The 58,864-nt window shown below is 41.8% G+C and overlaps 2 protein-coding genes across 4 annotated transcripts; both read right to left on the bottom strand.

The window, feature by feature from the left end:
• Positions 1-1,716: 1,716 nt before the first annotated feature.
• Positions 1,717-32,863, bottom strand: cnot4b (CCR4-NOT transcription complex, subunit 4b). 3 transcript variants are annotated; one of them, XM_039791361.1, is made up of 13 exons: positions 32,662-32,863; positions 24,799-25,032; positions 21,996-22,193; positions 20,494-20,580; positions 19,499-19,600; positions 19,288-19,413; positions 17,034-17,158; positions 15,990-16,139; positions 15,072-15,129; positions 14,688-14,946; positions 13,598-14,056; positions 7,014-7,244; positions 1,717-5,246 (listed from the first exon to the last, which is right to left on the bottom strand). In XM_039791361.1, the coding sequence occupies exons 2-13, from the start codon at positions 24,970-24,972 to the stop codon at positions 4,960-4,962; spliced, it is 2,256 nt and encodes a 751-aa protein (XP_039647295.1). In that variant the 5' UTR covers positions 24,973-25,032; positions 32,662-32,863; the 3' UTR covers positions 1,717-4,959. The 3 variants fall into 3 exon arrangements, with proteins under 3 accessions (XP_039647295.1, XP_039647296.1, XP_039647293.1); XM_039791362.1 differs by having other exon boundaries at positions 24,799-24,973; XM_039791359.1 differs by having other exon boundaries at positions 24,799-25,027; positions 32,662-32,862.
• Positions 32,864-36,294: 3,431 nt separating this feature from the next.
• On the bottom strand, positions 36,295-39,511 carry LOC120553199 (toll-like receptor 1). Its single transcript, XM_039791358.1, has 2 exons — positions 39,407-39,511; positions 36,295-39,283 (listed from the first exon to the last, which is right to left on the bottom strand). Exons 1-2 carry the CDS (start codon positions 39,493-39,495, stop codon positions 36,814-36,816), a joined length of 2,559 nt encoding a protein of 852 aa, XP_039647292.1. The 5' UTR covers positions 39,496-39,511; the 3' UTR covers positions 36,295-36,813.
• Positions 39,512-58,864: the final 19,353 nt, after the last annotated feature.

Here is a 58,864-nt window from a genome sequence, read left to right as displayed (position 1 = left end):
GAGCCGAGACCGGGGCTTTACTGTACGTAACAAATCGCCCTAAACCTGTCTGAGAACCCAAAACTTTGCTGGGACGCGACGGGTTCGGGTCAGGCGCCTCCATTTTCTATCCATCCATTTATTCATTTCTGTCAGCTAAGACCACGTTGATTTTTCCTCAGTTTCTGATCCCTTTAGTCCCGCTCTATAACTATACAGGTTTTGGAGCAAATACCTGCAGCGTTCCCTCGTTCAGAAGTCAAATTCAAAAGGCAGAACTAATAAAAGCGGAAGTGATAAAGGGAAGCCCACAGGCGTGGACTTTGTGTGTGGACAGTGTGTCCGAATATGGACGGTCCAGAGACAGCAGCAGGAAATAAATTAGAGCAACGAATGAGACGGAGAAACAGACCGAGGACAGGGATACTGGACAGACTGATTGTGACTGATCCGTTGTGGATGACATCAACCTTTAACATCAGTAATGTGTCTGTTGACTAAAACATACAATAGAGGAAAAAAAAAAAAAGAAAAAAAGGAAATGTTCAACTGTGGAATGTAAAATCACAACAAAATAAATCTCATCGGTGTGTTTACTAATGCTGTTGGCTGTCGTGCATGTTGCTGAATGGAATGTGTTTAGCGAGTTTAAAAAAGGGGGCCACAGATTGTAGTAAATCATCTGTTAATAAATCACTGTTAACCGAGGTTGGGAACTTTCCTTCACAGGCAAACAGAGAGGGTTTTTACACGCCAACAGGACGGGTTCGCCTTCAGCAACGTGATGGCTTACCGGTGACGAATAAAGAGCTTATATAATTTGCTCTTCTTATCTAAAACATGCGGCTCTGGTAGAGGTTTGCGACTGGTCGTGCTGTACAAACACCTCTTTTATATCAACGCGCACGTCGCTGATTGGGAAACCCTGATGGTTGATTGAACTAGTTGATAACCAGCGTCGTGACACAGGTTATGCGGGACCGTGGTTTTTAGGTTAGGTGAAGCCGGGTAATTGAAATCAATCCAGGGCATGCTGATCTAGATTCAACGTGCCCTGGTAGTACAGGCCTCTGGTCTCGGAGACGAGAGACGTACATGAGGGTTTATTATTTATTTTCCTCTCTCTTTGAGACACAAAATACAAAGAACAACTTCTGGCTCCATTTTGGTGCTGACAACGTCTTGATCACTTATCAGCTGCAGCTGTCAAAGTCGCAAGGCGGCAGGAGCGGCGCTTCGACGCAAACAGGAAATGCTCTGCAGACCAGACCGTCTCATTCCGGAGACCGCTACGTTCAGCCTCTGTGGCCTCCGAAGGATGCAGCCCATGAATTGGGACATAGTAATAGTCTAGCTAGCTGTCTGGATTTACCCTGCAGAGATCTGAGGAGCAGTTAACCATAGTCCTCACAAATCCACCAGAGGTTAGAACGCCAACACAGAGACAGAGGAAGGGGGCGGACATGTGGCGGAACCTCCGGCAGGAGTGAAACGTCGACGATATAGACTAGTAAAGGTGCGATGGCGTCACTGGTGGATAGAAGCTTGCCGTTGCCGGGCGCAGTCGGAGCGCTTCATTTGCTCTTGACGTCTTTGCTGCCTCCCAAGCAAGATTAAGTTCATCGGCTTGCACTTACAGCATTTAAGGTCTGTCCCTTCTGATGCTTTTACAGGCCACAGTGGAAACCATCAAGAGCCTCTCGCTACAGCCCCGGAAATAAGGACCCAACAACACACTTGATATTTGCTCTTTTATTTCATATTTAGTTGGTTTTGTGCTCCAGACCTCGGCGCTTCATTTTTAGACGTTTGGACATTGTGAAAACATGTTAGCTTGTAATCCTCAAGAATACTGTTGACTTATTCAAGTTGTCAGGACCGTCACAGATTGTAGCATTTGGATGATACAGGGGTACGTGATGTGTACCTCGTGGTGGTATGAGTTGAAGCTCTACTATCCCAGCACACGGCGCCTAAACAATCAACCAATCTTCTGAAATGAAAACGTATATGGAAAGAGTCCTGTGAGAGAGAGCTTCCTGCTGCAGCCCAGTCCAATCAAAACATTTGTTTTTTTTTCAAAATGTTACAAATAAAAAAACTCTTCACTTCGATTTAAATATCTAAAAGCTGACACACTCAACAAACGAAGGCTAAACTAGGAGCTTTCCTGTCTCAACAAGTCCACATAACACAAGCACAAACCACAAGTGAGTGCCCTTAACGTCTCATCGCTCAGGCAGGTGAGGCTTGAAGCTGTCATAGAGAGCTGGGGCACTGGCCGAGGGGTCTGGAGGCGGGCCAGGCACGGAGCGCCACACAGTGGCACTGACCGTGCTGAACCACATCCTTCACATGTCCAGCTTCAACCCTCTGATACAGAGGTCTGGCCAACACGCGCTCGATATCTATCGGCAGCGCAACGGCCGTGCCGATACACCACCTGCAGTCTACGGAACAGACCCAAACGCTCTCTCCATGTCTGCGGGGGGGACACACGCAACCCAGACGCCGTCTGTAGTAGGGTTGGGCAGCGTTTGGATTTCAACATTTCTGATTCCAATCTCGATTCCGGCTCTTATCGATTCTGATTCTTTGAGGGGTGGAGTTGAAACTAGAGATGTTACGATACCAGTATTGGGAATAAAAAATACTTCCAACGCTGCCTGAAAATGCTGGTATCAGTATCGGAATGTACTGGACTTTATGAACCGATCAGATACCACGTAATTTGGACCCGAAGAAAATCTACTTTAAAAGAGGTTTATTGATGTTCTTTTTCTGTTATGACCTGTCAAACTGGATAATAAAAGAAAGTTCTATGGCTATATCATTGTTTGTTCATATTTCACAAAGAGTTTAACCTGAGCCAGGCCAACAACAATGATAGCAATCATGTCACGTCCATACAGGGATAGTAGTATTCAGTTGTTACAACATAAAATATATGACACGCTGGTATCGGATCGGTACTCGGTATCAGCCGATACGCAAGTTCAGGTATCAGAATAGGGAAGCAAAAAATGGTATCGGACCATCTCTAGTTTATGGGGGTCACATGCTTATTTCACAGATAAGAGGATTCAATGGTGATTTACACTTTTAACGGGCTTCTTCAACATGAAATAAAGCCATTCAACACGACCGATGATCAGATTCAAAACAAATTTTTTCCAAACTATTCCAATAAAAAAAAAAAAAATCCATTGGAATGGTCATTTCTGAAACGATTCCAAGTTGGAACCGGTTCTTGATGCCCAACCCTACTCTGTAGTATGAACAGAAGCGTGGGTGCGTCCGTTTTAAAGTAGGTCCCGCCCTGTAGTGGAGACTAGTATACAGGCATACATAAATTGCAACTCTTCCGATCATTAATAAGTCTACGCTGTTTTCCTGATCCTGTGAATTAAAACAGAACTCCACTGATTTAGTGCTACTATAATACCGTCAGATCCAATGGTGGACAGTTCATTGATGCAGCAGAACCAGAGATACCGGTTTTATTGCACAAAGTCTTCTCCTGTAAACAAACTTGACACTTCAGTCAGAGATCTAGGTGTGATGTACTAGCCACTGATATAAAGTCAGGTCTCTCTTGAGTATGAGATGCCGTGTCTCTGAGATTACTGACCCAGCTTTTATTTTGAAAGTAGGAGGGGTCTAAACAGGATGAGCCTTCACTTCAAATTGATCAGGTGACACTGTGCTCTCAATGTACTGTATACGTGCACTTAAATCATCTGTTAGGGCAGAAACATGGAACACATATGACCACGCCTGGCTGAGCCGGCACAAACCCCGGTGAACATACTGAACGTGCACTCTTACGCACTGGTGGGGGTAACAAACGTCAGCTAGTAAGAGCGTTTCCATGACCACAGTAGCAGGAACGTTTACTGCTGTGCTTTCTGCACAGAAGGAAGATGAGAGAAAGAGAGGACGGGATGTGAATATGCCGCATACGGACGTGTTCAACAGTGTGGTCAGCCGTGGTTATTCTGAGCGGAAGGGAACCCAAAATAGGTCCAACTTTCACTTACTGTTTCATGTTCTAGCACACTTGGCAGCCATGCTCACACTGCAGCTTGCGTTGTGATTTTTAGGCGACACATTCCATAACACAACAACATGAAAACTTGCGTAGCTCAAAGCGTCAGCGTGCGCATCACTTGCGTGGACGAAAACTGTGTTTTCACGACTCACGAGCCCCAACCCCGTCACATATCGGATTCTGTTCTTATAAAATCGTGCCTGGCCGCTCTCAAAGGTTGACTTTGCAGATCGTGTAGGGCTCATAATAGTGTTACGCTCCCTCAGATCTTTTGTCGTTGATATACTATATACCAAAGCGGTGCGGCTCCTTGCTCCCTGCCATACCTTAACCATACTGAACCTTCAATTTACTGATCAAAGAAGCAAAAGGTCTGATTCTCAGATGCAGCTCGTTGTGAAATTTGCTTCTGTCGTGAAGACTGATTGAAGAGATTTATCAGGAGACCTGTTCAATCACGTTTCAAATCATCACATCTGTCGCAGCTTGATTTGATTCCAAAGCATCTCTCGAACACACTTTCAGTACATGACTGGAAGGGACCATGCGATGCTAAAAGCTTTTTCAGATTCGGTAAAGGCTGCTGCTTTTTTGCTCTCTGGTTGGGTGTCTGTTAGGAGGCGTGGCTGGGGCAGCAGGCCTCGACCTACTCATACCAACAATCACGAACTGAGACACGAAACACAAGCGTGGATGATCTGGTCAGAGGAAGAAATTAAAACATTATATTATTATTATTGTTATTATTATTATTATTATTATCATCATCTTATTAGTTTTTTATACTGTATCTGCCTATTTGGTGTGGTTCCAGGTGGCGACACGTGTGTGTGTGTGTGTGTGTGTGTGTGTGTGTGTGTGTGTGTGTGTGTGTGTGTGTGTGTGTGTGTGTGTGTGTGTATGTGTGTGTGTGTGTGTGTTGAGAGTCCCTAGTGGCGGTCGATGGTGGCGCTCTGTAGCAGGTCTGTCTGGGTCTGTGTTGGGGGTCTGAAGGCCGTCTGGAAGCCTGGCGGCGGGGAGTGGAACTGGCTGCTAGGAGCCGGGTAATGTGCCCAGCCGGCTCTGTGGGGGGGTGGCTGGCTCCCTAAGGAGCCATTTTGTGAGACAGAGCTGGGCGGGGCGTCCATTTCTGTGAGCGTCTGCAGGGACTTGAGCCAGTGTGGAGGGTTGTCGTCCTGAAGAGAGTCCAGACCGTTGCCAGCGGAGGTTGGGATCCCTGCGGGGGGACAAGGCAACAGTACACTCACACACAAGTTTTTAATACTAAAAGGTAAATCTATGGCTACATTTGGAAACACTAAGTCATATGTTTGATACAGCCCAGTATCATTTATGCCCCTTTTTTTGTTTATTCTTGAACCTGAGATATCAGGGTTTCAAGCTCCGCCTCTGAAAAGTTCCGCTTCTCAGCCGGATTACGTCTCGCCATGTTGTAAATTGTAGGGGCGAGGCCTCAAAACCCAAAATATATTGGGGCGTGATATTTAAACTACGATTGTTTGCAGCCGCTGCATTTATCAATGGACGACCATTCGCACGCTCTGATTGGTGTGATACGAACGTTTCATGAATTTACATGTGAAGCCTGTCGTAAGATTATTTCTGCGCTGGTTTCTACGTTAAAGCCCGTACACACCGGGACGAATATCGGCGCGCGTTATTCGCCATGCGTTTTTCAATGTGTTTTTTGTGTTCACACCCAAGCGATTTTCGCTGACGATGAGCCGAGTGAACATGCAAATTCATTCCCTGACATTAGATGGCGCTTTTTCTTGTATATGTATCTCGCAGGCTTTTCCATTTCTGTTTTACCTCCTCCACTACAGCACACAAACGATGGCGATTGTCAAATGTTTGTGGGAAAAAGTTACAAGCCTATGTACATGAAAGACAATTAAGTGAAATGAAACTCCCCATCAAGGCCCATTTGCTCTGCAATACCACTCCATAAGCAGTTCTCTTTTGTCAAGATTTTTGTAGTCACTGTCGCGTTTGTCATAAAGTGCTTCATGTTCCGACACCAACGAGACCAGCAGCTCTACTTGCCTTGCATCTTCCTCGTCTTATTTCTTCCCAGCAGTGTAGACGCTACTTGGCGTATATCTTCTTCGCCGTTACGTATGTGTGCTCGGCAAGACCGTTATGTGATTGAGCGCCCCCAAGTTGTGTTTACTGTAACTTCAGAAGCTCCAGACACGTGAGCAAAAGCGGCAATCTCATTGGGCAGATAGTTTTTGACGCGGTGCGTCAAACCAAAAAAACGAACCCGAGGCGTTTTTAAAATAAATGATGCTTTTACGTGTGGCGTTTTTTGCGTCGGTGTGCACACTCACATTGCCACCCTTTGTTTAGTCACGAGGCGTTAAAAGTCGGTGAATATCGCACACGAAATTCTTCCCGGTGTGAACAGGCCTTTAGGTTGATAAATAAGGGCCTACGTGCTGACAGTCAGCTGGTCACGTCTTTGCCTAACATCTGATCAATCAAAACAGCTGATCCACTTCCTCAATAGGAAACTGTTGTTGCTGCCAGTGCCGTTTCAATGCACAGGCTTACTGGGGCTCAAGCCCCGGGGACGGAAAGGCTTGGGTCAAATTCACAGGGAGAAAGGGAATCATGCCTCGACTTTGTGTGGTACTCCTGACTGGTGTGTGTGTGTGTGTGTGTGTGTGTGTGTGTGTGTGTGTGTGAGTTAAAACTCAGATAAGATAAATTACTCTAATAGCAGAAAGGAGTACACATTATAAAGAAAGGAAAAATCCTCATCCTTCACTTACAGTTTCCAGTGACATCACTTGATGACATTAATCAGACTTCACACAGCTACCTCTGGAGACACTGCAGAGCTTTGACTGGGTATGTGACAAATATTGAATGGAGGACGACGGAACAGAACTGGAACACAGCCGGAATGCAGCAAAGGCGCTCCCAGTGGGAAATGGGGGTAATGGTGGCTCTTTAAAAAAGCTTTAAAGGCTCCTACCGGTGATTATGGCTGGGTCCATCCATCTGGCTGTGCGGTCCCAGCAGAGGCTGTGAGGAAGCCCCGGGGCCCCCGCGTGCTGGACACTGGAGGAGGAGGATGATGATGATGACAATGAGGAAGATGTGGAGTTGGGCAGCCCTCCAAAGTTGATGTTGATGTTGGGTAACAGCGCTCTGAGGCCGTCCTGCCACTCCTTCACATTTAGACTCTCTCCACAGCTGCTGCTTTCTGCACGGGACAGGGTGAGAGGAAAACGTGAACCACTAGCAATACATGGATGATTGGATTAGCCTTAAAAAACACAATGTTGTTTTTGGCCTGTAACAATATTAAATAATTGTCTAGTCGCAATTTTTTGCGTAATCACAGTTTCTTTGTTTGACCGCAATGCATTGCTAACATTAGCTAAGGTCCTAACGGGTTTGACTGTTGATGGTAATTGTTGAGTTTGTTTAGATATGTGCCAAATTGTAATTATATAATTGATTTTTGGTGCTATGTTTTTATTGGTGTGATGTTCTACTGTCAATTTTATGTAAATCTAAGAAAAAATACAATGTTTTATGTTAATAAAGAGGCATAGGCTAATGTAAAGCCAGATAATGTAAAAACACAGGTATTTTTACAGGTCACATTACCAAAATATGTATCCTGGAATTCATTAAAAACTTGTTTGAGAAAGTAATACATAAATAAATGTTTTTAAATTCACTGAAAGAGGCACTTATTTCTGAGACAATGAATTGTACTGTAAAATGTGTTATTGTTACAGCTCTACTGGTCCTTAAAGACCGAAATAGGTGCTCAACCATTGTCTCCTGTTTCAGTACTGATACCAAAACCACACTTCTTTCCTATATTTGACTGATAATTCTTAACAGTAGACACGTCAGAGGGAACTTAGCATTAAATATATTTAAATTTGATTGTTTTTATCCCCAAAAATAGTATACAAAGAGTCCCCACAACTGTCTTCCTATCAGTGTGGAAAAGACTCAAATGATAGACTGACATTCAGAGTCAACAGCTAAGTGCATGTTTCATCACAATCTTCAATCACCTGTTCACTGGTAGGAAGGTCCGGCCTGTTTTTTTTTACATCAGTGAACAACAATTAAGACACATTAAGATAATCTAATGATGGCATCAAACCATACGATGATGTACTGTAGGTCACAGTGGGTCCGGAGAGGCTGCAGCAGTGGGCTAATTACTCAGCTGCCATGGTTTCTCCTGCAGCCCAAACGCAGTATGGCGGTGCTGTGGTTTGGAGCTGGAACCATTTAGAGCTCCGTCTAATGAGACGTTGCAGACAGCAGGCATCACAGAGTTACCATGGCTCTATGAATAATAAATACTAATTGACATGACAGGATGATTGTTAGTCGACTTACTCATTAACCCCCACAGCTAGCTTCCTACAAGATGGAAGAGACTGGAAATGCTATGAAGTATTATTTATGACAACATGTCTTGAGATGTTGTTACCAAAGCCATTACTTCAAGCATTAAGTCTTCGGAAGATTCCATTAATCATTTTAAGCTTTTGAATTAAATACTGCCAAGCACTAACCCCAAAAACATGAGTGATTAAGAAGAAACAATCCTCCCTCAGTATTCCTTTTTTTTATTTTAATCAGCCTGTCAGGCAGGGAAGCATGGCTGGCATTAACATAATCACCTATGTTGCTATTTGCATTCCCGGATAAACAAGTGCCGCCATGTTTAATTCATGATACAGAGAGCTGCCTTCAAAATCAATGTGAACCAAGTTATCTAACGCCACTTCTTTACAGGGAGGGAGGACTTTATCTCTGAATTAGCTCCCGTCTTTTATGACTTCTACCAGAGGAAGGTTGTCTGCCAACACACCCTCATCTAGTTTCATTTAACAACCATTATCTTACGTTCTTACGTGGCTGACTTACTGATACATTGAGATCATTGCAGCTCACAAATGGTGGACCATTCCAACCTAAAAGAGAAGAAGCTGCTTGGTTTGAGTATTCAGCCAACGTTAGCTAATGTCAGCCAACGTTCGCTAATGTCAGCCAACGTTAGGCTCTATGTGAAAAACAATGAGAGAGTGAGGGACAAGAAGGGGCTGAGCGAATCAATGCACTGTGAGCAGCTTTACAATGAAATGCATTTTGGCAGGCTGCCACAAATAAATTAATGTGAGTTAACTTACAAGTTTAGTTCAGGACTGGCACGTCACATCCACTGTGTGGGAGCAAGTAGTGGATGCTATGTCAGAGTTGAAGCTAACATTAGCAGCTCCTCTACCCTGCTCTTTATTGGATTGAGGTTTACACATCTGAACTTGTTACAGATATAGCATAACATAAATACTAACACATACAAATTATATAAAATTACTATTTACCCTCACTTTTAGCATGATAAATGGCTTTCGTTTTCCGGAGGGTTTTTCTACTAACTCCCAGAGTTAGACGTTAATTAGCTAGCTAGCTAGAACTGATAGACCATTGCTATTTTAGCCAGCAAAATCCACAGTTGTCAGCTACAAATGAGAATCTGCATTTGTCTCCTGTATGAAATCAAAAACCCACGGTTCATAAATGACTAACTTTTGATGGCAAATTTGACGGCCATCATAGTGACTGTAAACTGTGTACGTAACCTGCAGGAATGGAAAGCTTGAAAGCTTTAGCAACGATAAAGTGTCACAGCACCAAAATACACCAAATACAAAGTCAGAGACCAATGGCAACTCCCATAAGGCTAGAATGTTCCGGTGAACTAATACTTTGTTCACATTCTTTTGGCCGTGTAGAGTTTCCAACTTATTCCAGCTTCATCAAAAAATACACCAAGCAAGCCAGTCAGGGGCTGCTGTGTCATTATGTTAATCTGAAAAAAAAAATCAGTTTTTGATCATTTATCTATATCCATATCTCCAGCAGGACATGGCTGCCTGTCTGGTCTTCTACCGATGATAAGCTTGAGGTTGAGATGGAGGGGGAATAAAGATGAGGGGGCTGCTGGACCATGTTAAATTAAATTAGCATTTGCCTCTGCTGAGACAGGCAGAAAAGGACCAGTATTCCAAGCACATCTTGTTGGTAAGGGTGTCACGATTTCGATTTTAAAATCGAAACCAATCGAAATGAAGCCATAATCTTGAATATCGAATAAAAAAATGGAAACGTTGATACTGCCACACCCCCATGTCACGTCCGGTCGGCTTGCCAAGCGGGAAAAAAAAAAAAACACGTGTTGAAGTGCTGCGAGTCAACCTCCTGTAACCTAGCTAGAGCCAGTCAAAAGTTAGCATGACAACTGCAGATGTAGCAGACCTATCAACTGAACTTGAGCCCCCTCCTCTTTCACTGAAGTCACCGTTGTGGAAGTATTTTGGATTTCAAGGTGAGTTATGTTGACAACGTTTGCGTTGTTGACAAAAAAAAAAAAAGAAAACACAGTTTGGAAGCTGTGCTATGTGCGTATACCATATTCTGTGCATTTACCGTTGCACATTAACCTAGCAGCTAGCAGAGATTTCTTCTGCTTACAGCTTAATCCCAATAAAACCGCACGGTTGAATTTCAGCCTGTATGCACGTTTTGTAGCCTAAACAGAGCAGCTTATAGTATATTGGTTATATTAGAGAGAGCAACAAGTTAGGGGACTGCAGACAGCTCCTCTCTGCTCTCTGGCTCAGCCGCTGTATGTGCTGTGAAGCGTCTGCCCTTGGCATTGTCGGCAAACTTATTATTATTTATTTTTTTTAACTTTATTGATAAATTGTTGGAATATATGTTATTGTTACATTATTTTGTTAATAAATGTTTTAAATTTGACGATATAGTGTGGCACATTGCAAACAAAGGTCAGATATTATATTGCATAAAAGTCTAGTCTAAAAATAAATAAATAATGAAAAAAATTGAGAATTGAATCGAATTGTGACCTTAGAATCGAAAACGTAATCTAATCGAGGATTTGGAGAATCGTGACACCCCTACTTGTTGGTATTAATAACTTGCCATAAAACCTAGACCTTTCTCAACAGGCAATACTCCAAATTTAAACGCACACTCTTGGCAAAGGAAAATCGATTGGCAAGTTGAATTCAGAACTCCAAATTTTGCTAAATGCTTTTACTCATTTCTATGCTATTAGAAAAAAAACATACCAAAGACTTAAAATTACTTACTAAACCTTTTTACATTCATTCACACACTGTTGAACATATTTTTTCTCATAAATCAAATGTATGTGCTTGCTGGCTCTGGGAGGTGGGACTTAGCTCTGTTGCGCATTCATTTGGACTGGCTCCCATTGGATGTTGTGGTTGATCATGCTATATACCATTGGAAAGGGAACGTGATTGGAGAAGTAATTATTGTTAAAAGTTATTATTACATTTTTAATAATCATTTAAATCCCCTTTTTTACGACAATCCAAACAGAGTCTGATCCGTGACTCAAAACAGTGACCCGACCCGTGAATTTAGCGATCCAAGGGAGAATTCTGTGCTTTAAATTTAAGTTGTTCTAAATAGCCACATGCTATATTCTTGACTCTTCTTCATTGTTTCCACAGAGACACCTCAGAATTTCCAGCAGTTGATCTCATGAATGGCTGTTTGGAAACTGACTGGTTGAAAAAACAAAGAGCCACTTCACTTACATTTTGACTTTTAAAAAATTAACTCAGTTTTCACTGGCAGGAGGTTTGTTGTGCCATCGTTATGGTTCAAGTATTATTTCGTTATTGTTGTGTTTTTGCCCAAAGCATTTAGTTTGCTCTTGTTGACAAAATCATCAGATTGGGAGCGAAGTGGCATTGTGCCAAAAATGGACGTGGTTCTCAGATGTCTAATCTCGGCAAAACGTCTAAGACCACCAAATCACCAGAAACTCTCGTTGTGCTGCCTCATTTAAATCAACCCCCCACCTCTGCGCTGGGAACCACAATACCGCACAGACAGGCAAAGCCAATCACAAAGTCAGGAAGATACCAAACTGTTGGAGCACTGGTCAGTGCACTGCCACATAAACACAGCCCTATAACTCAAACTAAACCAAAATCAGGTGCCAAAATGAAAATGGTAGTTTTAGACAGAAGATGCTTTTGCCCACCACCCTAACTGTTTTAGGTTTAGTCCATGAATGTTAAGACAATGCCACTTTTAAAGACATAATTACCTGATGTAAATATCATCAGGCCAATACAGTAAACTTTAATAATACACGGGCATATGCATTTTACCAGGGTTTTCCCTCCCATTATAATGTTTAGGTGCAGAACGTGAGCCATTTTGGCAGCACCTAAGCCGACTTTTCTCAGATCTAATGACAGTAGATGGACTTCTTTAGCAAATTTTGTCTTCAACCTTTTTGAGTGTTATGTATTTATTATCTGCTTTACATAAATGGTGATTATAATGGTCCAAAATGATGTGAAAAAGAGACGCAAAACTACCAAAAAGCGACTACAAATTGAAGCTAAATGACCACAGAGACCCAAAACAGCCCTAAAGGAAATAAAAATGACCACAAAGAGACACAACATGACTACAAAGAGAAAAAAAGCATTTCTTTTAAACTGAAAAATGTAATATTTTCTTGAGGAAGGACCCCTAAATCCCGCCAAATACATGCACCTAAGTCTTCCACAAAGCTATGAAAACACTGTATACCTTTATGTATGTCTCTAATGTTGTATAATTGTTTGGCCTCCGTGGTCAAACAGCATTTCACATTTCCTTGTAAGTCCAAACAGATCACAGTGTGATCTGACCTGTGGACAGCGATGAGCCAGGATTTATGAGTAGCTCTCTGTAAATGAGTGCACCTTATTAATGGATTTCAGGTCAGTGTCCTCCCTGTAGCTGTTGCTCCTCCATGCCTTTCCATCTCTTGTCTTACCACTAACACTTCCAGACATGTAAACATGGGCCTGAGGCTGAATCATTACTGCTGATGGCACTCACAGCCAGTCCGATTATTTTACTATTTTGTTGGAGAGTGATTTTCTTCTAGAGCAGGAGTTGAGCCAAAGTTAAACATGAACCAGTAGAGCCACAGGGCCTGTGTTGCTCAGAAACAAACTGAAATGTGATCTGCAGCGGTACAGCAGTTAGGCTGCTTGAGATGAAGCCGTCTGCTGTGTTACAGGAAGGCTGCGGGACATGATGTGCTGCCACCAAGTGGTCAATAGATGTCAACATATGTTAACCCACAATGCAATGCACTAACATGATGTAATGTACTACTGTCAGGGCTGCAACTAACGATTATTTTCATAGTCAATTCATGTGTTGATTTTTAATCGATTCGTTGTTTGGTCTATAAAATGTCAAAAAATTGTGAATAATGTGGATCAGTGTTTCCCAAACACCCAACATGATGTCCTCAAATGTCTGGTTTTGTCCACAATTCAAAGATATTCAGTTTACTGTCACAAAGGAGAGAAGAAACTAGAACATATTCACATTTAACAAGCTGGAATCAGAGGATTTTTACTTTAGAAATTACTCAAACCGACTAATCCACATGAAGTTAGAGCCCGTTACAGGTGAACAGGGCAGATGTCCCTGAACCAGTCTTACCTGTGATGGGGATTCCTCCAAGCCCAGTACTGTGATGTCCTGGCAGCACTGTCAAGTCCAAGAAGCTGCTGTGTGATGGGAAAGCCGTTACACTGACTGCGTGGTTCAAATGCACAAAGTTCCTGCGTGAAGAGGTGGAAGCCATCCAGGAGCCACAGGATGCCGAGGACGCCGAGGATGGAGGGTGGGAGGGGAAGCTGAAGGAGCTATAGTCCGTCCTGCGAGGGTGCTGATGCTGTGGGAAGTGCTGAGAGGGTGGGAGCCCTCCCAGGGGCCCCAGCGTTCTGTGTGCGGAGCCGAAGCTGTCTTCAACAGAGAGCTCCTTCTCAATGAGGTCCGCCAGAGCTCGGCGTGTGATGTCGAACGGGTCGAAGCCCAGGTCGTCCTCCTGCTGCTGATTGGACGAGCCGAAGCCAAACGCTGCCTGCCAGTCTGTGGACGACGACACTGGCATGGTATCTACACACATAGACCGACACACACAGAGACACAGACAGACACACAGAGACAGACAACACACACAGACACACAGAGACACAGACAGACACACACACACACAGAGACAGACAACACACAGACAGACAACACACAGACACACACAAACGAACAACACACACAAACGAACAACACACAGAAACACAGAGAGACACACACACACACACACACACACACACACACACACAAGAGCTGACTGTGAGCACGGTTCACAAACACATGGTGAACTAAATAAGTTAGTAAGTATCGCTCTAGCTGTTCATATATGTTCACATTCTGTGTCATTTCTGTCATTTGGATTGTTTATACTGTAATTATATTATGCTGGTCTGTTCTGTACACACTGTACTGCATGTCCATCCGTCCAGAGAGAGGGATCCCTCCTCTGTTGCTCCTCCTGAGGTTTATTAATTTTTTGTGTGGCGTTTTCCCTCATACGGAGCGAGGGTCTAAGGACATAGGGTGCCGTCTGCTGTACAGATCGTAAAGCCCCTTAATGCAAACTGTGATCTGTGATATTGGGCTATACAAATACAATAAAACTGACTGGATTAAAGACAACCCTTGGTGGACACAAAGCCGCAGCGAGACCGACCTGAGGTGAAGAGGCTCTGTGGCTCTGGCGCTGTGGGCCAGTCAGCGTTGCTGTGGGGGGAGCTGGGGAAGCCGCTCAGGCCGCTGGGCAGCGGGTTGGGATGCCTGAAGTTACTGTTGTCCGAGAACAGGGACTGGGATTCCGCGGGAGCTGCCTCGAACGGGGAGCGGGCTGTGTGGCCCGGGACACTGATGGGCAGCAGCAGGCTGGGCTTACTGAGGCCAGGGGGGGGCGACGGGGACTCACTGCCTCCACGGAGCTAAAGGACACAAGACAGGGAGATTCTGGTTTCATAGCACATATATTGCAAAACATAAAAAAATTGCATTCAAAACACTTTCACTCAAACATCTGGAAACTCCTGCCTGGGAGTCCATTTCTTACCAGTTGTGAGGTGTCACCGTTGCCTATACTGATGATGTCTGTCAGTGTGTGGCTGGGGCTGCAAAATAAAAGTAGAGAAAAATACGAAGCATATTTAGCCACCAGAAGACTGAGGAGTGTTCCAACCCAATACATAGTTAATGCCGGTTATGAATAATGGGTTTCAAATAAACACTGGCCAGCACTAATAAAAGGTTAAAATGTGACTACAACCACCGTTCTCACATGGTAAATTCAGAATAATGTGCATTTCAACAGCACTGATTCCATCAGTACAACAACAGAAGCATCTCTGTGTCCAGTTGCATTATGTCTTGATCAGCTTTTTTGACCCCCGATCCAATCAGTTAAAAATATTTAAAATATTATTTAAAAACTTTGTGACGCCTCTTGCGCCTAATAGTCAATCTTTGATTTTCTTCTGGTGTTTAACGCCGATGTCGGCTCCAGGGAATAACAGCCTGCAGGCTGGTTTCCTGGTGGAATCACGTCAGAAGGGTGGAGAATTGGAGTGATCCACTTCTGGAAAACGATGATTAAGAAAGTCGGACGTTTTTACTTGTTGCCGAGTAATCCCCTGTGATCAGACACCCCTAGCATTCACAGTCGGGAAAGAAACAGTAAAGTGAAGTTTGGAGTTAACATTAACTGAGATGCAGGTGACATTAGGAATAAAGCCTGTCTCCAGTATAAACCTGTTCCAAATAAAGGCCTAGGTTATTTTACAGTAACATAATCTAAAGCCACTCAGTTCCTCACACTCTGATTGGCTGAAAGACATCTGTAAGAAGTTAGGGTCAATAAGTCAACTTAAAGTGTAACATACAACTTCAAAACTTTCAAAACTAAATATATAAATAACGTAGCTGGTAAATACAGCCTCTGTTCTTACAGTGAAAAGACGGCTGCAGAGTTTACCTAGCAAGCTGTGAGGAGAAAGGGCAGAGGGCCGGTACAGGGTCCAGGCTCGGGTCAGGTTGGGGCCCCGTAGGGGTCAAGTGTTCACAGTCTGAGCCCTCTGATGGAGGACTCCTCCCGGGGTCTGACGACAGGCCATCTTTACTGGAGCTGAGAGAGCCGGGACAGCACACAGACACACAAGCAAAGAGGGACCACACAAAGTCAAAACTATATATAAAGCCCTACTCACACATACACACCTTGTAGTTACTGTAGCTCATTATTTTGGCTTTTAAAAACAACCATGGAATACATCTGCATTTATTTTAATAAAAAATACACTAGGGCGACGTGTTCCAGGAACGTCCAAGCTGGGAGGAGTAGGGCTGGCTACCGTTCAAAAATGTTTGATACCGGTACAGATACCAATACTGGGACTTTGATTCTGGTTCCTAAGCAATACTTCTTTCAATTCCAATTTTATAAACAAAATGAAATGACAACATTACGACACAAATCTTTTTATATATTTTCCAGCTCCTACTACGTGAGCCCTGTCTCTGTGTAACGTAGAGTTTTTCCTGCGCGTCTCTCCAACATGTAACATTAGACAGCCAATCACAGACATTATTAGATCTTGGTAGAAGCATGCTGCATGCTGATTGGCTCACGGATGGGGTTGGATGGTTGAAAAGAAGCCTGAAGCAGTAGATCTGATTTTCAAAATAATATTCTGCCATATTTTAACATTTTTTTCCCAACTTCAAATTTTTCACAATTTCAAATGATGTCCCAAAAGGAAACTTTGTCAACATGTTTTATCTAAAAAGATAAACTTCTTTGTTTGTTCATCTCACTTCAATTTTATTGCTGCTAAATGGGATTGTCAAGCAGACAAACACATATATACCAACAGATATGACACATATATAATAATAGATACTTGGCGTCTGTATCGATACAGTATTGCCACGGAACATATCGTGATACTATGCTGTATCAATTTTTTTCCGCCCACCCCTACTGAGCCACACCGAGACGGACCCGCTGCTGTTAGAATACCTCTGTAAGGAGTTGCCTTTGGCCTTCGGCCGGTCCCCTGACACCGCTGGGCTCTGCAGGAAGGTCGGGTTGCTTTTGTACAGGTCTTGCAGTAGTTTCTGCTCATACTCTTGATGCTTTCCTGCCTGGAAACAAAACAACAGATTAGCGAGAGCTACGTTTCATCCCAACAGCACTACGATGGTAGACATGAGGACCGAAAGAGGGAACCACAGGCCAACTCGAGGAAACATAGTGTGGTATACAGGTTAAACATTTGGCTGTTCTTGCTGAGGATTCCCTCCTTTTAGTTACAGGTATATCGGTTAGGGCTGGGTATCGTTCAAAAATTTTCAATACTAGTACCGATACCAGTACAGTGACAGACCTGCCAACCTTGAAAAACTTTTTTGAGTAGCAACTTCCTTCCCCTTTCTACATCAAATCAGTTTACCTTTGCAAGCACCGTCCTCCCTTGGGGAAACCAACCAAACTACCGGTAAAACGGGAATGAGAGAGGAACAACATTTGCATTTGATGCTTGCGTTTTACTATCAGTAGCCGATATCCCCGCTTGACATTAGAGGAAGGAACCTGACGCTGTGATTGGTCAAACTCTTCTTTAGTTTTTTTTCCCAGCATGCTCGTGGCCGCAACGCTGTTTTAGCCGCCTACCATCAAGTTAGACTGAGACGGTTACTGCGCGTCAACGAGTGAACTCAAAGCAGTCACCTGATTTTCGCGTAGTTTAAAGTGACAAATTGTATCACCGTATGTTTATGTCAAAATGCGTATCTAGTACGCAAAATGCGTACAGGTTGGCAGGTCTGCAGTGACTTTGATACCGGTTCCTAAACGATTTTTCAATACCAGTTTTATAAAACAAAAAGAAATGACAACATTACACATTACGACATAAATCTTTGTATACATGTTCCAGCTCCTACTACATGAGCCGTCTTCACGCCATCTGTGGAGTTTTTCCTGCGTGTCTCTACGACGTGTAACGTTCGACAGCCAATCAGACATTATTAGATCTTGGTAGAAGTATGCTGCGTGCTGATTGGGTCCCTGACGCTGATGAGATTCACTCCTTAGGTATTGAAATTGGGTATGCAATATTGAGGCATTTTTCCATACTCAATACTTTAGAGGCAATTCAGTTGGTGCCTAAAAACTATTGAATTTGGCACCCAGCCCTACGTATGGTATACTCACTACGCCTTAGCTAGACATGTCCAATGTGCAAATAAGTTAAGCTACCTAGAAATGCCATTGGTTGGCATGGTTTTATGAAATGGTTTGGATTTTCTTGCCTGCATGGTTTTAATAACCAGAACATATTGCTCAATACTGAAGAAAATGTCTGAATTTGTTGATGTTGCTGTGACTCTGAGAAGAAGTTTCAAGAGTTAAACCTACATTGTGTAATGTTTTGAGTTGATTCTTGGCAAAAACCCCTTTGTTCTTTCACAAATATGTACTCATTCATGTGTAATGACTTCCACCAACAAAGTATTCTCGTGAGCGTAGAATCTGACTCACCCGTATGTATTCAGAATACATACGGGTGAGTCGCTCGAATGGCAACCGCCATGTAGCGCCTCAATCTTTAAAATACGTAAGCCAAAGAGGGACATACCTCCACCTTTCGCACTTTTACACTCAGTGGCACCGTGATGAATGCCAGCGGGAGATTACTCGCCAGGGAAGCGAAAAAGGGAATTAAAACGACAACACGACAGGCAAAGACCAAAGTTAATATTGGAGTGGCTAGAACAGCTGCGTGGAAACGATGGAGATACTAAGAACTTCGGGTTCAGCCACCGTAGGAGTTAAAACGCGATCGGAATGGAAGGGGTTAGAAAGTAATATTCAAATGGTTGTCATATACAATTTCCCCACTAGATGGGAGAAATTCTTACACAATGTAGCTTTAAGTTGAGTAGTGTCTTCAGAGCTACTACATTAGGGATGAACAATTTGAAAATTGCACCTTCTACAGTCATGTTAAATAAAGATATAAAAAAATAAATGAAACAAGGACATTTCTGTAAAACAATCAGCGATATGTTACATTATTCCAGCATTAATCTTATGAAAAAACAAATAACTATAATAATAAAAATCTAAATGTTACACCAAACATTCAACTAAAGATTCAAATTCAATTTAAATCACGGTCTTCACGATTAGCTAATCACATTCTTTCAAATTTGGATTGGGATTTCAAGCGATTAATGGTTCAGCCCTATACTACCCTGCCTGGACTTACCTGCATCTCCTCTTTAGTAAAACTGGCAGCCTCATCCCCCAGCTCGTGTAGATACATGCAGTCTGGTTTGGGGCACTGCATGCTCTTTAAAAAGTAACTGCAGTATTTTGTAGTTCCTAAAGAAGCCTGCAGAAGACAAAATACAACAACTCAATATTCAGCCCAACCTTCTATGGATTCAAACACGGTGTCCTTTATCTCTCCGTCTCACCTTCAGCGTCCTGCCGTCGACCACTACGTTGTTGACACACTGGATTGCTCGGAGAGCGTCTTCTGAACGTATATATGTGACATAGGCACTGGCACTGGGCCCCTGGGAAACCGAAAGACAACAGAGACACGGCTCAATAAAAAAACTTCAATGACAGCCTCCACCAACCATCACGTCTGTCCAGACCCATATCATATGTAGTGAAGACTTGGAATCTATTTAATAAAAGGGATCAAGTCTATTTTTTTTTGTCATCCGGGAGTTATCACTGTACACTGTACACACCATCATTGTGGGAGTATTTACGGGATTGTAAATGATACTAAACCGTCCCTGAATTGGCCCTCAGGTATGTAATATATCTATTTCATTCATAAATAACTTTAGATTGCACAATGTGGTTGTAGTCAGTGGCCGACATTAAATTACACCTCCCCCTTCCATTTAGCGCCCGGTTTTTATTTCTTTCAGTCCGTGTTTGTGTTGGCCTACTATTTTCTGGTCCCTTGTCCCCCTGTACCTGTGTAAAGCGTCCATGGGTTTCATGAAATGCGCTGTATGAATCTAAGTTATTATTACGTTGGTTGCTACAACAATCTCTTAATGCTTTGGAAATGCAATGATGCATTTGTAACTTATTCTCTTATTGTAAATAAATGACTTTCTGTCTGAGAAAAACATTCATCTTAACTATATGACCTCCCGGTAACGCTAACTCCGTAATCTACAGTGGACAATACAGCACTGTAAAGAAAAGATCTTTATGACAGCAGGTGTGGTAAAAACACTAGCGCTATTGTCCAAAGTGGCCGCTAGAATCAACACAAAGTGAAAGTTACACATACATGTAGTCACTTTAAATGTCATCATTTTATCCTATTAGACATCTGTGTAAATTATTATCATAATTAAATGTGACGAACAGCCCAGAAACATGATGCCTCTGCCCCCCCCCTCCCCTGCCTCTGCTGCTGGCTGGGTGTGCAGCGCCTCACCTGGGAGCCAGCGTACGATGTGCTGTTGTTGATCACCACTTTGTGAATCTTCCCAAACTTGCCAAAATATTCTGGCCTCCTCAGAACCTGTTAAACACAGAAGACACATAATCCAATGTCATAATAATTTATCGTCATCATGGTTATTGCTTTATTGGTCCATTTTCTGTATCATTTTATAATCCAGCCTAAGTTCATGAAACAACAGGGAGAGGACACCCCAATGGTCTTTGACCTTATATTTTGCTTGGGGGAAATAACCGATGAATACTCTGTGTTACAGTCATGTTTACAGTGTACATTGAGTTTATCACTTAGCTTCATAGTTTCTAGATTTTAGAGTCCAATTTTTCAGCGTCTTTATTTTCTATGTCCATATATACGAAGAAGCGAAGCATATATGTGAAGAAGCCAACTCGGCCGCTATAATAAAACAGCGAGAAATTGCGTGGCAGACGGTAGTGAACAGACTGAACGATGGTCTAAAAATAGACATTTAAGAGCCACTTCTCTTAACTGAAACCATTCTGCTCACTTTTAAGGCAAACTATACAACTGTTGATGTGTGCTAATTAGGCTATTAGTAGCCTAACTCCTTGAATGTTATAATTATGACGGTTACAGTTCAGAGCCGTGGTCACGTAACGTCTATTTTTAGGCTACTTACTGTCATCATAGCAGCTGACATTGTGTGTGTGTGTGTGTGTGTGAGTGTGAGTGTGAGTGTGTGTGTGTGTCTGACTTTTGACATTCTGCTCTTGGCATGCTAAAAATGTCTCACAAAAATCATTTTGAGTATTTTTATATAACTACTTTTCCAGTAAAAAAATGAAATATGTTTGCGGGCTCATCTTAACCTTGGGAGGGGTTACACAAATGTATCCAATCCAACTATAACCCTGCCTTTGATACAAAACCACACTTGACCCCGAATATTTTAGTAGAATGTATGTGTGGATTTTAGTGAGGTGGGATTTGTTGACCGTGAAGGCAGGTGTGTGTGGAGGCCACTCGTCCTCCTCTCTCTACCGCTGGCTCACTGGGACTTTAATTCATCAAAAATAAATCAGACATGATTTCCCATATTCTTAAATCTCAACTGAAATTAGGTGAAATAAGTCAAGCAAAATTCTTCATTACCCTGTCAATAGTGTCACTTCAGTATTGAGTACATTTTGTAAAATGTGTGTGCGTGTATGCGTGTGTATGTGTGTTCTGTTGAACTTTCAAAAAAACATGACACAGTACCCCACTGCTGAAGAGATGATTAATATGTTCAGGATATTTATGGCATGGAACGTCATCACAGACGCAATCAGGCATTGACACCCCTCCCCTCCCCTCCCCTCCCCCCTGCTGTTTTCCAGGACTGCTGTGTGTGGGAGATGTTGGCAGACGGAGCTGCTGCACAATTATATACCAATACTATTCATTTCATCTGAATACCTACTGTCATCATAGAGGCATACACTGTGTGTGTGTCTGTCTGTGTGCGTGCTCACCTCAGGGTCAGCCAGCCTCTGGGACAGCCCCACCACAAACACCAGGTTTCTCTGCACCACCCGGACGCTGGCCAGATGCTTTCTGTTCTCGGTGATCTTCTGCTTCTTCTCGTTCTGCTTCTGCTTCTTCTCCGTCTTTATCCTCTGCAGCTCCTCCTGCGACAGCGGCTTGTACACCGCCGGGTCTTCTGGGTACGGCTGCAGAACACACGCACACACACACACACACACACACACACACACACACCATTCAGGGAACACATCTGCCATCAGACGTCAAACATCTGGCAGTTCACTACAGCGTCGCTTTATAGTCTATATCAGGTCAAACTCAGTATCACTAAGGGCCACACTGGAAAAAGAGGACCACATCAAGGGCCAGACATGTAGCTTACTGACATGCTTTTATTTCATCAAAAAAAGTCAGATATCTTTGACTGTATTGTTGCAGGTCTCATACAGCTTTCTCACTTACAGTTTGGTCAACATAAAACCCTAAAATAAAGTCAGCAAGAAAGTTCCTTAGCCGTCAAAGAAAAAAAAAAGCAACAAAAAAACTTATATAACAGTGACAAAAACGACGAAAAAGCGACAGAAAGTAGGCGGGCCAAAATTGATTGTGAACCGACATTGATATGCGGGCCGGGTCCCAATAAGAGCAGGGCCGGTGAGTTTGCCACATGTGGTCTATATGAAAAAAAGGACCAAATAGTGGATTGGAGTCGGGTCCAGCCCCGGGCCACGTGGTACGGGACATGATGAACCCAACTACGAGCTGCTGGAGCTGCGGGATGACACAAATGTCTGTTGGGCTGTACGGCTTTTGGACAAACACATGAAATATGAAGACATTTCCATGGGCTCTGGGAATTTATGATGGGCTTTTTTTGTCATTTTAAAAAAGGTACAAAAACAGGAATTAATAATAGTGTGTTTGATAGTTGGCATAAGAAAGGCATCAGGCTTATTTGGGATGTATACCAGGGTAATACACTGATGTCCTTTCAACAACTTCAACAAAAATACAACGTCGCATCTGAACACTTACGGGTATTTTCAACTCTGTAGCTTTATTCTGTCAAAGTTGAAAAATCTCCACACAGGCACTCCCTCTCTCAGTGATATAGATTTATTTATACTGAATCGAAAAGACAAGACATTTTATATCCCATTCCTATTCGCTGCTCTACTCCTTAAACCCATCAGATATAAGGAAGGTGATACAGAAGTGGGAACGCGATCTTGGTGGACAATTCATTGAAGATGACTGGCATGAAGCAATAGTCTCTGCCAAAACCACATTTATTTGCAACCGAATGAGAGAAACCCAATATAAGATACTCCGTAGATCCCACATAACACCATTCATTCTTAATAAGATGTATAACCGGATCTCTCCCCTTTGCATCAAGTGTAAATTGTCTGTTGGGGCATACATTCACTGCTTCTGGGACTGTTGTTTGATTGCAAGGTTTTGGAGTAATGTAGCCCAGGAATTGAGTAAAATTTTCTCACTTAAAGTTACAAAGGACCCCGGCTTATTCATATTAAGCTTGCCTTCAAAAACGTTATCTTTGAGCCGAACAGATTTTAAACTTTGTGACAAACTTTTGTTTCTGGCTAGGAGATGTATTTTAAAGCAGTGGATAAGTGACAAACCTCCAACTGTCACACAGTGGTACCAAGAAACGTATAAAGTTTTACCCTTAGAAAGACTTAATGCACGAATGAAAGGGGATTATAATTTATTTGAGGGAACATGGGCAGCCTTTCTGAGTTACTTACCCCTGCGGGACACTGTGAATAAGGGGAGATATGCTTTAGACTGGAACACTTCCACTGGATTTATGTTATTATATTTTTTTTTTTGGATCTCCCCTTCTCTGCTTTTGCTTTGATCTTATCTGGCTATCTACTTGTATATATACTTTTGTATACTGATGGTCTTATTTGATTTATTTAGGTATTTTCAATTTAATTTGATTGTTTATCTGTTTTTATTTCATTTACTTATTTATTTTTACTAACGCCATCCACCTGGCTAATGTCTTGTGTACTGGTATAATTTATATTTTAACTCCACTATACATGGTTGAGAGAAGGCAAGGTATGTGTATAGTGTGACTGATGTGACAGTTGGGGGCGGCGGTAGGATTCTTTATTTTTATTTGGTTTTTAATTCATATGTGTATGTATGTGTATGTGTGTGTGTGTGTGTGTGTGTGTGTGTGTGTGTATATATATATTTTTTTTTTTTTTTTTTTTTAATTTATTTATGTTTTTATTTAATTTTTTTCTCTTTTTATTTTATTTATATATATTTTTTTTTTTTTTCTTCCTCTTCTCTTCTATAACTTTTTGGGGTAAGGACAGTAGTGCGCTACCTGTCATTTTGGTTTGGATGGTGGTTTATTTCCTTCCTGTTCTGATATTTCTGTGAACACCGAGAGCAATTGTATGTTGGTTATGTTCTATTTCGATAAAAATTAATAAAATCTATTTAAGAAAAAAAAAAAAGAAAAGGTACAAAAAAATGAAAATTAATAAAACAGAAAAGACTCAACCAGATTTAATTAAAACATGATTTCTTGAATAAAGCCCTTCTCTATTTGGAAGATTTAATGTTGTTCTGCTGTTTGTGCATGCGGGTCACCCTAACATATAACATGAGTTATTGGACACGGGATGTATTGTGAGACTGTGACTAGTTGGACTTGTGTCAGTTGTTCGAAGGAAAGCCTCCAGTGCGTTGGTGCGCACACTGTGCCAGGCTGAACAGGCTGTAAAGAAGACAGAGGTGTACCTTTCGGCAGGCGGGACAGAGGCCGTTCTCGTCCGTCCTGATTCGATGCCAGCAGAAGCGACAGATCTGGTATCCACAGGTGCAGGGGAAGAAGTTGACGTCATCGATCTCGAACGGCTCCATACACAGCGGGCACTCCATCAGGTCGTCCTTCACCCCAGGGTTCCGGGACATCCTACGATCACACACACACTACTGGATCAGGCGACGTCCAGGACGGGGACGGGAGCTGCACTGGGACAAAGATAAACAGCAGCTCAGCCACATCCTGAGGACCATCAACCGGATGAAAAGTGCTGCTACTAACAGCTGCTAGAGACTACGCCGCAGGTCCTCCCCTGTAACAGGAGAGTCTGGTACAACCAGGCTCTGGATGCTAAAACACTGGACGTCAGCCTCATGGGTCAAATATTGCAGCTGTGGATGAGAGGGAAGTTGACTGCTTATAGCCCAAGACGTTTTGACGCTGGTGGTTTTCCTCTGGCACAGGCTCAGGCTAACGCCTCTTCAGAGGGTGCCAGAAATTCCTCTATGCAGAAAAAAAAAAAACTGCCACATCTGTGTCTAAAACGTTGAAAAACCTAGAGTAGGTGACAAATAAATATCACTCAAAAAGCTTAAAGACAAAACTTGCTAAAGAAGTCCACTTTGCCAGACCCTCCTCCAAAGCGCACTGAAGGAGGGTCTGGCTAGTCCACATAACATTCTGGTTTAATTGCATTTCTTTAAACCAATCAGAATCGCCACGGGCGGTGCTAAACTAAACTGGCTGCAAAATAGCCGCACAAGAGAAAACTCAAATTGGACAGATAGTCTAGCTAGCTGCGCCAATTTACCATGCAGCGAATCTGAAAATCAGTCGATAATAGTCAGAAAAAGTCGGATCGGTGCATCCCTAAACATAACCTAACTTATGTGCAGCTGTAGCACAAGTTCCTGCCTGCTGATATAGGCCCAAAACAGTACTGTGGGAATGGTGTACTAAATGTCTGAGTTACCCAAACTCTCAGAAAAAGAAACGTTACCAGATATGATGAGATATAGGACTAGTATGCATGTTTGGGGCCGATCACGGAAGTAATCTAAAATGATCTAAGGTTAAACAGTGACAAGCAAGGCGGCACTGATGTGTGGAGTCAAGATGTTAAACTAGTCTGGATCAGTCTAAGTGGCCAAATAAACTGTTCTCAAGACCTCTAAAAAGGCAGATGCTGCTGGTTAATTGGCAGGAAATTGGGTGATCCCACAACACATGATTTACTTTAATGCATGGGTGGGCATCGAGCTAATGGACAGACAATGAACCAAACTGCAACACAAAAGCCATCCTGACCGCTTGTTTCCCCACAATGAACCCCTAACATCCAGTACGGCGCAGGAAAATAACTCATTACAATTACTCAATCTACTGTGGCTGTTAGTGTCATTCGTTTTTGTTTTTTTTTAACTTGAGCTTAAAGCTGTAAACTTTGCAACAGCAGCTCAAATGCATTTTGAGAGGGTTAGCACTTTTAGTGGTGTAAAAATCCTATGTGGTAACATCAGCTCCAGCTAGTCTGTGGCGCATCGCTCTGCAGGAAACTAAAGATCCGACATACAAGACTCAACTTCTCCGAATAAAGTGCATTTATGCTATTTGAGGCCCCAGTGGTGCTTTAGTTTAGGAACGGTTATACCAGGATGGTTAGTTTGGACTGGGAGAAGAGAGACAACACAAACAGCGAGGTTCACCTGCTGAACCATTTGGTTCTAACATCTTTCAGTCACAGTCACTACTTGTTCAGCTAGACGTGATGTCATAAAGTTCTTTTCACAATCATTTCTGCAATGAAGAATTGTCATCAATCACCTGTCAGTGGTTCCATATGCGTGTATATATTCTGAATGATCACTGGTCATGATAAGAACATTCAGCGGTTTTTCCTGCATAGAGGAATTTTTGGTGCCCTGACATTTATATACTTTTATGTATGAATTTATATATGAATGATGAATTGATGAGTGTGGATGAGACAGTTGGTGAGCTTTTCTGTCAGGAATATACTGAGAAGGAAACCTGCACAGTACGCTCTGTACTGTGGATTTTCTTAGAGGAGGACTGTATATTTTGCAATTGTCCCACCAAGGTTCCCATCATGCTTTGGGGGATGTAAACAGGCAGTAAGCTGTTGCCATGGAGACAGTGGGTTAGGGTACAATTTAAGCTAGGGCTGCACGATATGAGGGAAATATCTAATTGCGATTTTTGACTGATATTGCGATTGCGATATGATTCACGATATTGGAGGGAATGATCATTTGTGTATCTTCATTTTCATTGAAAGAATATTGAAATTTAAAAAGTTAACATGATTATAGTGTGATTAATGCGAGGATCTGTACCAAACAGAGATGTTCTCTGTAGTCTGTAGGATAGGATTTGTCTCTGCAGCACCACAATACTTCATTCAGAATGGTTTGACACGGATTTTGCCTTTAACAAATATTGAGCCCCCGCCCCCTGCAATTTGGATAATGCACTAGTCCATATTGTGATTTCGATAGAGTGCGGATCTGGACGCATTTTTCTGTCCGAGCCCGGGCCCGCGTCCGACAGGCATTAAGATATTTATGTCTGAGCCCGAGCCGAGCCAGACAGTTAAAGGGGTGATAGAATGCAAAACTGATTTTACCTTGTCATAGTTGAATAATGACAGTTTAGTGGGTAACTAGGACATACATAGAACCTCTAAATCCCATTGACACCTCTTTTCTCTGCAAATCTCACTATTTGAAACTGCCTCTGAAAACGGGCGAATCTCAACAAGCCTCATAGTTGACGTCAACTATTGCGGCTCCTCCTCATTTGGCTCTAGTCTGTGTTTGTCACGCCCCAACATTTGCATAGGCTACACAACTGACCTGAGATCAGTTAGTCTTCTGAATCTAGGTCGTGAAGATCTCAGAAATTGTATACATTGTTCATATGCTATTTTACCATTAAATTCACTTCTGAGACTTTTTTATGCGAGAAATCAACTATGTAGAGGTCAAATATGGGCCGTTTTACAAAAATTGATGTCTAATTGCAAATTTTGTCCGACTGTGTCGGAGTTCAGAGGCCGGTGCTGTTGCCTTGCCGCCTGGCCTGCCTTCCTTCACAGACCCCGGCCTGATGGAGCTCAGTCACGGCTGGCAGCCCACAGCACTCCATTCACGAAATTCAAACTGTAAATATACTCGATTTACGACCAAAAATGAAGCTAACTAGCCACAATCTGTACACATAGGATTGAAGGGACAGTCGCAGCTAACGAAACCCTTACAGTTCACAAATATTCATTAACTTGAAATCGGACACAGTTATTAGCTTTATAAAACATATAGTTAGATGTTGTATAAGTGGCGTGACGAAATTCAAACTGTAAATATACTCGAATTACGACCAAAAATGAAGCTAACTAGCCGCAATCTGTACACATAGGATTGAAGGGACAGTCCCAGCTAACGAAACCCTTACAGCTCACAAATATTCATTAACTTGAAATCGGACACCGTTGTTAGCTTTATAAGACATTTAGGTATTGTATAGCAAAGTGGTGTGACATGTGTGTAACATGTGGTAAGAGATTGCTGGTGTAACAAGCTCGCTGACCGCGCTCTCACTCTCACACACGGGCCATTTAGCTAGCAGGAAGAGGGGAGATGCAGGCCCTGGAGCTCTGTCAGGGCAGCGGCGTTTGGTAGTGGGCAATTAGCCCAAACGGTGACTTTGCGCGGGTATGAGGTGCTGTGGGCTGCTAGCCGTGCCGGAGCTCAATCGAGCTCACAGCAAGCCGGGGTCTGTGGAGGAAGGCAGGCCGGTCGGCGAGGCAGCAACACAGGCAGCTGAACTCCGACACACAGTTTTACCAAATTTGCAATTAGCCATCCATTTTCGTAAAACGGCCCATATTTGAGCTTTATATAGTTGATTTCTCGCATAAAAAAGTCTCAGAAGTGAATTTGGTAAGGAAACATTGCAGTGTCTGGAATATGAGATTCTGTCGCGTTTCTAATGTGTGTGTATTGGGGATTCGCTCAACCAATCACCACGCGACCTCTAATGCGTGTGTATGGCGATTCGCTCAACCAATCAGCGCGCGTCTCTACGTGTGTGTACGGGGATAAGGCTCAACCAAGCAGCGCGCAGCTCATCTAAATATTCATGACCATACCATATTTGGAAGAAAAGCTCTCGTTACAAATAGGGCCAAAACACAGGGATGCATAAGGGCCAATAAAATATCAACCAGGCCATTTTCAGCCCAACTAATGTTACATACCCCATTAGGAGACCATAAGGAACAGTCTGAAATACCCTATATAATCATTCTATCACCCCTTTAAAATCTAATTTTTTTCTCATACTAATGACACATGTATGTTTGTAGGAAGGCATTCGGGGGGGAGGGACTGTAGTGCTGTAACACTAATGGCTCCTCATTCATCCTGTGCTTTCCTGCTTGGTTCTGAACCAGGGGATCATTTTCCTAGCAGAATGATCCAAATAAAGTCTGTATGCTCACAGAGAACACACTGACCTTTGCATTGTGGCAAAACACAAGAGGAAGAGTCTTCTTTAAGGGAGCAAGGCAGCGCCTGAAAGCTCTCTGTTCACAGTGTGTCAGTTATCGTAGAAGAGCTGAGCCCCGGCGGTTGTGTTGACAGAGAATAGGCCTGGCTGAGGCCATCACTGGCTCATAGAGACACCACGCAACTCATGCAGAAGGACACCGATACAAATACAGCACAGACTACGTACTGCAAGAACTCGCTGACTTTTACCCTATTACTCTCATGTGTTGTAGATACAGACCTTAAACAAGACAAACATTTGATTCTACCATATATGTATCATTTTACAAATAAAGACATAGACATTCCTGAAAAATAGGTTCATTATTTTACCTGGGGAGAATAAATGATACGGCAGCGCCACATTTTATTTAAGTACAACTGTAACTACCAAGTCTGTAAATCACAAATAAATTACAAACTCTGTACACACACACACACACACACACACACACACACACACACACACACACACACACACACACACACACACACACACACACACACACACACACACACATTAAAAAAAGACTAATATCTGCCGATACTGATGTGATTATTGCCGATATGTGGTGCATCCCTCGTGTAAAGTACAGTTACAGTAATAATGCTATCATATAGCTACATCATAAGCACAGCTGCCTCAAGGCTGGGTCCGTTTGAAAATTGTCAATACTACGGACTAAAGAAAGACTAGTGAGGTTTGATTCCCAGGCCCTGTGCACCAACAAATTCAGGCCCAGTTTGATAGCATTAGGAATCAGCTGTGGTTTGGTCTCTGGCACTTTAGCTGCTCAATGCTCCACTGAGTCTGTGACCGTGCAGCCCCTACATTGATCCATTGTTAATTTCAAAATATTTCTTTCCAGTGCAGCTTCAAATGCACGTAGAAAATGTAGCTTCACTAGCCACAGCAAATTGTTAGTGTGTTACAAAAGTGACCGCCCATAGTCCCTCCTACTAGTGGAAACAGCCCAAAAGTATCATGTATTCTCTAATCTGCAAATACTCATCTCTCAAAAAGGGGAAGGTAGTAACATCTCTCAACAACAAAGTGGTGTTGTTAGCTTTAAAACATAACAGAGACACAGTTGATTTCTGAGAGATGGGTTTTATCACTTCTGTCAAGTTGTTTTAATCACTCAGGGTTGTTTTCTACATAGAGAAAGTGTTGTGAGAAAGTGTGGCGCCCACCAAATCACCAGCACCAAAGCGTCTGGTTTTTAGCAGCCAGCCTCCGTCTCATCCACAACGGTTATATTTTACACTGCAGAGAGACTCTGCTAAGCCCTGTACTATAATAGAATGTATTTCTAAACAGAAAACGTCTTCTATTCGTAACACTTTTGCATTATTGTACAAATTAGCTACAACAGTCATAGCAGTTAGGCTTACCATACGTATGTCACTCCTAAATGTTTCAACTTAGGAGCATGCCTCGGAATAAAAGTTACCATAATGCCCTGTTCATAAAAATGAAACAAACTGGACTTTGGAGTCAAGTGTAGTCAGATCCGGGCCAAGGTCCTGGATGCGAAAGCCCCCCCTTTCGGCATTATATTCCATTATATTTTTAATGGTTACCTGCCAACAGTTTTTCTTGACATAAATACAAGACACTTTCACCATAAACTGGTGCCTAGAAATGTATCAGAATGCAGGAAATTAAGTCTTTGATGCTCAAAATTTCTTTTTTAACTTACTTTACATGCAATTACTTATTTAATTATCTTAACTTAATTATAATTAATGTGGCCCAAAGGCCCATTCGGAGCCAGTAAAAACCCTGTCACTGCAGGGCATTACAATAAAATGAACACATTAAGATGTTTAGAAGGCACATCGTCAGCAGTGTGATGCCACGGTGTGTCTCTGGGGCTGGCTTGTGGACAGTTTAGGAGGAGGATGAGTCCAAGGAGAACAGTGTCAGATGTCAACACAGAGCTCAGCCGAGGGGAGACTATTGGCACCATCGCGCAGACAACGACAGTCGGCCCATTTCAGCAGTCATCCTGACAACCTTTTGGCATCTTAACTTTCCTCACTTTTAGCCTTTTTGAAGCTGTGGTGTTTGTTTCGGGGAAGATGCCGGAAGTTTAACCTTTGCACAACAATGAACAGACCCCAAGCCAACTGTTATCGATTACTGATTTTGATCATATCACATCTTGTTACCTGTCCCAGACTGTGTTTTTTCTTTTCTTGGCTGCGTGCTAGGAAAAAGACAGAACCAACATATAACATAGCCTAACTGCCATCATATTGGCCTTCCCACCCACAACCTATCCCCAACAGCAAAGCCAACTCCCCAGCTCTGATTGTTGTGTGGTATTTATGTTGTGTATGCTGTCCAAAGGGTGTCAGTGGAACAGACTGGAGGGAACTGTGCACTATAGGGTGTCTGGGGTCAAGGTGTCAACGTTTACTGTATGTATATTTGTTAGTCCCTGTACAGACTGTGAAAACTAATTTCCCCAGTGGACAATAAAGACCATTTATTTAAATATATATATGGTCAGAGTGGTTCTGAAACGGTGGAAATCGACCAAATGCGCCAAACTAGTTTTGGGTAACGTTACGTAAACGTTAATGCAAAGTTTGTGAGCCGTACTAGCTCATATACAAATAGTCAAGTAACGCACTTGTCATGGTCACATATTTATAATAAAGTGTGAAATTACAAGCAGCAACGTTATTGGTTGGAGGGTTAGAACCAGCAGCTTTATTGTCAGTCATGTGCTGGGTGAAGTAGCTAACGTAACACTTAAGCGGGGCTCCGCCGGTGCTGATGACGAGCTAAGCTAAGCTAACCAGCTAATAAGTTAACCAGCTATGCTAACCGGCTTGGGAGCAAGACTGGAATGCTGCTAGCTAACGTTACTGCCTGTCTTCTACTGGTTTTCTTGTGGCTTGCTGTGTAATGGAGTACAACGCTCACTGTGTAATTTGTTACTATCAAAAGACACCGGCACTTCCTCTCAAACTAGGGTGTTGTTTATAAGTTGTTCCTTACAAAAGTCTGTCAGGAAGAGGAGTTTACGCGGCCTGCCCTTCGCTGGCCGGCAGAGCCCGACGTAACCGAAGCAGCAGCAGCAGCAGCAGCCCACCGTGAGGGAAGCTTCCCCGGCCAGCGCCTCTAACAGACCAACAGCAGCACAAGTCTTTGGCTGAACTACATCACGTCTGTCTTCCGATGAAAATGATGGTTCAGTGCGTAGCTCGGTGTATAGCATTGGTTTCATTTGGGATAACTGTTTGGATACTCACCCTGCCTATGTGTTATTGCAGCTTCCTCTCCAGGATGTTGAGGGACAAGTATGCCTGTGTGGGACACGGTTACAGCAAGCTGCCGTCACTAGCAGTTGTCAGCGGTTGTCACGGAGCCAACCGGCCTTTCTGTCAGCTTGTAAAGGTGCTGGCTACCTGCTGGCAGCACAAACCACCATCTTACACGGGAAGGAGGAGAGAACAGGGGCAGCAACAACTAGAATACAACTCAGTGAGTCGGCGCAAATCGTCTTGGGTGTTACACGCATGGAATTATGGGTATTGTAGTCTCTTCTAGCGAAGCATCTCCAAACTGACTATAAAATTGTTGTAATATCAGAAGGCTACAATCCTATGCAAAGAATATTGCTTTGAGTTCTGTAAATTAGATTTAAAATAAAATAATAAGATAACTTGAATGTTACCTATAGGTAAGGTCGCCATCCACAGATAAGGTTCATCCTAATGATTCACTGTGCCACATGTAGGCCTATGTTTAACATTAAAACATGATTTATAAAATCATGCCAGCAATTACTATTTTAATAGCTTAGTATTCTATGCAAAAAAAGGTATGTATAAAGGCTTTAGGCCGCCCACGCATTTTTGTAGGCCCAGTTCATTCATAGTGATGGCCAAATGAAGCTTTGTGAACCATTTTCTTTATTTTCTGATCTCACCAGATGGCGCTCTTGGTTTTAAGAGAAAGGCCTAAGGCATTGCAATTCAGTGTATTCTCAGCCCTTTGTTGAACAGAGAGCCCCATCTAGTGGGCTCAGAAAAAAAATAAAGAAAATGGTTCACGAAGCTTCATTTGGCCATCACTACTATAGGGGGTCCCTGCTCCGTCTTTCTTTCAGTTAAAGGGTCCTTGGCTTAAAAAACGCTGTAGTTTGTATGTTGTAGGCTACTTAATGTCTTTGTCAATGATATACTAAATAACTGAGTAAATAAATATCATTCATAGCATAAGTAGAACACGTTTGAATTGTGAAATAAAACCCTGTCTGGGATGTATTTAAAGGACAATTTCGGCACAAAACAAACCTAGGGTTTAATAACAGATGTGTAGGCCTCCCCACTAGATCACTCTCTGGGACATGTTTTCATGCTAATCGAATGTGTTTGTAGCTTGAAACAAGCTAGCGCGGACCGCTGATTAGCTTACAGCGCTAGTATTCGGGGCACAGGGAAAGTAAAAACAAATCTATTTATACTACTATTTATACCTCTAAAAAGGCTCAAAATATCACCACACTTCAACAGTAGGATAATGAGGGTTCCTACATGTGAACTGAAGCATTGAGAACATTGTATGTGTGCAGACAGTTTATTAAAAAGATAGTTTAGAAAGACAGTAGCTCCCAAGGCGGTGGTCGCCTGCATATGAGAACGTGACTGTCTTTATAATCTATCTTTTGCACACAAAAGAAAATGCTTTTTTTGATTATTTTTTGAAAAACGTCACATTTTCTTGAGGAATGGCGCCTAAACCGTCCGCCCAAATACGCACACCTACTGTAAGTCTTCCACAAAGCCAGAGAAAACTCTGTATCTGTGCTGTACACACTCTTTCTAATTCCCTCCTTCATACTGCTATGGGGTGTAGTCTACAGCACTGGTTCTCAGTTTTTTTTTTCAATTAGGTACACCCTTTGAAATACGTTTTCAGCCAAGTACCCCCCCTGAGCAGAACCAAACATTTTGGGTACCAAAACAAAAGGCCTAGATAAAGAGTACAATCAGTGGTGTAGTCTATGTGATATGCAGGTATACGCAGTATAACCACTAAGAATGAATTCATTTATTGGTCGTAACCAAAGGGTAGGGTCAGAAGCTTCAGCTTATATCAAAAAAGGTTCCTGGATTTCCATATACCCATTTAAAAATGCTCAATAACACGCAACAACATACTTTCCATTATATTTTTGACATATTTAGAATTGTCATCTGTGTGTGTTTGCATAGGCTAAATAAAGGTATTTCTACAGTAAATTGGTTAGGGTTATATATACAGTAGTATACCCACTGCAATACATTAGACTACATTAGACACTGGGTATAATACAGCGCTGGGCCTGTTTAGGCTGAACAGCAACCTCATAACTGAAAAACACTTCAATGCTGGCCTACAAATCAAGTCTTTAGAATCCATCACTAATTTCATTCTGTATTACAGTCAATTATTTTAGGAATTATTATGCATCATGTAACCCCTGCAGTACTCCAAAGAGAAACACTGGTGTAGAGGCTCCTTACCAACTGTAGATGGAGACATTTGCCGTTTCTTAAATTCAAAGAGCCTCTAAACAGGGAGCACAAACACAAGGACACAAAGCAGAACAAACAACATATTTGTCTGCTGGTAAAAATACATTTTGAATTATTGAAATAGTTGACGCTGCCGAAATCTGAATACTTCTGTTTTATTATGTTTTCAACCCTCCGGTTGTTGATTTCTTTGTCCAAAAATATAACACAGACTTTCATTGACTTTTGGGTGTTTTATTCAATGTTATAGTGTATTCATCACCATCCTCTGATCTTAACTATTAGTCAAAACAATTCATGATTTCAGCTTTTTCAACACAAAATGTAGATGCAATTTCAAATAAATGAGGTTTATTGACAATGAATTAAAAAAAAAATCAAATCAAGCTTTATTTGTCATTGCATAAATACAGTGTATTAAAACAACGAAATTCAAGGTGCTGCTCCAGATCAGTGAATTTCAAAGATAGATAATTAATAAAATATGTAACAAACAATCATAGAGAATCAGAAACAGAATCACACATCTCCAATTCACTATATGTGGCAAATCAAATGGTTAGAGCTGCAATATTACTGTAAATATCATAACAATATTTAGGTATGTTTCCAGTGCATTGTGTTTTCTGTGTGGAATAACAACGTGAAAAATCTCAGGGCCAATAATGTCAATAATATTTACATTCACAAGTAGTTTTTATCTAGCCTGACAAGCCAGACCCACATCAAGCAAATTTAATTTGCTGCCGCTAGGGTGTGTCTAGATTTCTAGGCTAGTTTTTATCCACCGTATGTACAATTTTAACTTTATTTATCTTAAAGCTGTTTTGTCTTTATATTGTTCTTCTACGTTATTTTTATATATATACACTGACTCTAAGAGCAACACACAAAAATTCCACTGCACCTGTACAGCCTTGTACCTGTGCAAATGGCAATAAATATATATTCTATTTCTATGCCAATGTTGACAATTTCTGACTATTTTATCACGAGCAGCTGCTTGTGTTTAGACAACTTTTAATTATTTAGCTTCTTTTGTTAAGTTAAACAAATTGTAGTTTTTTTTATGTAAAGTGCGATCATCATTGTTCCTGGTTAGATTGTTTTCTTAGAGACTGTCATTGTGACTGATGACCATTTTATGGTTAAATTTTTTCAAGTATATATTAACCCAAAATTCACATGCCACAGTGAAAGCGTTAGTGTTTGTCGTAATTACTTCCTGGTCATTAGATTAGATTAGATTAGATTAGATTATATTGATCCCAAATTGGGAAATGCCAGTGCTACAGCGGCAAAATAAAAATGTAAGACATACACATACATACATAATATACAATAAAGAATTAATGGGATAGAATACAAGAACAGCTACTCAAAAATAAAGATTAAAAAAAAATGCAAAGAAAAGAATGCACGTAACGTATACATAAGTGGATCCTGCTATGCTGAGAGATCCCTTTCAAAGCAAAGCAAACTGTGTGTGTGTGTGTGTGTGTGTGTGTGTGTGTGTGTGTGTGTGTGTGTGTGTGTGTGTGTGTGTGTGTGTGTGTGTGTGTGTGTGTGTGTCTGCCACAGCACAGCAAGGAAACAGTCTGTGAATGCACAAAGAGGCATTTTCACACTAAAAAGATAAATCGTTATTAGACTGCTGAAGCCTTGTATTAGCCTCAGCTGAACTTTGGAATAAATTTTTGCACAGACCCTGCCCACCCCCATCACTCACATTGGTATTGCAGGAAGAGATACTGTATCTTCAGGGCCAGTATAAACAGTAGTAACAATTCCAGCAACCAAAAACTGTTTGAGTCTACATGCGGGTGTTTTTTTTCTTAGATCGATCTAAAAAAGAAAAATGAGAAGCTATCCTTTGAGCTTTTACTCTTGGTCTGTAACTAGAGGTGCTGAATCTGAAAGGGCCAAAGCCACATCCTTCAGAACCATCGATTTGTCTGCCGTGTGCAGCATGGATTTAAGACTTGCCCAAAAAACCTGCTGCTTCCGTTCATCCTTTGGCCACTCCAGGTACGTCTGCTGCCTCAGTAAACTTCTAAGTCTCAGGAACTTTTTGGGCAGAGAGTCAGTCGGAATGGGCTCCAGTAATATGAAGACTAAAGAGTCCTGCTGGACACTGATGGCTCTGTGCTGGGCAAAGAAGAGCTCGTAGTTGCACCACTCGCTCTGGACGAAGTGTTTGGAGAGGACAAACAGCGTCTTGTAGCTGGACTCCACACAGTTGATGATGTTGTCTATGATCCACTCACCGGGGACGAAGTCTCGCTCGTGAACGCAGAGTGAAAACCTGGCACCTTCCAGAGTGGGCACCAGCTGGCTGTCCACCCAGCCAGAGTCCTGGTGACTGTAGGAGATGAATGCATGATAACTACAGGATAGATTCTTCAACATGTGGGAGCGTTTCCTGCCTCTCCTCTTCACCCTGATCCACACCCATAACATCTTCGTATACCACACTCCGTCGCACTTATAGAAAAGCAGACCAATGGCTGCAGATATCATTATTACGACAGGAACAGCAACTGCAGTTTGAAGCCACATCTCACATGACAGTTCACTGGTTTTGTACTCGGACAGTGACAGGCCTGCAAAAGATGGCGGGGTGCTGCATTTATAATCTAAGGGCCAGTCCGGGAGCAAGGACTTGTTCAGAGTAGTGACGAACCAATGAGAGTCACATGAGCAGACGAATGGATTGTTTCCAGCTTTGAGGGTCTGAAGTTTGGGAAGTCCTGCTAAGAACTCCCTGGATACAGATGTGATAGCATTCTGGTCTACGTAGAGACTGAGCAGCGCCGGGGCGCTGAGATCTGCAGGGAGGACCTGGATGCTGTTGAAGCTGAGTTGGAGGTGGGTCAGCTTGGGAAAGCGTGACAGAATTTCCTGCGTTACGGCTGTGATTCCCGTCTTTGACAAGTCGATCCTCTCAAAGTGTGAGGACAGGTATTTAAAGATGCTGTTGCCCAGGTTGTTGTTTCCCAGTCTTAGTTCAGTCAGCTGAGCAGGCCAAGAGCAGTCCCGGTCCAAGTAGATGGAGTTGAAGCTGAGGTCCAGAGACTCTAATGTCTTCATCTGATTTGTCTGCTCAGAGATAAAGGAAAGTCTGCTGAAGCGATTCTTGCTTAAAGACAGTGTCCTGAGTTTGGGGAAGACGGAGGTTTGCGTACACATAAACCACCAGAAGCCTGCATCCGTTAAGAGGTTATCTGACAGATCAAGCGTCTCCAGCGACGGCAGGACAGAGAAGAGATGGCAGGGTATAATGTTCATTCCGCTCCTGGAGAACTTCAGATAGGTCAGATTTGAGATGGCCTTTAAGCTCATGTTGATTATGGGGTATCTGTATTGATAATGATGCACACCGTTGAAGGTAATTGAGCAAAGATTGACCGTGTGATTAATGGTGCGAAACTGAAACCCGTCTGGTGTGTCTTCATTATAAGTGATGTTGACGAACGAGAGGTCATAAAGGTGGGAGAGCCACACGTTCTTCAAAAAGCCCTCCATAAAGGAGCTGTTTATCCACGTGTTTTCTATGGTGAGATTCCGTATGAATGGCATTGTTCTCAGGTTGTTAAACATTTCGCCGGTCACACTGCACTTGTCTGGAAATGGAGTGATGAATCTCAATGATGTTGCTCTTGTCGCATTCAAGTCCACGAGGACGTTCTCGAACATCCCGGGAGCAGTGCAAAAAGATGCGAAAAGTGAAAATGTTTGAAGAGACTTCAGTTTTGCAAGAGCTCCGGTGTCATACTTTTGCCAGCCAATTCCTGCTCCCAAAACCAGATGATGCAGAGAAACGTTCGCCAACGGATCAAAGTCATGGAGGTTGACTGACGGAGCAGCTGTGCTGCCCAATGACAGCACGTACAGATTCGTTAGCTTCTGAAATGATGCTGGAATACTATAGCTGCTGTACAGATTGTTGGCCAAATCAAGAATTTTCAGCTGTTTCAATGAAATGTCAGGGATGAGAGCCAAGTCATTGTAAGATATATTTAGAACTTTGAGTGCTGGTGTGTGAGCGAACACACTGGGAGAGATGTCCTGCAGGCCACAGTGAGTCACCTTCAGACAACAGAGCCGGGACAGTCCAGAAAACGGAGCTCCGCTCAGTCTTTGGATGGAGTTGTGAGAAATGTCCAAATACTCTGTGTCGTTGGGAAGATTTAAGGGAACAGTTGTCAGATTTTGATGAGAGAGGTCTTTCATTCTCTGCAACGATGTGACACACAGTTTAAATTCCTGTTCATCTTCTCGTCCAGCCACCCAGTCCGGTTTCATTAGGGACAGGACGGCAATGGTCCCAATCAGAGAAGCAACGATTGTGCTGAAACATCCAAATCAACGAAGTAAATGAGTCAACAAATAGCTGCACATTGACCAAGCTTTTTTTAATAGCACTATTGCGAAATGGAAAACTAGTTGTAAGGGAGAAGAATTGGTACAGTACCTGTGTGTTGACATAGCTTGAGGAGCTGAGGTCTGAACTGTGTGTGTGCTTTGAGCTCTGGCTTTTATCCTCCTGTGAAAGCAATCCATTACTAAATCTCCTCTTTGTTCCTCTTTCTGTATATTCCTCTTTTCTCTGCTTTTATTTCCTTTTACATGACTGCAAATTGTGAAAGAGGATGTTTAATTGAGGATTAAGACTGTACTGTAGATGTAAAGATACAGATTATTGTTAGTTAATGATGCATATTGTTAAAGCTTTAGTGCGTGACTTTTTGATTATTATTAATGAACGTCCGTTACATTCAAGTCATTGTCAAATGAGTTGCTACAAAGCTAATTAAGACTATCAGCTCCACTATTTTCCTGCTCAACTTTTGGACTGATCTGGGAACCGATACTTTGTATTGTTTTTTTTTTATTTTTCCAAAGTTTTTGTGACTTTTTTCAATGTTTTTGTCAGGGATTCTGTTAGTTTTTGTTGCCTTTTTCAACTTTTTTAGTGTATATTCAACATCACTAACAATAATTGATCCATAGACATTTTTCATAACACAAATTATGTACTGGGTGTGGATTTACTTGCAGTTTGGTCCGGATGCGGACCTTGGTCCGGAGTTTAAGAAGCGCTGCTTTACAGGGTCAGGACTCATAAGAGCTTCTAATCAGTCAACCTTAAGGTGTTGATCATGGTCCATCCAGAATGAGATGAGGCAGATTTATGACTCGGACTATGAAAAAGATTTCAACTAGAAATTAAACTACAGAGACACTTAAAGGACAAATCCGGCACAAAATGAACCTAGGGGTTAATAACACATGTTTACTGAGTCGACTGTTCTCTGGGATATGTTTTCATGCTAATCGAATGTGACCAGTTTTAGGGCAAACCGCTAATTAGCTTATAACGCTAGTTGTCGGGGCCACGCGAAAGTAAAAAGAAATCTCTATTTCTACACCACTAACAAGGCTCAAAATAGCACCACACTTCCACAGTAGCATAATGAGGGTCCCTACATGTAAACTGAAGCATTGAGAACTTTGTAACTGTACAGACAGTTTATTAAAAAGATAGATTATAAAGACAGTACCGTTCGGTATACAGGCGGGCGCCATCTTGGGAAAACAGTCATGACCAGTCGAACAACGAACGCTCTGTAACCAGTAACCAGTAACATAGCTCAAGCACGGCGTTCGTGGTTCGACTGATTGTGACTGTTTTCCCAAGACGGCGCCTGCCTGTATACGTCAAGGTACTGTCTCATGTGTACCCATGTGTTATTAACCCTTAGATTGATTTTGTGCCAGATTTGTCCTTAAACTAGACATTTGTAAGGAACAACACACAATCATAGACAAGGTAAAACTGAAGGAAACTACACACATCTGAAAACAAATGTGACACGGCAAGTAATCCATCAAGAGATTTTATTATCCAAACCAACGTGACATGAAATGACCTGTTCTGATATGAAGTCATGAGGATATGCAGCTAACTCAGAGTGTTTCCAGGGAGTACAGTGTGGTGGTCAGAAATCCCTCAGGGTCTGGAGGAATTTATCTGCAAAGACAGAAACGACAACACTTTGATTTCACTTCACTGTTTTAATTTCACTTCACTGTTTTAATTTCACTTTCCTTGTTTGTGGCTTAAATATCTGCAGACTCATCGTCCTCCTTTACCCAGTCATTTCATCAGCTTCTTTTGTTGGACATGTGCTTTTAATCAACACGCAATTATCTCTCAAGCACCATCATATCATCCATCAAATAAGAAGTGATGGCCTTTTTATTAGCAACAATACACAAACATTCATTTATTTGTGTCAAATTCATCAAATAGCATTGATGTTGGTAACTTTCTTACATTAAAACAGAATGCCCCACTTGAAACCACACTGTACTTTTTGTTTTGTATTTGTAATAACACATTGATGGCATATATCTTTGTGGGAATAAGTACAAATACTTCAACAGATTAGGCTTGTTTGGTATATTTTAACTTCTCTGTTGGATAAATCACATACCTACTGAATGTATACTAAATAAAGGCATAACTGACAAATGTTACTGAGATCACAGGAGACTTTAACGTCAAACATTATTCTACTGTGCTAACTGTGTATTTTAACATCATTTTTGGACCATCATGGTATGGGAAACACTAAATTATGTAACTCGAACGACAGCAACATTTCTAAGTAAACTTCCTTTAATGCTGAACCACAGGGCCACTATTACAAAGGTGAGGCTGTATAAATGATATTGGATATGTATCTATGGAAAAGCAGACATTTCCAAAATGTAGCATCAATAACTTTAGAAAATTAGAGATTCATGCCATTTGACTAATGGTTGACAAGCACTATTTTCTAAAAAAATGGCTCAGAATTTTTTTCTGAATGATCTAGGCGTCTAGATTCTGGGTTTAGTCCCTAAAATACAATCAAAATGGCCCCTGTTGCAGTATTTGGTGCGGTGATCAACATGTACCTGTCTGTTGGGACAGGCCCTTCAGCTGGCACGTTCCAAGCAGCAGGTTACAGGTGTACAGCCCCAAGCATCCTGAGCAGTCTGAGGACGCGCTGCAGCTCCGGGTTTGGACTCCACTACAGCCGTGCTGAAACAAACGGACAGGCTTTTATTGTTGTTATGCGCCCCTCCCTGCTCTCTTCTCCCTCTCTGCCCCTCTGCTGCTCCTGATTCCTGATTGTCAGTGTGGCCCCGCCCCCTGTACACAAGGAAGGTTGTGGCCCATTTGGTCCGATGGCCCTTTGTGGGTTGGCCCAGGCTTCTTCCCTTCTTTTGGTCTTTTTTGCTAGACTCCCATAGTTTTGTTTAAATCTTTGGTTGTTAATTTGTGAATAAAATTGAATTTTCTTTTACCAATCCTCAGGTATGGTGTCCTTTTAATACGTAGACAGTCACAGTTAAGTTGAGTTTGTTTGTTGTCTTAGAAAGAGGAAGAGCAGTAACTTCATGTGAAGGCTTATACAAATAATAAATGTTACTGATTGACATACAGCTATAAAGTCGGTGAGTGCAGATTCACGCCCTGCTGCCGAGCTTTGTTCACTTTCACACAACGAGTCTGAAGTTTACAGGGACACCAACTGTGTCAGGCTCAAGTCTATAGGGACCTGATGATCCAGAACAGGGGTCACCAACCTTTTCTAAACTGAGAGCTACTTCATTGAGTCATACGAAGGGCTACCAGTTTGATACACTCTTCTGAAATAACAAATTTGCTCAGTTTGCCGTTATATATGATTATTAATGATTAATGATGCTCATTTATGTGAAGACACTGATCATGTTGATGATTTCTCACAATAATTATCAATAATGACTTAACAAGGTGGGAAACAGATAATATCAATATCAATATTCAATTTTCGTTTTTAGAACAGGCCTGAGGGCTACTCATGTGGTCCTTGGGGGCTACCTGGTGCCCGCGGGCACCGTGTTGGTGACCCCCGCTCCAGAACATTTCCATTTCATGTAATCATTAGATATTATTATATTATTTGGCTTTATTTACCATACTGTTCTCTGCATGTTGGGTTTCATTATGCACTGAACGAAAAACCCAACAGCTGAAGGGAGGTAAAGAAGAAGAAGATCCCCATTATCTCTATTTTATTGGGTTGGAGGCAGAAATCTCACAGACACAGATCTCAAAACCTGCACACATAAATCCAAAACTATTGGTATGACCTGTGGGAAAATAGTTTTTTGACAAAAAACATAGCATTGTGGTGCGTTATTCTTTCTGTTGGTTGGTTGGGTGTATATTTCATCTGCCATTATTTCTCACATTCATTTGAATGTCCTTTTTATTGTTATTATATTTGGACTTCTGTATAACCATTGATTATATCCTTTTCTAATCGTGTCAATTTTACGTTGCAGATAGTAACATTCATACAGCAGGCTACATGATGCTGTGGTTGGCTTTAAATATTCTGAGAGAGAACAGTGTTTTTTCATTGAGATTGTCATACTCTGTAATTGCCCCATGCCGGAGCAGATCCCTGCATTGTGCACTAGAGCAGAGCATACGAGGCTGCCTGTCAAACATCTGTTCAGTCAGTGCATGTCTGCTTCCAGGTTGTGTTAGTTAGAGCTGTTCAGTTCCTGGACTCACTAAATTCAATCCCCACGGTCCCTGAATGAATCAGGAGAAGCTGCAGTCTCAGCTTTCTTTGCAGTGGTGGTTCTAGACCATTTCAAATGGAGGGGCCAGGCTGGGGCCACATGCCATTTTAGGTAGTACCAAATATAATAACAAGCACAAGTGTTACATACCACCAACACCCCAGAACAGCCCCTGTTTCTTTGTAATGTGGGTGATCCAACCTTCAATCAACTCTCCTGATGTCCTCATTTTCAAAAAGTTTCTATATCAGAAATTTGGGTTTCTTTCAACCAAAAAAAAAAAAAAAAAGATAAGGTGGATGGTCCCATATACAACGCTCTTCATAAATAAAATTAATTATAAGTCCACAACTTTCATTGAATTGGGGTGTTTTATTCAATTTCATAGCATTTGAAAAAGAAATTGATAAAAGAACTTTGAAAAAAGTGACAAAAATGTCTGAAAAAGCTTTAAAAACGCGGGGGGGCGGACACACGAAAACGTCAAAAGGCCAAGAAAAAAATCGACAAACATCGGAAAAAGTGACAAAAAACCAAAACGTTTTTCAAATTTTGACCAACAAAAGTTCAACAGAAGACAACGCAAGGGTTAATGTCGCTGCTCCCTCTGCTTTTTGCTCTAACTGAGTCCAACTAACTAAGTATTTTAGAAAGTAATCAGGATACATCAGTCCTCAACACTCACCGTGTCTGAGTTGAACTTTCCGAAGTGCCTCACTCGGCCCTTCTTCGCCTTCTTTCTCTTGGTGGATCCACCCAAGCCTCCGTGCCAGGAGCTGGTATCTGTTCCCCGTGTTGCTCCGGTATCAAAGGAATTCTCCTGCTGTCTGCCGGTGTCTGCAGTCAGAGGGAGAGCAGGAAGGATGCTGGTCCAGTCAGCCTCCCTTCTCCATCCTGTCCTCAGCCTCACACCTGACTCTGCACATGGAATATGCAGGCAAGCTATGTGGATGATAACAAAGTATTTCATCTGCAGGATTCGGACATCCATTGGATTCTACGAGTAACCTGAAACTGTTTCCAAGCTAAAGTCACCAGCATTGAGATCCCATTTATATCCCTTCCAGCACTCCGCCTCTACCCCCCCCGCCTCTGATGTCATACAGACCAGAGGTTCTCTGTTATTCCCCAGAACCATGCCGGCTTTGTTGCAGAATATGCTTGATCCATGAAAACTATTGATATTTCCATTTCTCTCTGCCTTGAAGCAAGTTGGCAGATATCCAAGCTGAGGTGTTGGTGGCTGGAGGAGTGGCCGCTGATGTGGGAGCCATGATGGGACCAAATTAGTGAGCTGTCAATCCGACGCTGCTGGGATGGAGGCCTGCAGCACTTTGGACGGGCCCAGTGTGTCGGCGCCTTGACTTGGTCCGATCGTAGAGGTGGATAGTAGAGCTTCAGCCAACCTCACTTCTGATTACTGTTCTAATCTCACATATTTCACACCTTCAGAACTACTAAATGCATTTTAGTGACTGAAGATATCTAAAATCTGCACATACTATCCACCAAAAGTCCACCATAGGCCTACCTATATGGTGGACCACCTACCATACACACATGTCAATACTGGATACTACATTTCAGAGGAAAGTATTGTACTTTTTAATGCACTTTCTCTATTTAACAGCTGGATTACCTTTGAGATCAAACTTGATCAAATTATTATTTTATGAAACACAAAACAATCCGCTAATTCCCAACATTTTTGGCTTGTGACCCATTAGAATAAAGCTGTGTGTAGTTGGAACTCCTTGTCATGTTTCAGACGGTTTCATTTCAAGAAGTGTTTAAATTATCCCCAGAAAGAAAGAAAGTGATTGGGACCATTATGGAGGGCCCCTCAAAGCCCCTTACCCCTTACCCCCTAACCCCCTAACCCCTTAACCGGCAGGTCATGGAAGGCTTGTATCATGTGGACGCGCCAACAGTTTTGTTGTCATTAGAATTAGAATTCCTCATGGGGGAGACAGAAACTACGCACTATAGCTTTGAGAACCCATGGAACCCCCCCTCAATCACCCTGGAATCTACTCAAGCTCCCTGCAAATACACCTGGAACCACCATCAGTTAACCATGCTCAGTTTCCCCTTCTCATTCCCCCTACTCTGGCATTTCCCCCTCTCATTCCCCCTACTCTGGCATTTCCCCCTCTCATTCCCCCTACTCTGGTGTTTCCCCTCTCATTCCCCCTACTCGGTGTTTCCCCTCTCATTCCCCCTGCTCTGGTTGTTTCCCCTCTCATTCCCCTGCTCTGGTGTTTCCCCTTCTCATTCCCCCTACTCTGGCATTTCCCCTCTCTTTCCCCTGCTCTGGTGTTTCCCCTTCTCATTCCCCCTACTCTGGCATTTCCCCCTCTCATTCCCCCTACTCTGGTGTTTTCCCCTCTCATTCCCCCTGCTCTGGTGTTTCCCCCTCTCATTCCCCCTGCTCTGGTTGTTTCCCCCTCTCATTCCCCTGCTCTGGTGTTTCCCCTTCTCATTCCCCCTACTCTGGCATTTCCCCCTCTCATTCCCCTGCTCTGGTGTTTCCCCTTCTCATTCCCCCTACTCTGGTGTTTCCCCCTCTCATTCCCCCTGCTCTGGTGTTTCCCCTCTCATTCCCCCTGCTCTGGTGTTTCCCCCTCTCATTCCCCTGCTCTGGTGTTTCCCCCTCTCATTCCCCCTGCTCTGGTTGTTTCCCCCTCTCATTCCCCCTGCTCTGGTTGTTTCCCCCTCTCATTCCCCTGCTCTGGTGTCCCCCTCTCTCATTCCCCCTGCTCTGGTGTTTCCTCCTCTCATTCCCCCTGCTCTGGTGTTTCCTCCTCTCATTCCCCCTGCTCTGATGTTTCCTCCTCTCATTCCCCCTGCTCTGGTGTTTCCCCCTCTCATTCCCCCTGCTCTGGTGTCCCCCTCTCTCATTCCCCCTGCTCTGGTGTTTCCTCCTCTCATTCCCCCTGCTCTGGTGTTTCCCCCTCTCATTCCCCCTGCTCTGGCGTTTCAGAGCCCCTAAATCGGAGACATTTGGAAACCCTTCTGACCCGTTTTGGTTTGGAATCTACGGGGTTGTGTAACAGTCTCAACGACCGCAAACGGACACTGACGCTTACTGGTCACGACGTCTCGTTCTCTGAGACTAAAGCTACTAACGTTACTATGGCAACTACCAGCAGCGGGAGGAGTCTCCCTGCTGTCTCCTGTTTATGTCCAGTATACCAGGATGTTGATGAGATATGAGGTTTGGGCGTGTTAGTTTAAATGGAGATTAGTTCTGTTCAGTTCTACTGGAGATAAAAACACTCGGTGCACCGAGATCACTGTAGGCTCAAAACTCAAATGTTTAAAAACCAAAAGCGTAGTGCTGGAGATGGAGCCTGAGTCTGAATGGACCTTGAGTTATCTCCCTCGCTTGCTGGAACTGCCTGAGTCATTTGGGAACTCTTTCAAAGAGTCCCCACTTTGAAAGCCTCTTCCCCAGCATAATGACCACTTCCAAGTCCATGTTGTGTGCTGTGGTTGGTTAAACCCTGCAGGATATGAAACAAGCAAGAAGGAACTGCTGCTGCTGTGCTCTCACACACACATTACAGACCTGTGGGCACAACTGGGGTTTCAATGAGGATTTACAGTAATCGGTTATGGTAAATGGTAAATGGACTGCATTTATATAGCGCTTTTTAAGCTTAACAGACAAATTACAATTACAATTCAATCATTCAATCTTTATTGTGCCTTGAGAGATCATGGGGCGGCCCTCATGTACAGTGACATTAAGTAATTACAAAGACAACAATAAAACAACAACACAGAAAAGAATACACCATCATAAATGATATAAAAAAAGGCAATAAAACTTTCAAACGTTCTGAATTGAGGAATTGATCAATAAATTAGGATAACACAAAAGGAAGTACAGTTATGTAAAGCACGTACAAGTAGAAGTTGGCAGGTTTAAAACCAGATTTCTAAATTGTCCAAAAGGCACAAGTGAGTTGATTTTAAGAAATGTGCTGTAAGTTGTTCCCCATAAAACTAGAAGCGTTTTTTTTCAGATCGAGCTCGTGGTGACGATCATTTTAATTTATACATGCTGCTGCTTGACAATATGATGAGGAAGCTGCCATCATCATTCACACACACACACACACACACACACGTATGCACGCACACACACGCGCAAACACAAACACACATACACACACACACATAAACACACACGCACACACACGCACACATGCACACACACAGACACATGCATGCACACACACACTCATGCATGCACTCACACACGTAAACACACACACACACACACACACGAAAACACACAAACACACACACACGCACAGACACACACACACACATACACACACACACACACAGACACACACATGCATGCATGCACACATGCAAACACACACATGCATGCACTCACACACATGCAAACACACACACACACAGGCAAACACACACACGCAAACACACAAACACACGCACACAGACACACACACACACATCCACACACACACACACACACACACGTATGCACACACACACACTCATGCATGCACTCACACACACGCAAACACACAAACACACATAAACACACACACACGCAAACACACACACGCACACAGACACACAAACACACACACACACACACACACATTTTGTCAGGCTCTGTAATGCATCCACTGGGTGGATGTGGGTTCCTTAGCGTCTGTGGGTTGAGTTCATTGGAAAGTGCTGCATAGATCAACTGCTGTAAACTAGGCCTTGAAGTTGTTACGTTGCCATAATGTTACAGTGGTGAGGGAGTGAAGCAGACTTGTGTCAGACATGGCACGTTTGCGTATGGGCTAGCTTCCTGGAGACTTTGATCCTTGTGTCATGAGCCCAGCTGAATACCTGTAGAACAAACCACCTGTCTCTCACCTGGTAACCGTGGGGACAGCTTCTGTCCTCCTCCCCCCTCTGTAAATAAACCACTCCTGAGCACGCTCAGATCTTCACACAGGCGGCCCTCAAACACATTAGCCAATTGATTCCCTGATTGACTCCAGTGTTCATATTCTCCAAAGAGGACGCCGCGCAGATGTTTACCGCGAGGTCGTTGTGCGCTGACATCACTGATGTGCCGTCTCCAAGGAGACCAACCTCAGACGATGAGAGTCTGAACAATATCAGGGACGGTTGTTGTGGTGTCGCGCACCAAAACACACGCTGTGATCACACGAATGCTCGCACACGTTCACACAGCGCCGGTGAAAAGATGGAGACAAAGCTCTGTTTGCTCTGCTTTCACTCAGTAGTCCTGCGCTGTGTGGGCCGACGGCTGTTTACGCTCTATTGACTCCTGGGATCCCAGCAACATACTGTCACACTGCGCGGGGGTTACAAGTTCACCTGTGCAAATTCCCACTAGGAATGGAAGCAGAAAATGGTATTAGGGACACACAGCTCACACTAATGCAGTTTAATCCAACAGTTCTTCAGCAGCAGTGGTGGAAAGTAACTAAGTACATTTACTCAAGTACTGTACTTGGGTTTTTCCATTTTGTGCAACTGTATATTTCTACTCCAGTACTTTTTGGAAGCCAATGATGGACTTGATACTCTCAAACTCAAGGCCCGCAGGCCAAATCAGGCCCCTCGCAAACTTAGATCCGGCCCGCATATCAATTTAGGTTCCTAATTAATTTTTTTTGGGACGTTTTTGCCACTTTTCCAATTTTTTTTTTTTAGGGCTTTATGTCGACCAAACTGTAATTGAGAAGACTATATTTCAATTTTGATTCAACTTTATTCTCATTGCACATGTCACAAGTACATAGCAACGTAATGTAGTTAGCATCTAACCAGAAGTGCTTTAAAGCAACACCAAAGCACTTCTCCTTCTCGGTCCCCCTATAGGTTGGAAGTGGAATTGTCCGTTACCGCTCTCGTAATGTCTCATTCGAACTACAGATCCGCTACCCGATCTGGCAAACTCACGTAGCGCGGTTGCAGCCGGTAGAGGGCCGCAAAGAGAATGCAGAAGTGCCGTTCACCCTGTTACGAGTTGATGAACCACTGAAATGATTTTTGTAACATTATTTTAAGGTACAAAAGAATCTTTGGTGTTGCTTTAAGCAGTGATTAAATAGCATGTGCTACAGTATACATGTATTAACACTGAAGACTTGTATCATGTGAAAGTGCCGCAAGTTTGGTTGTCATTACTTAGAATTCCTCATGGGGGAGACAGAAACTACACACTACAGCTTTAAACCTGGTGGTTTTAGTCCAGACGCTCCTGTAGCCCCTCCCAGAGGGCAGGTGTGCTGGGTGGCTGGAGTCCTTCGTGATGTCCCCAATAGCTGGAAGTGACAGTTCATTTCCACTGGTTGCGGACCGGCTCCGCTGCGGAACGGCTGCGTGCTCCGCCGTCCGTCAACACCCACCAGGTCCGGATTTGTTGCAGTTCCGGACTGACAGCTGTAGTCACGAGGACCCACAAGTTCTCGCGAATTCACGTAGAATAGAACCACAAAACCAACAACAGTTAGTTTCCATCCAGAGGAGTCGAGGGGAAACAGCTCTGTGCTGTGTTTTCAAGGTGTAGTGCAGGGAAATATGATCTGCTGTGAGCACGGTGGATTTTATTTTGAAAATTAACCGGATGTTTTATTTAGTTTCTGTGCTGGGACGCAACAATCTGAATTGTGCTGAATTGCTGCGGAGCTCTCCGGCGTCCGGCAACAGTAGAAGCTCTGCGTATCAGCTCCGGAGGGCTGTGGGCCCCCGGAGCTGGGACGCAGTCGGAACGCAGCCGTTCTGCAGTCAGTGGAAATACACCCACTGACTTTAGTGGAAACCCGATGACTCCGCCGCCGTTCCGGAGCCGTTCCGCAGCCGGTGGAAATTGCCAGTGAGGTGACGTAATTAATTCCCAGCTGCTGTTCTCTGTTGCAATCATTGCAATGGCTTCACCTTTTGCTGCAAAGAAGTGTTTGTGATAAAATGTTCACAAAAATAATAAAAGGTTGTGATAAATACTCACAACTTTGAATTATATTTTTATATTTTGTCTTGATCTGCTGCCAAGAACATTTGGAGTTGGGGTTGCATCTAAAAATCAATTAATATTAATCTTTCTTAGGACGTCAAAGCCAATACATTCACATTTTACAAACATATACATATATATATATATATATATATATATATACACATTTTCATTTTATTTAATACATTTTTAATATGATTAGCCTATACTCATAATTTTACATTAATGGCCTATAGAATGTATTTCTTTAACTTACGCATTAACGCCATCAGCAATCTTCCTGCGTGCTTGAAAAACATTTTTATATTCTAAAATAATTTCTTGCTCCTTCGCGGAAAAATATATTGCTCTCGCTCTATCCATATCGAACGTGATTGGTTGTTCGGTGCCGACGTCACTCTTTTATGTGCACGCGCGCGGGGAGTAATCAGAGTTTAAGGATCAAAGCCTGAGTTAACAGAGAAAGTTGATAAGCTGCGTCATGGTACCAATAGAGCCTGATTGCATCGGTTTGGTTTTGTCAACTCTAAACCAATCCTGCAACCCTGAGTTTGTTCAACTACCATCATGGTACAGGCCCCTGGTCATGTTAGGATGACTATATGGAAATGTATAATGCAATATTGTTGACGAATAAAAATGAGACTAAATGTGGTTTACAAAATATAAACTATACTAAAATGTTTCTTTATTTTCATTGACCAAAAAGAGACAAGACAAAATGTCATAATGTTATTTCGTCTGGTTTAGTCTCGTTATCATTATTATTATTTTGCAGTATTTCTGTTCCCTGTATCTCACTTCAGGGGCTGCATCAGGTCGCACTGCGCAGACGCAGGTGACTTCACTTCCTCAAGCCCTGTTTATTATTATTATTATTATTATTTAGAAGAAGCGGCTGAGTTAGCGTACACGACAACAAACTAAATGAAGTCTGACACAGAGAAAGGGACCGATGGCCGGCTCGCCGGAGTTCCTCTTTGGGAGAAAAAGAAGAAACGGCATTTGGAAAAACTTTAATTACATTGAACATGTTTGGTTGGTAAAATAAATATGTTGTATATTCAAATCAGAGCGCCTTCCATGTCTGGAATGGATGTATTCTTGAGTCTATAAGGTAACAATAATAGGTAACACTTTACTTGAAAGTATCTACATTAGAGTGACATGACACTGTCATGAACACATGAACTCTAACCATAACCATAACTTGTCATGACAAAAACCAAATGACACTTACTAAAAGAAGCGTTATGTCATAAACATTTATGACTTGTTTATAATGTTTATGACACGTTTGTTCATGACAGTGTCATGTCACTCTTATGTAGATACCTTCAAGTAAAGTGTAACCCAATAATATAATAAGATAGCCTTGTTTGAAATGGGTTTGGCTAAAAGAAAATGTTGGTTTTGTCTATTTGTCTATACTACTAGGTACTTCTACTATATTGACTGGATTAAATAGAATTGCATTACTAAATAGAGACTAAAATACAGTTCTCGTCGACTAAAACTAGACTAAATGTCATCAGTTTCCGTCGACTAAAACTAGACGAAAATAGCCACGGATAATTCTGACTAAAATAAGACTAAAATGCTCAGACTTTTAGTCGACTGAAACATGACTAGACTAAAAAGAGTATGAACGTGACTATAACTAATAAAAACTAAAATGACAGCTTGAAACAAAGACTAGACTAAAACTAAAATCAAAACAGGCCGCCGAAAAGTGCAGCAGTAGTTCGATCACAAGGATGTCTGAAGGGAGCTGGTTTTTCTCTCAGGAAAGAGAGGTGATGGTCAGCCTTCTGATATGAGACATGCAACCATACAGTCAAAGATATTTGACTTTTCTCTTGAATAAAAGCATGACTATAAACTTTATGCCTGGCCCTTGATGTGATTCTTATTTTCCAGTGTGGCCCTTAGTGAAGTTGAGTTGGACACCCCTGCTCTAATAGATTAGTTATAGTTACTTGGCCAATTCAGATTAATAATACAAAATATAAATCAACTAAGGAGGAGCACCATCTTTACCAGCTGCAGCTGGCTGATAGGCCACTGAATAATGACACTCATAGTGATGCGACGTGAATGCATCAGTAATTACAATCCCACGAAATTAGTATTTTTCTTTTTCTGAAATGGGCCATCCTGCATAATAAGCACTCTAAACATTTGAATGCAGGACCATTTCTACACCGTGGTATCACTACTTTTGCTGAAGTAAAAGAAAGATGGGGATACTTTCTCCACCTCTGTCTGTAATAAATCTTATCTTTATGAAGGCTCTAATGTGCAGTGGGTGTTAAAACAGTCTTAGAGAAGTGTTGAATCGAGTGCAGTATGGGCTGAAATATGCCACCAGAAGCTGAATTTGAATCATTAATATTTGAATTTGAATTGCTACACTTGAATAATTGCATAGAAAAATTGACTTTGAATCACATCATTTGAAATTGAATTGTTTAATTTGAATCATTGAAATCATAACTTGAAATTGAATTGTGAGAACTGAATTTGAAGATATATAGAGAGTGGAATTTTCAGTGAGGATCACATGTTATTGGACTTCAGTTCCAAACGAATAAAGTTTTCCAATGCAACGATTCAAATTAAACAATGCAATTTCAAATGAGTCTGCACACTCCGCTGTAATGTCTGAGCAAAGAACCCAGAGTTCTCTCCGCAAAAGCTGACTCTGATCATCTGATGTCCATGATGACAACGCATGAGCATCGCCATAACAACCCTCCATTACAGTGACACAAGGCTGTATTTTCCCAGTGTTTTAATGTAACAAAGTACAAATACTTCGTCACTGTACTTTTCACGTGTCCGTTCTTGACTTCGTTATTGGTATTTCTGGAAACTTTCCTTTGTACTCCACTACATTTCCCCTATAAGCATCTTAGTTACTCGTTACTTGCAAGAAATGTTGGAGTGAAAGATTGTTTTTCACACAAAAAAAATGCAATTCCGTTGTTTGAATTTGATGTTTAAGAAGGTGTGGAAACCCTGAATATTAGGCTTTACTGTAAACACGCCTACACATGATAGGCGGCAAAACCACTTTGCGCACGGCCGTTTCGTTGATTTTGGCGCACCGCTCAGATTTGCCACTTTGTGCTGCGCTCAAAGTTCAAAATTATTTCAACCCATAATATAATTAAGTACATTTAATATCAGAAAATTGCTTTTGATCTTTAAAGGTCCGATGTGTAACGTTTTTAGTTGTTCATTATCTTAGAGAAAGTCCCACACACTGACCATTACGCAAGCAATAATTTATTTAGAAAAATACGTTTTGGTCTCAGGTAAATTCACACATTCACCTCAACCATAGACTTAAATAGTTTGGTGGACTAACCAGGACCAATCAGGTCCGGCTCTTGAATGACATTATTCATTCACAAAGTGGCACTCCCATCACTACGGTGGCCGGGAAGTGCAATGCAACATTACAAAGAATGAAACACTTTTACAAAGCTCGAGACAAATTTACATTTTGGAAAACAAATTTACATTTTGGAAAACAAATTTACATTTTGGAAAACAAAATAACATTTTAGAAAACAAATTTACATTTTGGAAAACAAATTTACATTTTGGAAAACAAATTTACATTTTGGAAAACAAAATAACATTTTAGAAAACAAATTTACATTTTGGAAAAAAAAATAACATTTTAGAAAACAAATTTACATTTTGGAAAACAAAATAACATTTTCGAAAACAAATTTACATTTTAGAAAACAAATTTACATTTTGGAAAACAAAATAACATTTTAGAAAACAAATTTACATTTTCGAAAACAAATTTACATTTTCGAAAACAAATTAACAAGATGCAAAACACTTTTACCAGTCCCGAAACAAATTTACAAATGACAGATTCTTCACGGAAAGGGAATGTACCACATACCGGAAGTGATGAGGTGTTGTTGGTGAGCGCAGTCAATTTGTGTTGTTGTGAGTGAGTATATGGCGTGAATGAAGTTTATGGTGACTTTACGTGTGGTCGGTGTTTGGAGTTTTTATATGACGCGGACCTGACGGAAACATTGGAAAAACAGGGAACGTATCGACAGCCGCGGCCGGATCGAAGCTACAGCAGGGGGGCAGCTGAGTCCGTCTGCAGCTGCAGGACCTGGAGCTCACTGCCCATTCCTGGGAGCCAAAACCGACACCACGCAGCTGGAGACCCAGGCCGTATTGCTGGGCCCGCTGGAGGGAAGGGAAGCCCGGGAGAATCAGATCCAGGACTGAACGGAGCGGACTGTCACAGCCTGCTGAAGTTTAAATCACAGGTTTCCTAAAGGGAGTCTGGCGGGACTCGGACTGTGGACGACGAAACACGACTTAAAGTCTCGTTAAATAAATAAATACATGCAGAAATAAATGAATCATTAGTGTTTAAACTTCACTTTGAAGCAGAACCTCTTAGTTCAGAAGGGTGAAGTTTCCGTTTGTACTCATCTGTGAACTGATTATAATAAATATTCTTTGTATTAACACATTAATTAGTCTCTTTGTCTTTTTGTTTAAAAAAACTAGAACATCGCATGAGATTTTGACGATTTATAGTGATTTTATTTCCGTTAGACCTTTGCCTACATTGACGCTGATGCATTAAGGACGGCCCATAGACAGTATATAAGGGAGTGCCTCCCCTGTTCCAAGATGGCGGCTCTATTGACGCATTCGATCCATAACTGCCGTAGTCAAGGCGACATGTATACAAAACCTCATCACTTCCGGTATGTGGTACATTCCCTTTCCGTGAAGAATCTGTCATTTGTAAATTTGTTTCGGGACTGGTAAAAGTGTTTTGCATCTTGTTAATTTGTTTTCTAAAATGTAAATTTGTTTTCGAAAATGTAAATTTGTTTTCTAAAATGTTATTTTGTTTTCCAAAATGTAAATTTGTTTTCTAAAATGTAAATTTGTTTTCTAAAATGTTATTTTGTTTTCCAAAATGTAAATTTGTTTTCTAAAATGTAAATTTGTTTTCTAAAATGTTATTTTGTTTTCCAAAATGTAAATTTGTTTTCTAAAATGTAAATTTGTTTTCGAAAATGTTATTTTGTTTTCCAAAATGTAAATTTGTTTTCTAAAATGTTATTTTGTTTTCCAAAATGTAAATTTGTTTTCTAAAATGTTATTTTGTTTTCCAAAATGTAAATTTGTTTTCGAAAATGTCATTTTGTTTTCCAAAATGTAAATTTGTTTTCTAAAATGTTATTTTGTTTTCCAAAATGTAAATTTGTTTTCTAAAATGTTATTTTGTTTTCCAAAATGTAAATTTGTTTTCTAAAATGTTATTTTGTTTTCCAAAATGTAAATTTGTTTTCCAAAATGTAAAAGTGTTTCATTCTTTGTAATGTTGCATTGCACTTCCCGGCCACCGTACATCACAGACTGTGAACAGGAAAAGGCAGAAAAAATGCCACTCAGTACATTTTAAAACAATGGATAATCAGACCAGTTATGTTATAGGCTCATAATCAGTGCATTGTCATTAGCCCAATATTTTTCTACACTTAATCAAAGAGGACACAGTCCATTCAAAAGTGGATCATTACATTGGTTAAATTACATTGTAGCAGTAGTTGTTCATTATCAAAATCTGTGTTGGCCATTCACAAACTTGTCCTTTTTTTATGAATATTTACCACCACCATCAATTCCAAGTATTCCTATTGGCTTGAAATTATACATTTGCATTCGCATGAACTGAGGTGAAATACGTTAGCCTGTAAGGGACATACAGGACATACTGCTCCGCCTTTCACGTTTTCGCTGTCACATGATGAACTCACAGGTGCTGCTAATGCTGCTAGTTTGAAGAAGGAAACATGGAGGGCCACACGTATTCAAAATCCAAATTTCAGGAACAGGAGTCTTCTTCTTCTTCGCGCAGAAAAAGAAAAAGGAGATTGTAAAGAGCAAGAGAGCGGCTTTTTGAAGCGTGAAGGCTACCGTAGCTGTAATACCTACTTTGAACTGTGTGGTGCGAGAGAATTGATTGCGATATATGATCTCAACGCTAGATGGGAGAAATTCCTACACATTGGACCTTTAAGTTCAGTACATATCAGAGGCTTTTACTCAAGTAATATTCTACAAAGTGACTTTAAGTACTACCAAAGTCATTTTCTGGGAAGATACTTGTACTATATTTACGTTAACTCAAGTATTGCTTTCAAGTACTCTGTGCAAGACTGGCATTTCCAACCACAAACAACAAGTACAGTATATCCTCATACTAAATATACAAGAGTCTATGTGGCTGTATTTGTCTTAAATTGCACCTCAGCAAAAATTACACAAAAATCCTAGTGTGGTAAAGAGCAAAATAGCAGACTCTTTTTAGAGCCCCTATTAAGTGACTGTAGGAGGAAGGAGTAAGGAAAGGGGAAGTGACTGATAACACAGTGTCACAGGGAAATAGACTGAGTGGTGTCTGCTCGTATATTGGCAGGAACAAGGCATATAAAGAAGGTACCCATAATGCTCATCTAACCACAGCTGTCTGTAGTCCTTAACAACAACCCCCCCCCCCACACACCTTAAAATCAAAACTGGGCTTTCATTCAATTTTTTGTTCCTTTTTCAAGTTTTTTTTCTCTTTTTTTCCAACATTTTTTGCGCTTTTTTCAACATTGTTGTTGCTTTATTCTGTCTTTTTGTTGCCTTTTTTTAAGTTGTTAGCGCTTTTTCCGACATTTGCCGCCTTTTGACGTTTTTGTGGCGTTTTTTTGTGGTGTTTTTTTTTTGATAATTTTTTCAATGTTTTGGTCGATTTTTTTTTAACCCTCATGTTGTCCTCGGGCCAAATTTGACCCGTTTTCAACGTTTTTTTATAACAGACAATATGGGACGTCGAAATAAGCGCTGAAAATGTAAAAAAAACTGACAAACATTAGGAAAAGCAACAAAAACAATGAAAAAGCTGTCAAAAACACTGAAAGAAGACCTACAAACTTTAGAAAAGGTGCCAAAAAAGTGCCCAAAACATGGAAAAAGTCACAAAAACGTTTGGAAAAAGCAATTAAAATGTTGAAAAAAGTGACCAAGGCATTGAAAAAAAAACACAAAAATGTTGAAAAAGAAAAACTTTGAAAAAAGCAACTTAAAGGACAATTCCAGCGTAAAATGAACCTAGGGGTTAATAACACGTGTACCGAGTCCACCATTCTCTGGGATATGTTTTCATGCTAATCGTCTCTAGCTTTTAACTAGCTACCGCAAAACCGGTGGTTAGCTGCTAATGCTAGCTTCCGGGGCAGAGGGTAAATCACTATTTTATACCACTAACAAGGCTCAAAATATCACCACACTTCCACGGTAGCATAATGAGGGTCCCTACATGTAAACCGAAGCATTGAGAACTTTGTAAGTGTACAGACAGTTTATTAAAACATAGTTTATAAAGACAGTAGCGTTTGTGTTTAAATTCGGCTGCCATCTTTATAATCTATCTTTTTAATAAACTGTCTGTACACTTACAAAGTTCTCAATTCTTCGGTTCGCATGTAGGGAAATAATTTGTACAACTAGTTAACTCGTTATTTTAAATTGATACAACTAAACACTTTTTACAGAGTAGACAACCTGTTTCACAGCCTGAATATAAAAACTAGCTGTTTGTGTGGGAATTTCTGAGTCCCAAAAACTGCCAAATTCTGCTTTGAGGGTCGTGTAATTGCAATTTGAAAAACATTTCCCCGTCTTTTTGTTTTTGCAACTAGGCAGGCCAAAATTGATCGTGAACCTAAATAGATATGTGGGCCGGATCAGAATTTGCGAGGGGCCAGATTTGGCCTGCGGGCCTTGAGTTTGACACGTGCCTTCTGTTTCTATTGTGACGTTTGAAGAAGAGCTTTGCTAAACTCCAGCCTGTTATAGGCCGCATTATTGTGACCCTGACACTGAAACAGGGAGCTGTTCCTATTTTAAATCTGCACACATTGTGATGCTAAGCTACCAGGTTCTTTGACCAATGACTGCTGATTTCTTCCCTTCTTATTCTATAACTGTTGCTCAGAGGGATCTTTGTCTCTGTCTGCCCTTCCACTTGTCAGCCTTTTTGTTCTCTGTGTACATTGTTATAACCGATATCCTGCAGATTCCAAACTTTTGAATGGTAGGCTACTGTATATAAATACAGACAACACTTGTTAGTCCTAAAATCCATTGTTGGTTTTGGCCTCTTTAGGGAAATTGTTCAGAATAAAAAACATGATAAAACAATGAAAGGTGTTTATCTTC

This window comes from Perca fluviatilis, chromosome 23 (assembly GCF_010015445.1).
Source record: "Perca fluviatilis chromosome 23, GENO_Pfluv_1.0, whole genome shotgun sequence".
NCBI classification, from domain to species: domain Eukaryota; kingdom Metazoa; phylum Chordata; class Actinopteri; order Perciformes; family Percidae; genus Perca; species Perca fluviatilis.
The sequence above is the reverse complement of the archived record's forward strand: the minus strand, read 5'-3'. Positions and strand labels throughout refer to the sequence as shown.

Bases quoted from the DNA above. Each gene is read 5' to 3' on its own strand.
- cnot4b (XM_039791361.1), bottom strand. From the start codon at position 24,972: ATGTCCCGGAACCCTGGGGTGAAGGACGACCTGATGGAGTGCCCGCTG. The intron at 17,159-19,287 runs GTAAGTCCAGGC...TTTTGTTTCCAG, and splicing joins TTACTAAAGAGGAGATGCAG to GCAGGAAAGCATCAAGAGTA. The intron at 7,245-13,597 runs GTAAGACTGGTT...TGTCCCGTGCAG, and splicing joins TGGAGGAATCCCCATCACAG to AAAGCAGCAGCTGTGGAGAG.
- LOC120553199 (XM_039791358.1), bottom strand. From the start codon at position 39,495: ATGGATTGCTTTCACAGGAGGATAAAAGCCAGAGCTCAAAGCACACAC. The intron at 39,284-39,406 runs GTACTGTACCAA...TGGATGTTTCAG, and splicing joins CAAGCTATGTCAACACACAG to CACAATCGTTGCTTCTCTGA.